This window comes from Vicia villosa, unplaced genomic scaffold (genome assembly GCF_029867415.1).
Source record: "Vicia villosa cultivar HV-30 ecotype Madison, WI unplaced genomic scaffold, Vvil1.0 ctg.001098F_1_1, whole genome shotgun sequence".
Taxonomy (NCBI): domain Eukaryota; kingdom Viridiplantae; phylum Streptophyta; class Magnoliopsida; order Fabales; family Fabaceae; genus Vicia; species Vicia villosa.
This window is the reverse complement of record NW_026705478.1, coordinates 404,451-476,539: the sequence shown is the minus strand read 5'-3', so window position 1 is coordinate 476,539 and position 72,089 is coordinate 404,451. Positions and strand designations below refer to the sequence as shown.

At 38.1% G+C, this 72,089-nt stretch overlaps 2 protein-coding genes across 2 annotated transcripts; one reads left to right on the top strand and one right to left on the bottom strand.

Annotated features, from left to right (window-relative positions):
• Positions 1 to 23,883: 23,883 nt before the first annotated feature.
• LOC131633220 (protein COBRA-like) lies at positions 23,884 to 24,473 on the bottom strand. Its single transcript, XM_058903932.1, has 2 exons — positions 24,029 to 24,473; positions 23,884 to 23,927 (listed from the first exon to the last, which is right to left on the bottom strand). The coding sequence occupies exons 1-2, from the start codon at positions 24,471 to 24,473 to the stop codon at positions 23,884 to 23,886; spliced, it is 489 nt and encodes a 162-aa protein (XP_058759915.1).
• A 1,848-nt stretch (positions 24,474 to 26,321) lies between these two features.
• Positions 26,322 to 60,877, top strand: LOC131633225 (uncharacterized). Its single transcript, XM_058903934.1, has 6 exons — positions 26,322 to 27,250; positions 27,377 to 27,463; positions 28,290 to 28,575; positions 59,768 to 59,915; positions 59,961 to 60,148; positions 60,254 to 60,877. Exons 1-6 carry the CDS (start codon positions 26,322 to 26,324, stop codon positions 60,767 to 60,769), a joined length of 2,154 nt encoding a protein of 717 aa, XP_058759917.1. The 3' UTR covers positions 60,770 to 60,877.
• The last annotated feature ends 11,212 nt before the right edge of the window (positions 60,878 to 72,089 follow it).

Here is a 72,089-nt window from a genome sequence, read left to right as displayed (position 1 = left end):
ACTACCCTGAGGGGAGAAGTTTGAATACTCTGTTGAGTAGATGCATTTTGATTAAGTATCTTGAAGAAAGATATGAAAACTCCATTGAGTATGATAAAGTTGCTCCGACAGTTTGTTTGATCTTAAGGGAAGTAAAATTCGAGGGTTCTGATAAGATGTACATAATCAGGGGCAGTCATGACGAGGAATCTCTCTCGTGAGTCCAGCCTATTTGGGGCAAGTAAATCAAGGTTTGACATCTCAAATTCGACCAATCTGGGTCAATCAAGTCGAGGAATCTCTCTCTTGATTTCAATCAATCTGAAGTAGTGACGTCGAGGAATCTCTCAAGCTCACTCAATCTGGGGCAATTACGTCGAGATTCGAAAAATCTCTTCAAGGATCCGTGGATCAAGAGAAAGAATATTTCAAATGTATGAATATGCTGTGGCAGATTTTCTCAAGTAATGGTGGTGTAAGGATCCTTTCGAGGCAAATGTCTTCGATAAATCAGATATCTTCACAAGTCAAGCGGCCTGGGGCATACTCCTTTGGTTTGTATTGAAGAAACCGTCATTCACTTGTAAAGTGTAGTTGGCCATCATAGAGTGGAGAAGTATCACAATGCTTTTCCCCAGCAAGTTACTCTCTCCCCAAGCATAGGAGTTTATTTCTCCTGAGAGTTGATTCCATTCCTCAAGCATAGGAGTTTATTTCTCCTGGAAAAGTCACTCCCCGAGCATAGGAGTTTATTTCTCCTGAGAATTCATTCTCTCCCCAAGTATAGGAGTTTATTTCTCCTCGGAGTTGTTCCACTCATCCCATACATGGTAAATTGAGGGAATCTCCTCAAGCTAAAAATTCTCCGAGCTATGGCACATGGTGAGAAGTCAGAAGTTACACTTCAAGTTAACAATCAGAAGTATATCCTGCAAGTTAAAGTCTAATGTCTATTGGCACCCCCACAGAGTTCTTAATACTAAGGGGATTCTCCCTGGTGTTTACCTTTCCCGAGGTCAGAGACGAAGTTCAATCGACAAGTTAGTGGAATATTCTCTAAAGGGCCCTCGTTGTCTCTTCATATAGTAATCATTGCATTCACATCTACAAAAATGCGTAGCATTTCCATGAATATGGAGCATTACGCCATGGAAAAATTAAAACATGCATTAATGCATAAGCCAAGTTTGTATGTGCTTCAAAGGCACTAAGTAGTATATCCCCAGAAGAAGTCTCACTTTCTCTCTCCGCTGTGGATTGGTTACAGAGTCATTCTTCGTCAAGATCATTGTCTCTTTGGTTATTTCCCGTTTGCTGAGCTCAATCATTTGGATAACCCATACTTTGTGTGTGGCAATTCGAATTATTGTCACCCTTGTAGAATTACACCCCGCCTCTTGGCCTGAGGGAACCATGTAGTTCTTATGTCCCATAAGTAACAATATTTCCTTCAAAGCCCAGTGTTTACTGGCATCATCTAATAGAGTCTGGCCGTCACCAGTCCTCTCTTTGCGTTCACTTTTTGTGAGTCCCCTTACTGCCTTTTGCATAAGGGATATTTCTTGCTTCTTGCAAGTTTGCCTTGGTTATTTTCCCGTATGCTGCGTGCAGATTAGAGTGCGAATGAGGGTGGGCATTCAACCCATCTCATTTTTCAATCATTTGGGTATCATACTAGGTGTGTGGCAACTCGAATGAATGCCACTCTTGAAGAGTACACCCCGCCTTTTGGCCTGAGGGACCCATGTAACTTTTATGCTTCGCAAGCATCATCACCTCCTCGAAGGTTCAGTGGTTACTGTCATCCGTGTGTCGAGTCTAGTCGTTACTAGTCTTGTTTTGGTTATTTTCCCGCATGTTGCGTGCATAATATAGTGCGAATGAGGGTGGGCATTCAACCCATCTCATTTTTCAATCATTTGAAATCCATACTATGTGTGTGGCAATTCGAGTGATTGCCACCCTTGAAGGGTTACACCCCGCCTGTTGGCCCGTGGGATTCATGTAATCCTTATGCTTCGCAAGCATCAATGCTTTTTGAAAGCCTAGTGTTTACTGGTATCTCTTCAGTCAAGTCCAATGATTATTGGCATCTCGTTCCTTTAAAGTCCTGTTGTTACAGGCATCCTTCAAATTCTGGTTGTTACCAGCAAAAGTCCTGTTGTTACAGGCATCCTTTGGTCAGTTCTAGTTGTTACTAGTCTGTTCCTTTAAAGTCCTGTTGTTACAGGCATCCTTTGGATAGATCTGATTGTTATTGGTCCTCTCCTTCAAAGTCGGGTTGTTACCAGCAAAAGTCCTGTTGTTACAGGCATCCTTTGGTCAGTTCTAGTTGTTACTAGTCTGTTCCTTTAAAGTCCTGTTGTTACAGGCATCTTTTGGTTAGGTCTGATTGTTATTGGTCCTCTCCTTCAAAGTCTGGTTGCTACCAGTAAAAGTCCTATTGTTACAGGCATCCTTTGGTCAGTTCTAGTTGTTACTAGTCTGTTCCTCTAAAGTCCTGTTGTTACAGGCATCCTTTGGTTAGGTCTGATTGTTATTAGTCCTATTCTTCAAAGTCTGGTTGTTACCAGCAAAAGTCCTATTGTTACAGGCATCCTTTGGTCAGTTCTAGTTGTTACTAGTCTGTTCCTCTAAAGTCTTGTTGTTACAGGCATCCTTTGGTTAGGTCTGATTGTTATTAGTCCTATTCTTCAAAGTCTGGTTGTTACCAGCAAAAATCCTGTTGTTACAGGCATCCTTTGGTCAGTTCTAGTTGTTACTAGTCTGTTCCTTTAAAGTCCTGTTGTTACAGGCATCCTTTGGCTAGGTCTGATTGTTATTGGTCCTTTCCTTCAAAGTCCGGTTGTTATCGGCAAAGGTCCAGTAGTTGACTAGCGTTTCTTGTTTATGACAAACATTTAATAGTATCCCTTGTTTGGAATCAGTAGTAACTGGTGTCCTCTTCCAAAATCACAATTACAAATATCACCTCAGAGTTGTTACTCCAGAGCGCAAAATTTTGGGTTCTTTGGTATTCAATCCACTTACACCTCAAATGTCCAGAACTTGTATCGTTCGTACATTCAGGTTCAAGCATATTGAATAGGGGCAGCTGTTGCACCCCAAAATTTGCCCACTTATTTATACACAATTGGCTTTCATATCACATTCATATGCATACCTCATGTAGGTCATTCACTCAATAAATTCATTCATATCATTGTTACTGTTCAAGGAAATTGATGAAAAAGAGTTTCTATGTGTGAAATTTCTTGGTTCAAAAGAGAAGGTTTGAGGTCTGATTGTATGGCGCCTTTCCCATTGAAGTCCTCTTAAAATCAAGGTTTCATCATCTCCAAGTCAAAGCTTTGATTAAAAGACACAATCCTCAGGTTCATCAAGATTTCCAAATTAGGGTTTTGACCAAGGTCAACCCTGTTGACTTTGTTGTCAAAATTTAATCAAGAGATGACTGGTGGATATGAAAATGTGGTTGCCTTGAAGAAATATCATTCACTGGAGTATCTTTGGTTGAAAACTGATTGAGAATTAGAGCGGAAACTGATTAATCGGGAAGTTCATCTGGAATCGGAAAAATCAGGAAAAGTTGACTTTTTTTGGCCAAAGTCAAAGTCAACTGTCAAATGTTGACTTTTGGTGGAAGATCGGTCAAAGAAAATCAAAGAAATAAATAAAATCGAGAGTTTGACAAAATTTACAAAAAAAATAAGAAAATTCCAACACTTAGAAAAATTTTGAGGCTTTTGGAATTGGATGAACAGTCAACTTCAAGCCCTGATTAGACGTGGCAAAAGGCGTTCTTTGGAAAAACTTTCAACATCAAAGTTGTTCCTCTCATGGAGGAGAACAACTTTGTAGTTGAACACTTTTCTATTTGAAGCTTGGTTGAAGAGTTAATAAGATGTGAAGTTGAGATTTTTCATTTGAATCAAGTCATAATGGCAAGGCAAAATTCTGGGCAGCGTGACACATTTGATCAAACACGTGGCGTGCCATTTTCCAATTAAATTTCAGGGAATTATAAAGATCTTTTGAAGACATTCTTGAGGCCTTTCCACTCTTTGCCATCCCCTCTATCCATTAAAACAATAATCAAGCAAATTGGGTGTGTATTGAATCATTTATGAAGCCTTAAAGTCGTGCCCTCATCAAGTCACCACTGCATGACAAGCTAGGCCAGACTCCTAAGGCATACGCATGCATTTCACCAAACAGGTGGTGTGCCATTATCAAACTCGATTTTAGAGATTAAGAGGCACCTTCCAAGTCCAATTCAAGTGCTAACCTATAGTCCTTTATGTTCTTTATCCATTGGACTAATGATCATTAATTTTAGCCATGTGTTTGTGAAAATATGGAGCCTTAAATTCACACCTCTACCAAGCTGCTCGTTGGCTAAAGCATCAGGCCAGAAACGCCACGAGCGCGCAGGCTTCAACATAGTAACATTGCTACTTACCTCATCAGGCCATGCATGCACTGGTTACGTGAAAGGTGATTAGAAGGTTACTCAAAAAATGCACTACTTGCTCACTAAGTCAAGGGAAAATGATTTGCTACAACAACACACACCATAATCTCCGTGTACCATCACACTATATAAACTCCTCACCCCTCAGTCTCGCGGACACTTCATTCTCCACTTTTTCAGTTTCAAACTCTCTCTCTCCATAATAACAACAACTTCACTTTCTCTCTCATCCTTCATCTCTCATCTTCAACAAAAGCTTTGAAAACTCTTCATCACCTTCAACCACCACCATAACCGATTCCCCATCACCATAAACCTTCATCTCCATTCAACAACCTCACTCTCTTCCCGGTCTTAATAGCTTGTAACAAATCTCCATTGAGATAATCATTGTCATCTTCAAAGCTCCATAATCCAAACTTTAGTACCCTTGTGTGGATCATCATCGTCTCTGTTCATGCATCACCAAGCTTCATCACTTTTCATCGAAATCTCATAACAAGATCAAGGCGTCTCAAAACGGAGTTTATTTCTCAGCCTTCTTGTGCTATATCTTGAAGCATACATCATCATTACCAAAGCAACAAGGAGAGGATCTCAACAGTTCATAGAGGTTTCTTGTTCATTGGTCAAGATTCACGTCAGGTAAGTGCTTCTGAATCTACTCAGCTTATCAACTATTTGTTAAGATTTATGTGCATGCGAATTACTTGCTGTTTGGATGATTGAATAGCGTATGTGAGTTGTACATGTCATGAAGATCGTTGTGCTGTGCTTAGCTTGTGTTTTCATGAAAATTTTAGATGTTAGGGTTTTATAAATGAGTTCGATTCATGCATTAGAGGAAGAATTAGGATTAACTACGTTCATAATCAGAATCTATGCCAAATTTCGAGTAGAAAGGTGGTCATTTCATGTGTTTCTGGGCGTTTGGACCTCCGCCTGTGGCGGCGACGTGACGGAGAAGATGACCGGAGGGTATCTCCGGCGTCTGACTGGTTTTTTGTTGTTTTACTCAGTCCTGCTCACGTGGCGCGTGTGTATTGGTCCCTTTTCCATTTTTTTTACCTTATTTTGATTTTTATTAAATGATTGGATGGTGTGGTGTCGGATCATTATTGGCTCAGATTTTATTTTGTCCTTTAGTCACTTAACTCACATTTGACCAATTGATAGATATCTGAGGTATATTATTGTCACGATACTGCATAATACATAGGCTTGCTGTGTTAGAACAAGATTTGTTCTGATCAATTATCTTAGTTTTGATGATAACAATAATATGAATTTTGCTTAAGATAATATGGTACTCTAATCCAATGCAATTTCCTTTTCAGGAAATATATAAAGAGTACGCATAATTCAGCGCTCAGAAGCTTTGTCTCAAAGGGTTCAGCATGCAACATCAGAACATGGTCTGGCAAGACATCAGAAGATGGTCGAAGCAGAATCAGAACATGGGTCTATGGAAGCATCAGAAGAACATGAGATCAGAAGCACTGAAGTTCTGATGGTATCATGTAATGCCCCAGACTGCTTTCGGGATGATCGACTGACCCCACAAACCAACACGGGTCTTTTCAGCATGCTTTGACCTCACTCGCACGCTTTCTGGGAAACTTCCCAGAAGGTCACCCATCCCAATACTACTCCAAGTCAAGCACGCTTAATTGTGGAGTTCTTATTGAACGGACTCCCGAAAAGAAGATGCACCTTGTTGGTATAGGTAGTACCCATCAATCCTTATAAGCTTTCCTTCGACCATGCAGTCCCATATCTGCACAGCCTTGGGATCCCTCTCATTCCGATGTGGCGACCACCATAGCCATCTCAGGCCTCAGGTGTTACATGCGGTGCAACCACCCCTCGCCTTCTTCGGCCTCGGGTGTTACACGCCCACCAGCTTCCGCATGGTTCGTCCTCGAACCACATCGTACTGGGAGAGGTCTGGCTCTGATACCATTTGTAACGCCTCAGACTGCTTTCGGGATGATCGACTAATCCCACAAACCAACACGGGTCTTTTCAGCATGCTTTGACCTCACTCGCACGCTTTCCGGGAAACTTCCCAGAAGGTCACCCATCCCAATACTACTCCAAGTCAAGCACGCTTAACTATGGAGTTCTTATGGAATAGGCTCCCGAAAAGAAGATGCATCTTGTTGGTATAGGTAGTACCTATCAATCCTTATAAGCTTTCCTTCAACCATGCAGTCTCATACCTGCACGGCCTTAGGATCCCTCTCATTCCGATGTGGCGACCACCCTAGCCCCAATTGGTCCCAGGTGTTCCATGCGGTGCAACCACCCGTTGCCATCTTCGGCCTCGGGTGTTACATGCCCACCAGCTTCCGCATGGTTCGTCCTCGAACCATATCATACTGTGAGAGGTCTGGCTCTGATACCATTTGTAACGCCCCAGACTGCTTTCAGGATGATCGACTAACCCCACAAACCAACACGGGTCTTTTCAGCATGCTTTGACCTCACTCGCACGCTTTCCGGGAAACTTCCCAGAAGGTCACCCATCCCAATACTACTCCAAGTCAAGCACGCTTAACTGGGGAGTTCTTACGGAACGGGCTACCGAAAAGAAGATGCATCTTGTTGGTATAGGTAGTACCCATCAATCCTTATAAGCCTTCCTTCAACCATGCAGTCCCATACATGCATAGCCAAAGGATTCCTCTCATTCCGATGTGGCGACCACCCTAGCCCCCATTGGCCTCAGGTGTTCCATGCGGTGCAACCACCCCTCGCCTTCTTCGGCCTCGGGTGTTACATGCCCACCAGCTTCCGCATGGTTCGTCCTCGAACCATATCGTACTGTGAGAGGTCTGGCTCTGATACCATTTGTAACGCCCCAGACTGCTTTCGGGATGATTGACTAACCCCACAAACCAACACGAGTCTTTTCAGCATGCTTTGACCTCACTCGCACGCTTTCCAGGAAACTTCCCAGAAGGTCACCCATCCCAATACTACTCCAAGTCAAGCACGCTTAACTGTGGAGTTCTTATTGAACGGGCTCCCGAGTTAAGCGTGCTTGACTTGGAGTAGTATTGGGATGGGTGACCTTCTGGGAAGTTTCCCGGAAAGCGTGCGAGTGAGGTCAAAGCATGCTGAAAAGACCCGTGTTGGTTTGTGGGGTTAGTCGATCATCCTGAAAGCAGTCTAGGGTGTTACATATCACGCACAGAAGCACTTCAAGGTCAGAAGATCAGAAGATGCTTTACACCAAGCTGTTTGACTCTGATGATATTCAAACGTTGTATTCACAAACATCAGATCAGAAGGAAGTACAAGTGGCAAGCTACGCTGACTGACAAAAGGAACGTTAAAAGCTATTAAAGGCAACGTCAGTAGACACAGCGTGAACAAGGCTCGAGGTAGTTGACAAAAGCGTATAACATTAAATGCGATGCTGTACGGAACACGCAAAGCATTAAATGCACTCAACGGTCATCTTCTCCAACGCCTATAAATATGAAGTTCTGATGAGAAGCAAGGTTAACGATTCTGAACAAAAACAACTCATATTAACTTGCTGAAACTCTGTTCTATTCAAAGCTCAGAATCTTCATCTTCATCAAAGCTCACTACATTGTTGTTGTAATATATTAGTGAGATTAAGCTTAAACGTTAAGAGAAATATCACAGTTTGTGATTATAGCTTTTAAGAAGCAATTGTAATACTCTTAGAATTGATTACATTAAGTTGTAAGGAACTAGAGTGATCGTGTGGATCAGAATACTCTAGGAAGTCTTAGAGGGTATCTAAGCAGGTTGTAACTAGAGTAATCGTGTGGATCAGAATACTCTAGAAAGTCTTAGAGGGTATCTAAGCAGTTGTTCCTGGAGTGATCAGTGTGTGATCAGAAGACTCTGGAAGACTTAGTTGCTGACTAGGTGGAGAACCATTGTAATCCGTGCGATTAGTGGATTAAATCCTCAGTTGAGGTAAATCATCTCTGCGGGGGTGGACTGGAGTAGTTTAGTTAACAACGAACCAGGATAAAAATAACTGTGCAATTTATTTTTATCTGTCAAGTTTTTAAAGCTACACTTATTCAAACCCCCCCCCCTTTCTAAGTGTTTTTCTATCCTTCAATTGGCATCAGAGCGCCGGTTCTAAGGTGCAAGCACTTAACCGTGTTTAGAAAAGATTCAGGAAGAGAAAAACGCTTCAGTAAAAGATGGCTGATGAAAATGCAAAGTCTACATCTACATCTGGCTCTGCTGAGCAACACAACGGTAACAATGGTTATACTAGACCGCCGGTATTTGATGGTGAAAACTTTGAATACTGGAAAGATAAACTGGAAAGTTACTTTCTTGGTCTAGATGGTGATCTATGGGATCTTCTGATGGATGGTTACAAACATCCAGTAAATGCGAGTGGCGTAAAGCTGACAAGGCAAGAAATGAGTGATGATCAGAAGAAGCTTTTCAGGAATCATCATAAATGCAGAACTGTTTTGCTGAATGCTATCTCTCATGCTGAGTATGAGAAGATATCTAACAGGGAAACGGCCTATGACATATATGAGTCCTTGAAAATGACTCATGAAGGAAATGCTCAAGTCAAGGAGACTAAAGCTCTCGCTTTAATCCAGAAGTATGAAGCCTTCAAGATGGAGGATGATGAAGACATTGAAAAGATGTTTTCAAGATTTCAAACTCTTACTGCTGGATTGAGAGTTCTTGACAAGGGATACACCAAGGCTGATCACGTAAAGAAGATCATCAGAAGCTTACCCAGAAGATGGGGTCCTATGGTAACTGCATTTAAGATTGCGAAGAATCTAAATGAAGTCTCTTTGGAAGAGCTGATCAGTGCCCTGAGGAGTCATGAAATTGAACTGGATGCAAACGAGCCTCAAAAGAAAGGTAAGTCTATTGCATTAAAATCCAATATCATAAAATGCACTAACGCTTTTCAGGCTAGAGAAGAAGATCCTGAAGAATCAGAATCTGAAGAAGAAGATGAACTGTCCTTGATCTCCAGAAGGCTAAATCAACTCTGGAAGAACAAGCAAAGGAAGTTCAGAGGCGTCAGAAGTTCAAAGAAATTTGAACGTGGAGAATCTTCTGATGACAGAAGATTTGACAAGAAGAAGGTCATGTGCTATGAATGCAATGAGCCTGGACACTTCAAGAATGAATGTCCAAAACTTCAGAAGGAAAATCCCAAGAAGAAGTTTCATAAGAAGAAAGGTCTTATGGCAACCTGGGATGAGTCAGAAGATGATTCAGACTCTGAAGATGAGCAGGCTAACTGTGCGCTGATGGCGACAGAAGATGACGGATCAGAATCTACATCAGAATCAGATTCTGAAGAGGTATTTTCTGAACTTACTAGAGATGAGTTAGTTTCCGGTCTAACTGAACTTCTGGAATTCAAGTCTCAGATTAGTCTCAAATACAAAGAGCTGAAAAAGCTATTTGAATTTGAAACAAAGAAGCTTGAGTTGGAGAATTCTGAATTAAAAGAAAAACTTTTAAAATTATCCAATAATGTTGGATCTCCTTCTGATTCAGAAAAATCCACTCCTAGTCTAAACCATATTCTGAAAGAATATGATTTAAATTTCAGGAAGTTCTTATCTAGAAGTATTGGCAGAAGTCAGCTAGCTTCTATGATATATGCTGTGTCTGGAAACAAAAGAGTCGGCATTGGTTTTGAGGGTGAAACCCCATACAAACTTGAACCTGTTGATGAAATGAAATTCACATACAAGCCATTGTATGATCAGTTCAAGTATGGCCACTCCCATGATATTAGGCACACTTCACATGCTCAAAGTCTTCACATAACACACACCAAAAAGCATGTGACACAACCTAGGAAATATCATGAAACTCACATTAAAAATTATCATGTTGTTCCTCCTATTGCTTACAATGTTAAACCCAAGTTCAATCAGAACTTGAGAAAATCTAACAAGAAAGGACCCAAGAAGATGTGGGTACCAAAGAAAAAGACTATTTCTTTTGCAGATTCTCTTGGCGACAAAGAAGATAAAAATCAACATGTCATGTCACCTGGACTCAAGTTGGTCTCAACACTTGAAGGGAAGAAGGACTGTCTTCCAAGTTCTGGTACTTAAATCTGTTGAAGAAACTATGTTCGTAGGAGATCAAAAAAGAAAGTTTATTAGTCTTGGAACCATCTGTTTTGTTTGTTTCTAAAGCAATGATGTTTCGTTCTTGATTATTCTGAATGCTCTAAATGCTACAGAATATACAATATTGAAACATTGATTGTGGACGAATCAATAAATATCTGGTTTGATGATAAACTTGTTTCTGATGAAACAAAGTTGCTTAAGAATTTCTGCAGATACAGTTTTGTCTTATCAGAAGCTGCAGAACAAAGAAGTGTATCTCCAGAAGCTGTGTATATCAAAAGTAATGGATCAGAAGATCATTCAGATTTATATCAGCACACTTCAGAAGGAGTGTTTCCAGAAGAGAAACTTGATCAATTCAGAAGCAGTGATCGGAATCAGAAGGCGTAAAGCCTATTGAATATGTCACACCTGTCATCCATTATCTGATGATGAACACGTGTCTCTACGGTCAGTACGAAGCGTGCAGTTGAAAAGACGCTGACCTAGGTAACTGTTTTAAATCATTTCTTTTACCACGATCTCTCTCCTCACGTCACTCGTCATTTAATGAAAATGATTTCTTTTGATTCTGAAACTATTCACTTTGTTTATTTATTCTTTTTCATTCTCTATTTTATATTCGTCTCCTTATATTCTTTTCAAATCATATCATACATCTTTTTCGCTCCCTTGTCTCTCTTTCTTCTTGCATTCTCTCGTTTGAAAAGTTCTTAGCCGTTTTCTAAAACCCTAATCAAAAACCCAGTTCTCTTCTCTTGTTCGTTTTTGTTCATTCTGCATCCATGGCTGCCTTCTCATCCCAAAATGTTGATACATCTGTTCCTCACCATCTCCAAGAAGAAACTTTGCAACTTACTCCTGTTGTTGCATGCTCTATTCCCAAGGACAAATTAGAAGTTCTATGTGAACTTATTGTTGATTTTGACAACCTTGAAGAACATGGATTTCATCTTAAAGAAGACATCATCTTTCAAGGATGGACCTCGTTGTTTGCTGAGTTCGTTGGCCCAGTTTATCCGGATCTTGTCAAGGAGTTCTGGGCACATGCTGTGGTTGCTCCAAAATCAATACTTTCTTTCGTCCATGGAAAGTTTGTTGTTATTACTGAAAACATCCTAAGAGTGATGTTTGATCTGAAAAACCCTGAAGGGGCTTTTGAGATTGATCAAAGGGCAGTTTGGGAAGATGTTCTATCCACTCTCTATCCAAATGTCAAGAAAACAAAAAGCGTCAAGGATTTGAGAGATGTCTACAAAATCTGGACAAAGATCATTCTTGGGTGTTTCTACCATAGGAAAGGAACACATGCCTCAGATTTCATCAGTAATGAGCAAAGGTATATTCTTTATTGCATTGCCACTAGGAAGAAGGTTGATGCGATCTACATCATCTTCAACCATTTGTGGAAAGCAGTAAAGGATTCCAGAAACGCTTTCAGAGAAAAAGGTGGAACAATCATTCCTTTTGGAAGGATTATTTCAAATCTTTTGGTGCATTCAAAGATTGTTGAAAGCTTGGAATCTGAAGGTATTGTGAAAGACCTTGCTGTCACATCTGGGGCTTGTCTGAATGCATTCACTTTGAAGAAGATGAAAGTAATTAAGACTATCAGTAAGACTCCTCAACCTCTTACTGATACAAGAATCAGAAGAGCACCTGTTCTTGCTGAGTTTGAAACTTTCTTCAACTGTGAGGTACCTGTAGTCAAAACTAGGTATCTGTTATCACAAGAAGAAAATAAATATCTCAAAAATCAAGAGAAGGGTGCTCCAATGAAAATAAATAAGAAGAAGGAAGAAAGGACTAAAAGAAAGCATGATTATCCTTCTGCTGTCTCTAAGAAATAAGATGTTTCTAAAGAGGTCATTGCAAAGGTTGCTAAGTCTGTCTCTGATGAGTTTGAGAAGAAAGGGAAAGAAGCTGTTGAGAAGAAGAAAACAAGAAAAAGGAAGATGATTCTTCAAGAGTCTGATGAAGAAAATGTCTCTCAAGAGGCTGAGAATCAACCAGAAGTTCTGGCATATGTCAGAAGGAAATAAATCTCTAGCGGCAAAGCAAAGATTATTGAAGAGCCGAAGAGTAAGAAGCAGAAGAAGACTGAGGATGTGGCCAAAGCTTTTCTGAGAGGTTCCAAAGGTATATGCATTTCTGAACCTGATTCTGTTCCTGCTGTTCGTTCAGAAGTTGCACCAATAGAGGTTGTCCCTACACCTGAACCAGAAAAAGCCACATCAGAATCACCTGTCTTTGTCCATGTTCTTACACCTCCATCTTCTCCTATAACCATTCCTTCCTCTCCACCTACCATAAATCCTGTTCTGGATATACCACCCCTTCAAACTCTCTTTCCATCTCAACCTTCTCCCAATGCCACCTTTGAACATACTCCCTCCACCTCTCAAAACAATCTTTGTGATTCTCCTCTTCCAACCTCTGCATCACATGAGCAGCTGCTCCGTGATTGCAACTACACTCCCAAGCCTCGTCCTGAAGCTGAAGTGGTAGTGTTAGATTCTGATACTGAAGCAGAATCTTCTTATAGGTTGGATAGAGAACCTCATCCGTACTTCACTTCCAACCCTGCCTTTTCAAAAACCCAAATAAAATTCCGCCCTGTATACCCTATTGGTGTAGTTTTTGAAAAAATAAAGAGGAATCTCAGAAGTATCTTTGATACTCTCAGAATTGCTGAAAGTTCTGGATTGAATGATGTTGCTATGCGGAACTTCTGGAGGATCTTTCGCAGAGAATCAGATGCTCTGTTTTTAGAACTTCAAGAAGCCTGTGTAGCTGCTGCCCCACGGCCTCGTGGAATTCTGAGGAATTATGAAGACTTCTGGTTTGCTAGTCTCAAAGGAAGACATCTGTTGGAAGAGAAGCCCTTCTTGGATGAGATGGAACAATTAAGACTGGCTGCTGAAATGGAAGCAAATCCATGCAGGGATATCGTTATCTTTATTCCTGATTATCCTGTTCTGCTCGGAGACTTCAAGACTCTCTTTGACTATCTGAGGGAAAACCCTTCTGAGAAAGACCCAAGCTTGGTCATTCCAGAAGTTGTTAACCCACCAGAAAGTGAAGGTCCTTCTGCTCCCAGGAATCTAGCTGCCATTCTTCAGGCACTTGAGAATGGAGACTCGGAAATTCCTGCTGCAGAATATGGAGATGCTTCTATGCAAGAAGCAGATGCTGAAGATCATGTTGCTGAATCAGATCCTGTTGAGGAAATCCCTGCAAATGATCTATCCATGGAAGCTACAGATCAAGTTGCTATTCCTGTGGTTGAAAGCGGTGAAGCTTCTTCTGATGAATCTTCTCGTCTTGCAAGGACTCTGGAAGAAATTCAGAAGAGACAGGATGAGCAAAGCTCACTCAATGCTGAGTTTAGAACTTTCATGGTGAGGCAAGATGGACACAACAATGAGGTTCAAGAGATGCTGGCCAAGATCTTGTCAAGGCTAGGGCCATCTTAGATTGAGTCTGTGTTGTTTCTTTCTTTTCGTTGCATCTTTTCTTTGTGCATCTGATCTTACTTATCCTCATGTACTTCTGTACCTGATGTTTGGACTTCAATGAAATCATCTTCCTCCTCTGTGTGTCTCTTTTTGTTTGTCTCTGAATCTTTTCTGTTTTTTGATGATATGACAAAAAGGGGGAGAAGATAAATGATAAATGATTTGATTAATCTATCAGTTGCTGGGTAAAGCTCCCACACATTTACTAACAAGAACTGCAAGTTCTATATGGTTTAAGTGTTTTGCAGGTATAAAGAAGTGAAGAGAATCTTCAAAGCAAACACAAGAAGCAAAACCATAAGAAGTGTTATTCTGTAAAAAGAATAAGCTCATGGAAATTGAAGCAAGCTAAGTGCTGTCCTAAATGGAAGCAGAAATCAGAAGCTGTGAATGTTCTGAAGATCAAAGAAATTCAAGTTCTGAAGCTGTCCTAAATGGAAGCAGAAATCAGAAGCTGTGAATGTTCTGAAGATCAAAGAAATTCTAGTTCTGAAGCTGTCCAATGGAAGCAGAAGTCAGAAGCTATGAATTCTCTAAAGACAGAAGCCTATGTGATCGTCTCTACCGAAATAATCAGGGAAGTCTTTTATTAAAGTTCTTCGAGTATTTATTTCAGGGGGAGATTATTTATCTCAGGGGGAGATTGTTAATCTCAGGGGGAGACATATTCATATGCTTATGCTATAGCTGTGTAATTTGTCTTTTGCCGTCTGCTCTTTCTGATCGCAAATTCATATCATTTATATATGTTTTTGTCATCATCAAAAAGGGGGAGATTGTTAGAACAAGATTTGTTCTGATCAATTATCTTAGTTTTGATGATAACAATAATATGAATTTTGCTTAAGATAATATGGTACTCTAATCCAATGCAATTTCCTTTTCAGGAAATATATAAAGAGTACGCATAATTCAGCGCTCAGAAGCTTTGTCTCAAAGGGTTCAGCATGCAACATCAGAACATGGTCTGGCAAGACATCAGAAGATGGTCGAAGCAGAATCAGAACATGGGTCTATGGAAGCATCAGAAGAACATGAGATCAGAAGCACTGAAGTTCTGATGGTATCACGCACAGAAGCACTTCAAGGTCAGAAGATCAGAAGATGCTTTGCACCAAGCTGTTTGACTCTGATGATATTCAAACGTTGTATTCACAAACATCAGATCAGAAGGAAGTACAAGTGGCAAGCTACGCTGACTGACAAAAGGAACGTTAAAAGCTATTAAAGGAAACGTCAGTAGACACAGCGTGAACAAGGCTCGAGGTAGTTGACAAAAGCGTATAACATTAAATGCGATGCTGTACGGAACACGCAAAGCATTAAATGCACTCAACGGTCATCTTCTCCAACGCTTATAAATATGAAGTTCTGATGAGAAGCAAGGTTAACGATTCTGAACAAAAACAACTCATATTAACTTGCTGAAACTCTGTTCTATTCAAAGCTCAGAATCTTCATCTTCATCAAAGCTCACTACATTGCTGTTGTAATATATTAGTGAGATTAAGCTTAAACGTTAAGAGAAATATCACAGTTTGTGATTATAGCTTTTAAGAAGCAATTGTAATACTCTTAGAATTGATTACATTAAGTTGTAAGGAACTAGAGTGATCGTGTGGATCAGAATACTCTAGGAAGTCTTAGAGGGTATCTAAGCAGGTTGTAACTAGAGTGATCGTGTGGATCAGAATACTCTAGAAAGTCTTAGAGGGTATCTAAGCAGTTGTTCCTGGAGTGATCAGTGTGTGATCAGAAGACTCTGGAAGACTTAGTTGCTGACTAAGTGGAGAACCATTGTAATCCGTGCGATTAGTGGATTAAATCCTCAGTTGAGGTAAATCATCTCTGCGGGGGTGAACTGGAGTAGTTTAGTTAACAACGAACCAGGATAAAAATAACTGTGCAATTTATTTTTATCTGTCAAGTTTTTAAAGCTACACTTATTCAAACCCCCCCTTTCTAAGTGTTTTTCTATCCTTCATGCTGAATCAATTAATTGGAATAAAATTGGAGAATTTGGGTTTGGTTTGTTGCTGGGCCATGTAAGCCTTATTAGTATGGGCTCAACGTTTTGTTGATATACTCCCTCATTACTGATGCAACACCCATTATGTGGACTGGGCCCAGGCGCAATGCTTTTCACACTCCTGAAGTTGGGCCCCAACGCACCAATGACTAAGTTTCAGTTCATTTTCTAATTACTGATTCACCCCCCTGTTGACTGAATAAAAAAACAAATAAAAATGGTGTTTTTTCATTACTTTTATTGCTTGTTAATTGATTTTGCCTAAATAATAAAATTGATAAAAATAGTTTTCTTGACTAATTAGAATTTTAGGAGTACTGTTTCTTTCTTTTTAGAATTTAATGGTTGATTTTCTTCAAATTGTGATTGGTACATAATAATAAAATACATGTATTTTTTTTTTTAGTTTTAATTCATAAAAATAGTCTTAAACATGATAAAAATATAAAAATCGCTTGTGAATATTTTCCTCTCTAGTTTAGATTTTAATTCTTTCTTTTTGTGATTATTTTCATATTTTGAGAAATGCCAAAAATGCCCCTAGTTGTTAAAGTTGACTTTAGTCAACTTAAACAACTCTCTTCTTAGTATTCCCCTTAGATGCTAGTTTAGTCCTTAATTAGGAATTAGTCTTGTAGATTAGAATGATAACTCTAGGCTTAGAAATTAGGTTAGTCTCCCCCATTCTCATTCTTTTTCTTTTTTCAACATTAAAACACTTAATAAATACTCAAAATAAAATCCCTCTAAAAAATACAAAGAAAACGCTTAAAAAACATTAATAAAAAAGTGAAAATCATTAAACAGGGGATGGAAGCTTGAATCTCCCTTGCTTAAGGGAATCATTCGAGTGCTTGGATCTCCCTTGCTTTAGGGAACCATTCGGGCGTAAGTTCCCAAGTTCTAAAAGACACAAACCAAAGAGTAACTCAAGTTTCCCTTGCCTTAGGGATTCCCTCGAAACGCTCAAACTCTCTTCTGTCTCTCGCCCTCGTGGCATTCTTAAGAACATGTTGAATCCATTCCATAATTAGGCGTGTAAGTCTCCAAAGGTCGAGCATCGTGGAGTGCGACTTTAACTTCTGTTCAACTAAAAAACACAAAAACATAGAAAATCTTGAGCCAAACTACGGTCGCTCTGATTCCTGGTAAGGGATACGTAGGCATTGGGTCGCGGGGCCTAAGCGAGCACACTTGTAAATAATTCCTTCTTTTCCCCGTGTTTCTTTTGCATTCATTCGCATTTAGATTTAGAAATAGATACACCCTTTAGATAGAAACAAACATAGGTGGATACCATCGAGTACGATGGGCGTGAGGGGTGCTAGCACCTTCCCCTTGCGTAACCAACTCCCGTGCCCTATTCTCTGGTCGAAAGACCTTGTTCTTGTTCTGAGTTAGGTTAGCTGATATTCCTTTCCCTTATGGGATAAATATATTAGTGGTGACTCTGATTCAATTTTTCGCGGTAGCGACAGGGTGGCTTTCTTGGTAGGAGTTGACCTTCTTGTTGTTGGGCCAACAGTTGTTCTGGCTGCATTCAATCTTGTTGTAGGACCATGTGGTATGAAAGGGGTAGCTGGCCTTCTGACTAGCAACTTCTTTGATTTTGGAGGGACTTTCTTGGACTTTGATGTGGATGCTTGAGATGCTTGAACAGACACTGGTTGGAAAGCTTGATTAGGCAATGCTTGAGATGCTGGAGCAGACACTAGTTGGGAAGCTTGAGCCGACACTAGTTAGGAAGCTAGAGCAGGCACTGATTGGGATGCTTGAGTAGTTGATGTAACCTTACAAGTAAGCTTCTCATTTTTCTATCAGACCCATCAATTTCACCTTGCTCTAAATTCCTTCTCTTTTTAGGCCTTCTAGGCATTTTCCTATATTTTGGGGGCAGAACATCAGGATACTCTGTTCTTACCTAAAGATTAGAGCCATTAACTGGAAAAATAACAGGTTTGTAGACTTCTACATATCTTGACTTTCTTTAATAATCAGGTATGTAGTCATCAACCTTATGGTTCCTACTCTTCATGGCTGAAAGTGAATGCACACAAGGTAGGCCTGTCAGCTCCCATCTACTGCATGAACAAACTCTATCCTTCAAGTTGACAGTGAACTTTTCTGCAGAATTTTCAAGATGCCTCACTTCAAAGATATGCTCATCAGACATCCTAACAATACATACAATAATCAGAAATGTTCTATTGAGTTTAAATACAATAATCAGAAATGTGCTAATGAGTTTGAATACAATAATCAGAAAGGTTCTAGCTGACTAGCCACATGTTTGTGTATGAGTTTGTTTTCTCAATCTTCCTTCTAATGTTTGGTAGCGCCTCTTCATCTGCTAGCTTTTCAAACCTCAACATGTTTGTAGCCCACCTCTCCATCATATATGTTTTGATTTCCTCTACCATGGTTATCAATGGTTTGGACCTAGAATCCAAGATGACACTATTGAATGCCTCTGACATATTATTCAGAACAGCATCACACTTGTTATGTGTCTTGAAGTATGATCTACTCCAAAATCTTGGAGGGGTGCCCATCATGTGCTTGTATGCTTCCATATTCACATCCTTCATTACCTTTATCTCCCTTTCCCAAGCCTGGTAATAAGTAGACTTGGCAGCTTTCCATATAATTTCCTTAAGTTTTTTTCCAGGACACCTCTTCCTAAAGTTGTTGTATAAATGTCTGACACAAAATCTTTGTTCTACTCTAGGCAGAAGCTCATCCATTGCAGGCAATAATCCCTATGCAAAGTGTATAAGCAAGGTGTATAAGCAAAATGTAAATCCAAAATGTAAATGCAAAGTGTAAATGCAAAGTGTAAAAGAATATGAATCATACATTTTGCTGATCACTAATAAATGTGTATGTGAGGCACTCGATGGTGACCAGATAATTTCAAAAACTAATGCTGAAATGAGTCACGATAGTGTATAGAAGGCAAACCGAAGTTATGACACAGTTTTACAAATATCAACATCAACCTTTTGTTGTTTGCTAAATTTTGAAATATTTTGGTTCCTCACCGATCGGCGCACAAAACGGCTAAAGCTTCCCCTATATTCACCACCTAACGCGCATAAATATTTAAGTTACATATCCTAAATGAAATTTCAATATTTGAGTTCATTTATGATTTCAGTCAAACAAAATTATGACTCAAGTCAAGGTTCCTTTTAACTCAAGTCAGTCAAGACCTTGAATCGAATAGTGTCTTTTAGCGTCAAAAGCCAAAATTATGATTTACTCATTATTTGAGTAAAGCAAAGTAGTGAATCGAATTTATAAAAATCTTACTTTAAATATTTAAGTTGTGATTGTGAATGATTTCAACCTAAGAGAGAATAAGGATAATTGTGAGAGAAACCAAATACGATAAAATAATAAATTAAAAATATCTAAAAATACAGCAAAACACCAAAACACATAAAATCACACTATTGCTGATGAAGTAATTTCAACCTTATGTTGTTAGCTAAATTATGAGATATTTTTGGTTCCTCGTCGATGGGTGCAAAAAACGACTAAAACTTCCCCTATATTCACCACTTAATGCGCATAAATATTTACGATATCTTAATAACAACATATAGATCACACTTGTTATTAACTTGGAAGCAAACAACTTATAATTAAAACAGAAAGAAAGGTTTGATTACAACAAAGTTATAATTGATAAAAATAGTAAAATGAAACACACAAAATAAGAAAATTAAACATTGAACAAGACTACTACTCCTTGTCACTCTTTAATCAATAGCATGCTTTGTCAGGAAGACAACTTGCTTGAATAGCTGACATAGTTTTGAGTTTTCTTGAGTGCTTGAAAAAACGAAGTTCAGTAGTACTTTTGTAGAATGATTTTGAGAAATCTCATGATCAACAACTTCTATATTTGATGCTTCATACTCTAAGTCTTCATTGAAGTCTATGAGAATAATTGCAGATAACATTCCATGTCACTACCATAAAATATACATATCATGTTAAAAAGAACCTCAAATTTGGTTTCCATATTCATAAATAACTCTTCTGAATAATATACCAGGCATAGATAACTTACTCAAGGCTTGTGTGACTCTCCTAATCGGACACGTTGCTTCCTTTCGATCGCAGACATGTAACGCATAAGACTCCACTCAAAGAGCTGCTATCCTAATGCTAGAATGCGAATGTAACTTCGTCCACTAAAAAACACAAGAACAAACTAAAAAATTTGAGCCGAACTACGACGCTCTGATTCCTCATAAGGGGATACGTAGGCATTAGGTTGCGGGACCTAAGCGAGCACAACCATTTAAAAAACTTTATTCCTCTCGTATTGTTTATACTCCTTTCATTTTCCTCCTTAGAAATTAAGCTCTAGTTAACACACCCTTTAGATAGAAACAAAAATAGGTGGATACTGTGGAGTACCACAGACGTGAGGGGTGCTAGTACCTTTCCCTCGCGTAACCGACTTCCTTACCCGATCTTTGGTCGCAAGACCTTCTCTTATCCTTTCCTTCTTCCAGGTTTTCTGATATTCCTTTCCCTCGATGGGATAAATATATTAGTGGCGACTCTGTCTGATTTTCACGAGCGTCCGTCAGGCGTAAAGTTTTGAGGAGTACTCGTGAATATCTGAAAAGAGAAACTATCATGCGAACTGGGTGAAAAAGGCTCTGTATGAACTGGATCATAGTTTTTCGTGAATGGAAAATAAAATCTGAGACCGGATCTGGAACAGTTGCACGGTGGCGAGTGGGGCGGTGGAAAAATCCTCGGGATCGATCGGATCGGAGGAGGCGTTTCTCGCGGTAGGGTTAGTTTGTTAGAAGGCCCCAAAAACAGTAGAAAAGGCGACGACAGTGCGATGGTGACCGGAGAATTTCGAAAACTGATACTAGAATGAGTCACGTCAGTGTATAAAAGGAAAACCGGAGTTATGACACGGTTTGCCAAAAAATTCTCACTAGAAGACAGTGCATCAACCAGGTAAATCACGGTTAAAGGGTTGTCTCTCAGTAGGCTCTGGGTACATGTTAAAATACGAGAGACCCACAGACATTTGAATAAACCGTGTGTTTTGTAAAGCACTACTGAGACTTTATTATATATAGAGAGAGATAAATTACGACTAATTACATGATATAGTCGATGTGAGACTATTCTATATACAAATAGTTTTAACATTATATATATATATATATATATATATATATATATATATATATATATATATATATATATATATATATATATATATATATATATATATATATATATATATATATATATATATATATATATATATATATATATATATATATATATATATATATAGGGAGCATATCAAGTGAGAGCATTTTAAAATGAGAGAAAGAAATATCAACCATTGAATTCATCAAGAGAGAGAAGATTAATGCATTAATGTGACTTTTACCTTCTCTCTCTTGATGAATCCAATGGTTGATATTTATTCCTCTCATCTCTCATTTAAAAATGCTCTCACTTGATATACTCCATATATATATATATATATATATATATATATATATATATATATATATATATATATATATATATATATATATATATATATATATATATATATATATATATATATATATATATATATATATATATATATATATATATATATATATATATATATATATATATATATATATATATATATATATATATATATATATATATATATATATATATATATATATAGGAGGGTTATATTGACTCCAATAGTAAGTTATAATAACTTACTCCACATCTTGACCATTAATTCTTTTCAATCTAATGCTTACAAATAATAAGGAATAGTTTTCTCTTTCCACATTTAATGACTTATTATTTTTAACCATTAGATTGAAAAGAAATAATGGTCAAGATGTAGAGTAAGTTATTATAACTTACTCTTGGAGTCAATATAACCCTCCTCTATATATATATATATATATATATATATATATATATATATATATATATATATATATATATATATATATATATATATATATATATATATATATATATATATATATATATATATATATATATATATATATATATATATACATCAACCTTTTATTGTTTGCTAAATTTTGAGATATTTTGATTCCTCGTCAATAGCCGGAAAAAACTACTGAAACTTCCCCTATATTCACCCCCTTAAAGAACATATATATTGAAGATGTCTTAATAACAACATATAGACCACACTTGTTATTTAACTTGGAAGCAAAACACTTATAATTAAAACGGAAAGAGAGGTTTTATTACAATAAAGCCATAAAAACAGTAAAATGAAACACACGAAACAAGAAAATTAAACATTGAACGAGACAGTTACTCCATGTCACTAATCATCAATATCACAAGGCATTCCGAGTTACTCTTTATCTTTATAATCAATAGCATGCTTTGTCAGTAAGACAAACTTGCTTGTATAGCTGACGGAGAGTTTTTGGATTTTCTAGAGTGCTTGAAAAACGGAAGTCAGTAGTGCTTCTATAAAAGGATTTAGAGAAATCTCATAATCAATGCTTCCATATTTGATGTTCATACTCTAAGTCTTCATTGAAGTCTATGAGAATAAGTGCAGATAACATTCCATGTCACTGCCATAAAATATACATATCAAACAAAGTAAGAAAAAGCATCTATTTATTATTTTTCTTCTCTTCTAATTATTTAATATTTTGATTCATAAATATCAATATTTTTATATCAATAAAAAATATTATATAAAAAATTATATTATTTCATCTGTTGCATAAATATATTAAACAAAGTAGAGTAAAACAAATTTTTCCCTTTATTATTTAATATTTTAATTCATAAATAGTATATTTTTTATATCAATAAATATTATTATAGCAAAAACTATATCATTTTGTCTGGTGTATAGACATATCAAGCAAAATCGAGAAAAAATTGTCCAGTGCATTAACCATCAAACACAGTACAATACAAAAATTGTCTTGTACTGTTCTGTACTGTCTAGTACTGTTCTGTCCAATGCTTCATATTTTACAAATCAAACGTACCCTATGATATACTCATTATTTGAGTAAAGCAAAGTAGTGACTCGAATCAAACTTGTCTAAAAATCTTGCTTTAAATATTTAATTTATGATTGTGAATCACTTTAACCTAAGAGAGAATCAAGAATAATTGTTAGAGAAACCAAATATGATAAAATTATAAATTAAAAATATCTAAAAATACAGCAAAACATCGAAACACATGAAATCACATTATTACCAATGAAGTAATTTCAACCTTTTGTTGTTAGCTAAATTTTGAGATATTTTTGGTTCCTCATCGATGGGTGCAAAAAACGACTAAAACTTCCCCTATATTCACCACTAAACGCACATAAATATTTACGATATCTTAATAACAACATATAGATCACACTTGTTATTAACTTGGAAGCAAACAACTTATAATTAAAACAGAAAGAAAGGTTTGATTACAACAAAGTGATAATTGATAAAAACAGTAAAATGAAACACACAAAACAAGAAAATTAAACATTGAACAAGACTACTACTCCTTGTCACTCTTTAATCAATAGCATGCTTTGTCAGGAAGACAACTTGCTTGAATAGCTGACATAGTTTTCAGTTTTCTTGAGTGCTTGAAAAGACGGAGTTCAGTAGTACTTTTGTAGAAGGATTTTGAGAAATCTCGTGATCAACAACTTCTATATTTGATGCTTCATACTCTAAGTCTTCATTGAAGTCTATGAGAATAATTGTAGATAACATTCCATGTCACTGCCATAAAATATACATATCATGTTAAATAGAACCTCAAATTTGGTTTCCATACTCATAAATAACTCTTCTGAATAATATACAAGGCATAGATAACTTACTCAAGGCTTGTATGACTCTCCTCTTGTCACTCGTAATAAATTGAGTCGGTTTGACAATTTTTGCAGGACCACAAGTATAACCAGGACCAGATGCTCTCAAGGTGAAATTTCTTGGAAGTGCAACTGTTCCATTGGTTGTTCCAGCAGAACCAACACTAGCCTGAAAAGAACTTACAGCATTGCGTGGATTCTGAGCCCATGAACTCAACACACCGCCTTTGCAACAATTTGCAACCTGTTGGTTGTAAGGTGTTCCTGGAAACAAATCAACCACGGTTGGATCCTTCTTACAACAATGCGGAATTCCGGCTTTGAACTTCGAACAATCTCCTTGTTCGGTTGTTTGGCTTCCCAACATGTTCCAGATTATTTCCTTTTTAGCCCATGTCCATCCTAATGTCCATCCCGGCTTTTGAATACCGCGATATCGTTGATAGTTGTACATTGTAGGGGTGCTCGCGGTGCGGTTTGGGCGGTTTTGACGAAAAAAATCATCCGAACTGCAAGAGAAAAAATACTGCGGTTTGGTTTGGTTCGGTTGGCTTTTAAAAAAAATCCGAACCAAACCAAACCAAACTAATGCGGTTTGGTTCGGTTTGGTTGGTTCGGTTTTTTACAAATATTTTATTGAGCCATACATACACATATATATGACAACATAATTTTATATTTAGACATTCATACACTAACAAATAATAACAAAACTCGTCATATTTTGACAACGATTTTTCATTTAATATGTAAAAATTAAATAAGACAAAAGTGGAATATTAAATATAAAATAATAGCATAAAACAATATAAAAATTATTATAATGAAACAAAAAAAATAGAAGAGACGAAAGATTAGTGAAGGTGAAAAAGAAAAAGAAAAAGTGTTGAGAGATTAGAGAAGAAGATGTGCGATAAAAATGAAACTGGAATACGGAACATTTACATAAAAATGAGAAGGTGAAAAAGAAAGAATATAGGAGAGTAAAGATTATAGAAGAAGAGGGAAGATGTATGTGGCAAAGAAGGTGAAATAATGTTATTAGAGATTTGAGAAGATCGAGACTGAAATTATATGTGTAAGGATGAGAAAATTGTTCGTAACCATAAGGCTAATGTATAATAGGTTTAATTTTGGGTTGGATGTGAGTTAAGTAAAATTTAGGTTGTAACATAATGCGGTTTGATTCGGTTTGGTTCGGTTTACAAAATACAAACCGCAAACCGAACCGAACCGTGCGGTTTTGTTAAAAAATGACCCAAACTAATCCGAACCAAATGCGGTTTTTTTGCGGTTTCGGTTTGGTTTGGTTTGGTTTGCGGTTTTCTATTGGGTTGGTTTGGTTTTGAGCACCCCTAGTACATTGTAACAACAGCCTATGAAACTCAAGCAAAAGCAAATCATATTACATAGTGTTGAATGTTGGTGCTTGCATTTTATCGTAAATAAGGAAGTTCTGGAGATTTACAACATAACCATCTGCAGTCCAACTCATGATATCCCATTTGAGTGTGATATTTCCATTTGGATCTAACCGGTCATAAGCTCCTGCAAATCAACAACCACTTTCAAATTATCAGTAAATTTCAGACCAATTTGCTCTATGTACTAACTACATAGTTGAACTAGAATTAGAGAAGTTAGAATCAAGAAGTAGAAAAAACCTGTGGAAGTGAATGTTGAGCAAGAGAATAGTAGAAAGAGAAAAGCTACAAAGCTAGCACGAGATCCAACTGTAGATAAGCAGATTGAGTTCATTTCTGGGTGCAGATTTTGTGATTGAAGTGATAAGGTAGCTCAAGTTCAAATCACTGTATTTATTAGACCATGTGCAATGGTAGAGTTATTTAAAGTCAACACCACAAAATCATGTGCAATGGGGTGTGTAATGTAGTGTTGAGTGTGTGTTGGAGGAGAGAGATGTTGAGAAAACTCAACACCATTTAATCTGACCGAGGGCATGACGTGGCAGTGCCTCATTGGTCTGGGCCAGGCGCGTGTAGCCCACTCGCTGGGTGTGAGAGTGGGTTTTAATCCACGCGGAGAGAGAAAGAGAAAAGGGATAAGTGCAGCCACGTGACTGTGCTTGATTGGCTGACCAGATTTTTATCCATTTAATACTTTGAACTCAATTATTTCGTTGCAAATTAGTTTTTTTTTTTTTTACCAAAATTCATGATTTTTTTTCTCTATAAATAGAGACTTGGTTCATTTGATTTGGACACAAAAAAAACCAAGTTTTTCACTATCTTAATTTTATTATTAGTGTTTATTTTGAAGTTAAGTGTCTTTTTTTAGTGAAATGGATCCCAATAATCATTTTAACACTCAAAATTCTGCTAATTTTCGATTTAACCAAAATCCCAACAATTTTCCAAATCCCAACAATTATCAAAATCCCAACTATTATCAAAATCCAAATCAATTTTCCAACCAACATCCTCAAAACATACCTAATTTTGGTTTTCCACCAAATTTCAACCAGTCATCCTCTGTTCCAAACTTTCAAACATATTATGGATCTATGCCGAGAAATCCATCTCAAACACCCCCGTTTAATGGTTATGTGACAATGGCGAATGCAAATTTTCCAAGTGGTGGTGTACCTGAATTTCCCGAGTTTTCAACACAACTAACTATTGGTGGCATGATAGTTTCTAATGAAGTCGGTCCGAATTCAGAGGATTCAACTCCTAAGAGCAGGAAAACTCAGCAACCAGCATGGAACATTGAACAAAATTTGGTGCTAATTAGTGGGTGGATTAAATTTGGAACAAGTAGTGTTGTTGGGAGAAACCAGAAAGGTGAAACATATTGGGGTAAAATTGCTGAGTATTGTAATGAGCATTGCTCATTCGATCCTCCGCGTGATGGACCTGCATGCCGAAACCGTTTTAATTATATGAACAAAGTGTTGGGTAAATGGATTGGCGCTTATGATGGCGCTAAGCGTATGCAAGGAAGTGGTTGGTCGGAGAATGATGTTTTGGCAAAAGCGCAGGAATTATATGCATGTGGGAAGAATGTTAGATTCACTTTAATGGAAGAATGGCACGCTCTCCGTGATCAACCACGTTATGGTAGTCAAGTAGGAGGAAATATTGGCTCAGGAAGTAGTGGATCTAAGAGATCTCGCGAGAGTGATGCATGTGGCTCAAACACTGTAGAATCCAGTGCTCGTCCTATAGGAAGGGAGACAGCTAAAAAAAAGGGTAAAAAGAAAAGCAAGGAATATGCCTCGGAGGTGGTGGACAAAGAATGGGCTGAATACAAAGAATTCAAGACGAAAGAGCTTGAACGATTGGACAACATAGCCTTGATGCAACAGCAGGCTAACAATATAGCCTTGGAAAAGACTAAAACCAAGAAAATGAAGATGTATCTAAAGCTAACTTCTGAAGAGCATCTAGATGACCGGAAGAACCAGCTGTTGAAAAAGTTGGAGGCAGAACTGTTTGATAATTAATTTCAATGAAGTATTTGTCAGTGTTGTGTTTGCTTTAATTATTGTTGTTTCAATATGCCAGTGTTGTGTTTGCTTTAATTATTGTTGTTTCAATATGCCAGTGTTGTGTTTGCTTTAATTATTGTTATTTCAATATGCCAGTGTAGTGTTTGCTTTAATTATTGTTGTTTCAATATGCCAGTGTAGTGTTTGCTTTAATTATTGTTGTTTCAATATGCCAGTGTAGTGTTTACTTTAATTATTCCTTATCTGATAATTAACTCTATACAATGAATTATTTCTCATCCGTCAGTGGTCCACCACCCAATTCGAATCTATTCCTTATCTGATAATTAACTCTATACAATAAATTATTTCGAATCCGTCAGTGGTCCACCACCCAATTCGAATCTATTCCTTATCTGATAATTAACTTTATACAATAAATTATTTCGAATCCGTCAGTGGTCCACCACCCAATTCGAATCTATTCCTTATCTGATAATTAACTCTATACAATAAATTATTTCGAATCCGTCAGTGGTCCACCACCCAATTCGAATCTATTCCTTATCTGATAATTAACTCTATACAATAAATTATTTCGAATCCGTCAGTGGTCCACCACCCAATTCGAATCTATTCCTTATTTGATAATTAACTCTATACAATAAATTATTTCAAATCCGTCAGTGGTCCACCACCCACATCCATTTATATATAGGGACTCATACATCCATTTATGTACCAATATCCCAAATCCCATCCAATCTACCTCCAATATCACAAAAAAATGGATCCATCACAATATAATTTTGATATCGCAGCCTACAATCAAAATCGTGAAATTGAAGAAAATTATATAGTCAATCGATTTAGAGAGCGTAGAAACAAAATATCGGAAGATAATGCACCTCATAGTAGAAAATATCTCAATAGAGATCATGCAGCGGCAAACCAAAGACTAATTGACGACTACTTTGCCAATGAGCCTACATATGACGATGCAATGTTTCGTCGTCGGTACCGGATGAAAAAAAATGTTTTCCTTCGAATCGTTGGGGACCTTTCAAGTAGTGATAACTACTTCACCCAGCGAGTTGATGCAGCTGTCATACCCTAATTTTTGACCCCCCTGAGATGACATATCTTCAGGATTTTCCTCAGGTCAAAGCAAGTACCCAGAGCAGTCACTTCTTCATCTGGCATTTGATCAAGGATGTTCAAAGACAAGAAAACTCATCTGGCATTTTATATTCACCTATGATTGATTAGACACCCAGTCATCTGAGTACAGGTTTACTCAGGTCACCAGACTAGGGTTTTTGAGCCTATCAAGGACTGAAATCAGGGACCACCTTTGGGAAACCCTAAAAAGCTCCAAGACATCTATTAAAGACTTCAATAATCTTCAAGTGATCCATACAATAAGATCCACTGGACATCACACCTCAATTCAAGATCCACAGTCACCAATTTCATCTGGTCGACAATTAGGGTTTTTAACCTAATTCACCTGGATAGTTGACTTTTAATCAGGGCATGGATCCAAAACTCAAGACATGATTCAAGAACCTCTACTACCTCAATATAACCCATTTACATCACTCATTTGAGGAGAAGATCTTAATTCCATACAAAAGTCCAAAATCTCACTTTATTTGGAAAAAGTCAACTGTATGGGATCACCTTTGAATTTTAAGATTTTTGGTCAAACCATGACTTTCAAAGATCAATATCATCAATATATGGATATTAAAGTCATTTGACCAAAGAAATTCAAGAAGAATCATCAAGGAGCAAAAAGTTGGGAATTAGGGTTTTTTAGGGCATTGTGGGAACTCAAAATTTCACCTACACAACTCAAAAAACTTCCAACATGAAAGTTGTAGATCTTGAAAAATAAAACAACATCTTACATAGGAACTTTTTTCAAAAGATCAACTATTTAAGAGATTTGGAATTTTGAAGCTTTAGGTTATAAAAACTTAGAAATTTTTCTAAGTGTTTTAACCTAGTTTTCATCCAACTTTGAGCTCATTTTTCACAATTTTCCCAAATGATTCTGAAGAAACCCCAAACTAATGATTTGAAGTAGATTTTTAGGGCTTTCCAAATTGTGCTCAACCTTCTCCAAATTCATTTTGATCTAGGAGTTATGCTTGTTCAAAGTTGGCCTCATGAAGTGAAATTATAGGTCATGCCTCATTTTTTAACTTTGAAATTTTGTGCACATGACCTCACTTATGGATGCTACACGACCCATAACACATCTGAAAACATGCCATGCATTCATTTTCACCATAGCATAAGAATTGAGGAAGATTCCCAAAACAAGAACATGTGATTATGTAATGATTACATTTGGGAATTTATGGCAAATTGATGAATCACCCAAGGAATCTTCTCACCAACCAATTAGAGCTCATTTCTGTCTCAGAATTGTCCCCTGAGATCAAGCAAAATCGAGGGCTAGGGGATTGATCAAATGGAATCAAAATTCTCATCATTGCATTTTGGATATTTTTTGAATTCCTTCATAGCCAAGAAACCAAATCAACCTCACTAAGCAAGCTCACTCTCTCAATCAGTACTGAACCATTTGCCTATAAATAGAGAGCTCTTTCTCATTCAGAAACACACCAAAGCAACCATATTCCTTGCTTTCTCTTTCTCTCCTCTTGCTTATTGGTTTTTCAAAGTTCTTTGGCAAGAAGAATCGTTTTCTTCAAACCAGAGCTTATCTTTGGAAAGTAAGCATTCTAACATCTCAAAGGGGTTCATTTGAGGTGATCCAAGCACCTGGATCACTTCTGTAAGTGGAGGAACACCATTGTTGCTTTCACTTTGGAGCACTTGCAGTTGGAGGACCACAGAGCAATTCAGGAGGTTCCAAGAAAGGTCAAGCATCCAGGCACATTCCTTAGGGTGTAGTGAAGCTATTCAGATGGTCGCAGCTCATCTGTAACTGCAGATTCATCATCTTCCATGTTCACTTGAAGCTCAAATCGAGGGAGTCGAGTAGAGCAATTCAGAAGGTTTGAGGCCACAACAACCATCCAGTTAGCATCACTGGGTCCCAAGGAAGCTTTTAGGATCATTCATACAAACCCAGGTGCTCTCTAACATCCTCACGATCTTCATTTTCAGAGGTAAGTTTCTCAACTCCACCTCTTTAATTCATGTACCTTTTTGGTTAAAACTCAATACCATTTCATTCAGCATCATCAGAGGATTAAAAACCCTCTATCATCAGTCATTTATACTTCAGTATAGCAATTTAATTTGAATTTCAAAATTTAGGGTTCTTCACGTATTTTAGATAATTCAGTAGATATAGTTAACATAAATTCATATTAGTTACATATCTGGAATCGTGAGTGAATTTAGAGCAAGTTTGGTCTTTACATCTTTGCAAATGGTTGAGAGTTGAGAGAGTTCAGAATTTCAAAAATCTGAAAGCTTGAGGTTGAAGATGACAATGGTGGTGGCGCGCAAAATTCAAATTCAAGGCTAAAGTTTATTTTATATTGAATGGTAGTTGTTTCATAAACGACTAAAACGTGATAGCCCAGTGGTAAAGAGTGTTTGTGTGTTGCGCGTGCCCAAGGTCTGGGGTTCGAATCCCCCTCGCCCCAGACCTTTTGATTTTATTTTCTTTTTTTTGCTTCTATACACTTGAATAACATATGTATTGCAACGAAACCATTACATTGTCACCAAGCGCGCGTTGGCTCAGTGGTGTTGTTTTGGGACTGGTAACATAAAGGGCGTGGGTTCAAACCATGGTGAGACCAAAACATTATTTTTACCACTAATTTCCTTCATTTTTCTCACAACTTCACACAATTAATCCACCTATCAAATTAAATCATTTTCACTTCATTTTTCACACACTTGTTATCTAATATACCTATTTCATGAATAATCAAAAAAATCATAAAAATATTATTTATTTCATATATTTTAATTAGGTTTAAAATAGTATGTTTTAAGTGTTTTCTTAAATACTTTAAATATATATTTTCATTTTTGTTTTAACCTAATTATCTTGTAAATAATTTTATGATAAAACCCTAATCATTTAGGTCTTAATTAGGTATAGATTTTATCTTTACCTTGATTAAGTTGACTTTTGTCAATTTGCAAAACTGTTTTCAATCTCCGATTAAACAGACGACTAAGGTTTCCAAACGACAAAACCTTATATCATTTCAATCTTTTCTTTCCAACTGTTTTTTATAACAGTAAATCATTTTCAAATGGGCCTCTAATAGAGTGTAAGTCCCAACACCTTCTTCTCTTCTTAGCTTGTTTTCAAAACTGTATTTTCAAAATCTTCTTCCTGTTTTTTTCAAAAACATTCTTCTGGTATTTGAAGGGCATTATTCCCGGTGAAACTCTTCAGATACCTATGTGACCTATGTCCATCTTCACTTCTTCTGTTTTCAAAAAACCATTAACTGTTTATCCTATATATTCAGCTGTTATCCATCAATTACTGGTAAGGCTTTGTACATACTTCTTCAAAGGCCTCCACTCCATCCAGGTTAGGCTTTACAAGCTTTCAATTTACAGTCTTTATTTAAATTATTATCAAATATAGAACTGTTTATATATATATTAGAACTACGTTTGAGTGTAAACCCTAGGACAGTTAAACTATATATATATATATATTATAGGAATATGACCTAGGATTGAGAATGTCTTCCCGGTGAAGGCTCTTTCCTAATTAGAGATCTGTAGTTCAAACCCCCAAGATGAATTATTCCCGGTGAAACAACATCTTGGCAAAAACATTAGAATCCAAAAATAGGACACATCCACCCAAAGAGGAATTATTCCCGGTGAAACCTCTTACCCATTTGCTTAGAGCCAAAATAAGTTCAAAACTACATAGCTTTCTCTTGTGCTATAACATGGACCCTCGATTAGCCTCCTCTTGGGCTTTGTACAAGGACCCACAGGCTTCTTAGAAGCATTTCCAGCTTCCTCTTGAGCTTGTATACAAGGACCCATCAGGTTTCTTATAAACATAGGAACAGGTCTTTAGTCACCTTTTAACATACCCTGGTGAGTTTCTTCCAATTTAGACCAGACTTTAAACAAGTTAAGTTTGTCTCAATTTTATATTGAGTACACCTTTTGGAATGAGAGACATGGACAGTCTCTGTCACCCTTATCTTCATCAATTTCCTTAGTAGAGTCTAGGATCCATGTTTGCTTATCCTCAGCAAGAGTCAGACTTCATCTTGGGCTTTAAACAAGAAGTCTCACTAGATAATCTTTCTGCCAATCATTTTAACGAAAAACCCCTGGAAAGGGTTAGCCTCCAAAATCACTTCTTCAAAAACCAAAGATTCATTTCCCTTAGGAGATAATTTCCCCAAAAGAGTCAAAACCCCTAGAAAGGGTCAGCCTCCAAAAACATGACAAAAATCAGTCTTTTAACAGACAATTTCTCCAGCTGAGTCAAAATCCCTAGAAAGGGTTAGCTTCCAAAAAATCAGTCTTTTAATAAATAAATCCTTCAGTAGAGTCAAAACCCAACAAAAACAGTTAGCCTCAACCTTGGGCTTCATACAAGGCACCAAAACAATAAAACTCCCCTGTTAATAGTCAGCCTCAACCTTGGGCATTGTGCAAGGCAGATAATAGAGTCTCCCCAGTGAGTCCTTCATTGTTCAGTAGCCACAACCTTGGGCTTTGTACAAGGCAGATAAACCATATGTCGTGTGTGTCAAAGATTCCTAACATCTAGGATCTGTGGTGGTCGTTTTCTTTACCTCCCCGTTTCACTTGGGAGGACGGCACGCTAGACCCTTCACGCGAAATTTGGAAGGAGAATGCGCCCGTGGCGGGAGGAATTTTGTTTCAGTTCTTCCTACGATATCACACGAACTTTCTTATTTGTCCTACGAGTAGAAAAGGGGAAAAAAGATCTCAACTAAACCCTAGGAGTTTGCTAAGTGTGGGGATTTCACCTAGACTAGAAATTCTGGAGTCCGGGGGGTCGGTTATACATAGGGAAGTGTTTAAACACCCTACATATCTGTAGTACTCTACAGGAACCTTCTCTGTGTCTAAAATGTGTTTGTGCTGCTAATGATTATTGGGAAAGTTTCTCCTTTGTATTAGGAGAAGGAATTGAATTGAATAAAAGAAAGACAGACTGACTGACTGACTATTTTTGGTATTTTATTAGCTCGCTGAGGTTCCTTGTGAACCTCATGCCTACATATCCCTAGTGGAAGTCAGAGCTTAATGTAGTTCGGGGAACTAACTAGGGAAATTAATGATTTTTGGGTGCCTTGCTTGAAGCTCAAGGTTGAAGCTTGAATTAAATCTCTGTTTACAGTAAAGAGACATGAAATCATCTTTACAGAGAGGTATTTGTACCATTCTACCACAAACATTTTGGAAGAGTGACAGAATAACTGGATTCATTTCATTCAAGAGGGGGACCTTACTTGTGTGTTTGCAAGTATGCCAGTCAGATACCTCTTAAATGAAAGAAAGATGCTCATCCAAATTAGGGAAAGTTACCACATGTCTGGGTTTTACTGCCAGCTCATGCCTTTCAAAATCCTAAATGGGAGACTTGATTGAAATTGAAATTGAAATTGAAATGTTTGTTTGTTTGAATGTGGTAGAGTAGTAAAAATATCTCTCTATAGAGATAAGCTATGTCTATCTACTGTATAAAAGATTTGACTTTAGCTGGCTTGTATGAGGCCCAAGCTTGAGGCTTTTTTTGATTGATTAATTAATGTATTGACTCTGGGAGATGACTCCACTGGGGATTAATTACAGGGTATTTTTGTGTTCTGTACAAAGCCCAGAATTGAGGCTGACTCTATTTGGAGAGTGTTTATTTGTTGGATTTTTATTTGGGTGTTCTGTACAAAGCCCAGAATTGAGGCTGACTCTACTTAGGGAGACTATATTTGTGTGCCTTGTACAAGGCCCAAGGTTGTGGCTGACTGCTGAAGATAACTGAATTTTTTGAGACTATGAATGACTCTATTTTGTGTGCCTTGTACAAAGCCCAAGGTTATGGCTGACTCTAGCTAGGGAAAACATTATTTTCTGCCTTGTACAAAGCCCAAGGTTGTGGCAGACTCTTTACATGGGAGTTTTATTGTTTGGTGCCTTGTATGAAGCCCAAGGTTGAGGCTAACTGTTTTTGTTGGTTTTGACTCTACTGAGGAGATTTTATTTATTAAAAGACTGTTTTTCTTTGGAAGCTAACCCTTTCCAGGGATTTTGACTCAGCTGGTGAATTTGTCTGTTAAAAGACTGACTTTATCATTTTTTTGGAGGCTGACCCTTTCCAGGGGTTTTGACTCTTTTGGGGAAATTATCTCCTAAGAGAATGAATATTTGGTTTTGAAAGACTGATGTTGGAGGCTAACCCTTTCCAGGGGTTTTGATATTTCAAACAGATTTTTATTAATTGACTTTGGAGGCTAACCCTTTCCAGGGGTTTTTGACTGAAATGATAGATTGATTTTAATTGACTTTGGAGGCTAACCCTTTCCAGGGGTTTTTGACTGAAATGATAGATTGATTTTAATTGACTTTGGAGGCTAACCCTTTCCAGGGGTTTTTGTTAAAATGATGGCAGAAAGATTATCTAGTGGAGACTTCTTGTTTAAAGCCCAAGATGAAGGCTGACACATGCTGAGGATGATCAAACATGGATCCTAGACTCTGCTAAGGAAAATTGATGAAGATAAGGGTGACAGAGACTGTCCATGTCTCTCATTCCAAAAGGTGTACTCAATATGAAATTGAGACAAACTTAGCTTGTTTAAAGTCTGGTTTAAATTGGAAGAAACTCACCAGGGTAGGCTAAAAGGTGACTAAAGACCTGTTCCTATGTTTATAAGAAACCTGATGGGTCCTTGTATACAAGCTCAAGAGGAAGCTGGAAATGCTTTTAAGAAGCCTGTGGGTCCTTGTACAAAGCCCAAGAGGAGGCTATCGAGGGTCCTTGTTATAGCACAAGAGAAAGCTATGTAGTTTTGAACTTATTTTGGCTCTAAGCAAATGGGTAAGAGGTTTCACCGGGAATAATTCCTCTTTGGGTGGATGTGTCCTATTTTTTTTTATTCTAAGGTTTTTGCCAAGATGTTTCACCGGGAATAATTCCTCTTTGGGTGGATGTGTCCTATTTTTTTTTATTCTAAGGTTTTTGCCAAGATGTTTCACCGGGAATAATTCATCTTGGGGGTTTGAACTACAGATCTCTAATTAGGAAAGAGCCTTCACCGGGAAGACATTCTCAATCCTAGGCCATATTCCTATAATATATATATATATATATAGTTTAACTGTCCTAGGGTTTACACTCAAACGTAGTTCTAAACTAATATATATGCACAGTTTATATTTGACAGTAATTTAAATAAAGACTGTAAATTGAAAGCTTGTAAAGCCTAACCTGGATGGAGTGGAGGCCTTTGAAGAAGTATGTACAGAGCCTCAACAATATTTTTGTTGTTTTGTTGATAACAATTGAATATTTATTATAAACAGTTAAGGGTTTTTGAAAACAGAAGAAGTGAAGATGGACAAAGGTCACATAGGTATCTGAAGAGTTTCACCGGGAATAATGCCCTTCAAATACCAGAAGAATGTTTTGAAAACAGAAAGAAGATTTTGAAAATACAGTTTTGAAAACAAGCTAAGAAGAGAAGGTGTTTGGGACTTACACTCTATTAGAGGCCCAGTACTTTACAGTACTGGTTACAAAAGCAGTTTTGAAAATGATTTGAAATGATATAAGGTTTTGTTGTTTGAAAACCTTAATCATTTGATTTAAACGGAGATTGAAAAACAGTTTTGAAAATTGACAAAAAGTCAATTTAATTAAGGTAAAGAATAAAGATCTATGCCTAATTAAGACCTAAACAATTAGGGTTTTATCATAAACTTATTTTCAAAATAATTAGGTTAAAACAAAATGAATATATATATATTTAAAGTTTTTAAGAAAACACTTTAAAACATACTATGTTAAACCTAATTAAAACACATGAAATAAATAATATTTTTTATGATTTTTTTGGTTATTCACAAAATAGGTATATTAAATAAAAAGTGTGTGAAAAATGAAGTAAAAATGATTTAATTTGATAGGTTAAATAATCATGTGAAGTTGTGAAGAGAATAGGTGTGAAAAGTGATAAAAAAAATTTAGAAATGTCTCCACCAAGGCTTGAACTCACGCCCTTTAGGTCACACACCCAAAACAACACCACTGAGCCAACGTGCGCATGGTGATAGCAACTCTCACTCATTTGGTTATGATTCAAAACAAGTGATAAATCATTGAAAAATAAAAGAATCAAAAAGTCTGGGGCGAGGGGGATTCGAACCCCAGACTTGAGGCATGAGGAGACTAAGGGCGTATGGGAGGCCACTAGGGCAAACGATGAATTTGTTTGTAAAACGCATACCATTCAAAATAAAATAAACTTTGTTCAGAGATTTAAAAAATGGCGCCACCCTCCATCTTCGTCTTCAACCTCAAGCTCCAACATTTTTGAAATTCTGATTCTCTCAAATCTCAACCAATGGCCCAGGTGTAAACATGAAACTTGTTCTAAATTCACTCACGATTCTAAATATGTAACTAATATATATTTATATTAACTACATCTAACTAATTTACCAGAAATCATGAAGAACCCTAAAATTTAAAAATCAAATTAAATGACTATACTGAAAGATAAATGAGTGATGATAGAGGGTTTTCAATCCTCTGATGATGCTGAACAAGATAGAATCGAGCTATTTCTTAAAGAATGCTTAAATTAAAGAGGTGGAGTTCAGAAACTTACCTCTGAAAATGGAGGTCGTGAGGATGATAGAGAGCAACTGGGCTTGTATGAATGATCCCAAAAGCTTCCTTGTGACTCAGTGATGCTAACTGAATGCTTGTTGTAACCTCAATCCTCCTGAATTGTTCTATGGACCTCCCTCGATTTGAGCTTCAAGTGAACATGGAGAGTGATGATTCTTGAGTTACAGATGAGCTGCAGCCATCTGAACAGCTTCACTACCTCCTATGGAACGTGCCTGGATGCTTGGCTTGATTGGAAACCTTCTGAATTGCACTATGGACCTCCAACTGCAACTGCTCCAAAGTGAGAGCAACAATGGTGTTCCTCCACCTACAGAAGTGATCCAGGTGCTTGGATCACCTCAAATGACCTCCCTTGAGATGTTAGAATGCTTACTTTCCAAAGATAAGCTCTGGTTTGAAGAAAACGATTCTTCTTGCCAAAGAACTTTGAAAAATAATAAGCATGAGAAGAGAAAGAGAAAGCAAGGAATATGGTTGCTTTGGTGTGTTTTTCTACTGAAGTATGCCCTCCTATTTATAGGCAAATGAATGCAGATCAATTGGCTATGGTGAGTTTGCTTAATGAAAGAAATTTGGTTTCTTAAGCATGAAGGAAGTTTGCAAATATCTCTTATGCAATGATGAGAATTTTGATTCCATTTGATCAATCCCCTAGCCCTCGATTTTGCTTGATCTTAGGGGACAATTCTGAGACAAAAATGAGCTCTAATTGGTTGGTGAGAAGATTCCTTGGGTGATTCATCAATTTGCCATAAATTCCTAAATGTAATCATTACATAATCACATGTTCTTGTTTTTAGAATCTTCTTCAATTATCATGGCATGGTGAAAATGAATGCATGGAATGTTTTCAGATGTGTTATGGGTCGTGTAGCATCCATATTTGAGGTCATGTGCACAAAATTTCAAAGTTCCAAAATGATGCATGACCTATAATTTCACTTCATGAGGCCAACTTTGAACAAGCATAACTCTTAGCTCAAAATGAATTTGGAGAAGGTTGAACATAATTTGGAAATCCCTAAACATCTACTTCAAATCATTAGTTTGGAGTTTCTTCAAAATCCTTTGGCAAATTTGTGAAAAATGAGGCCAAAGTTGGAAGAAAACTAGGTTAAAACACTTAGAAAAATTTCTAAGTGTTTATGACCTAAAACTCCAAAATTTCCAAAACTCTTAAATGATTGATCTTTTGAAAAAAGTTCCTTTGTAATATGTTGTTTTATTTTGCAAGATCTACAACTTTCATGTTGGAAGTTTTTTGAGTTGTGTAGGTGAAATTTTGAGTTCTCACCATGCCTCAAAAAACCCTAATTCCCGACTTTTCGCTCCTTGATGAATTTCTTTGAATTTCTTTGGTCAAATGACTTTAATATCCATATATTGATGATATTGATCCTTGAAAGCCATGGTTTGACCAAAAATCTCAAAAGTCAATGGTGATCCCATACAGTTGACTTTTTCCAGATATGGTGAGATTTTGGACTTTTGTGTAGAATCAAGATCTTTTCCTCAGATGAATGATGTAAATGGATTATATTGAGGTAGTAGAGACTCTTGAATCATGTCTTGAGTTTTGGATCCATGCCCTGATTAAAAAGTCAACTATCTTGGGGAATTAGGTCAAAAACCCTAATTGTCGACCAGAGGACAATGATGACTGTAGACTTTGAATTGAGGTGTAATGTCCAGTGGATCTTGTCATATGAGTTATTTGAAGATGATTGATGTCTTTGAATGGTCCCCTAGGGCTTTTTAGGGTTTCCCAAAGGTGATCCCTGAGTTTAGTCCTTGATAGGCTCAAAAAAAATCCTAGTCTGGTGACCTGAGTAACTCTGTACTTAGATGACTGAGTGTCTAATCAATCATAGGTGAAATAATGAAGCTCTTGAGTCTTAGAGACTAATCCTTCTATTGATTGATCCTTTGCCTGAGCTTTCTGGTTTTTGAACACCCTTGATTGAATGTCAGACTGCTCTGGGTACTTACTTTGACTTGAAAATCCTGAAGATATGTCATCTTAGGGGGGTCAAAACTTAGGGTATGACAGGATCTTTTCCCATAGAGTCATCCATACTCAGTTTATTTAAGAGTCCGCCACAACCTTGGGCTTCATACAAGGCAGAAAATAATATTTCCCCTAGTTAGAGTCAGCCTCAATTCCGGGCTTTGTACAGAACACCAAATAAAACCCATCAAAATAGATTTTCCCTAAGTAGAGTCAGCCTCAATTCTGGGCTTTGTACAGAACATAAAAATCGCTTGTAAATTAATCCCCAGTGGAGTTTTCTCCCAGAGTCATAATAATAATCAATAAATCAAAAAGCCTCAAGCTTGGGCCTCATACAAGCCAGCTAAAAAATCAAATCTTTCAAACAGTAGATAGACATAGCTTATCTCTATAAAGAGATCTTTCCTCTATCTCACCACATTCAAACAAACATTTCAATTTCAATTTCAATTTCAAACATTCTCCCATTTAGGACTCTGAAAGGCATGCTCTGAGGCAAACAAACCCAGACTTGTACACTTTCCCTAATTTGGATGAGAATCTTTCTTTCATTTAAGAGAACGCGACTGGCATACTTGCAAACATACAAGTAAGGTCCCTATCTTAATGAAATGAATTCAGTTATTTTGTCACTCTTTTAATGTTTGTGGTGGAATAGTAGAAATACCTCTCTGTAAAGATAAATTCATGTCTCTTTATCGTAAACAGAGATTTAATTCAAGCTTCAACCTTGAGCTTCAAGCAAGGCACCCAAAAATAATTAATAATTAATTAGTTCCCCGAACTACACTAAGCTCTGACTTCCATTAGGGATATGTAGGCATGAGGTTCACAAGGAATCTCAGCGAGCTAATAAAATACCAAAAATAGTCAGTCTGTCTGTCTGTCTTTTTTTTATTCAGTTCAATTCCTTCTCCTAATACAAAGGAGAAACTTTCCAAATAATCATTAGCAGCACAAACACATTTAGACACAGAGAAGGTTCATGTAGAGTACTACAGATATGTAGGGTGTTTAAACACTTCCCTATGTATAACCGACCTCCCGGACTCCAGAATTTCTAGTCTAGGTGAATCCCCACACTTAGCAAACTCCTAGGGTTTAGTTGAGATCTTTTTTTCCCTTTCCTACTCGTAGGACAATAAGAAAGTTCGTGTGATATCGTAGGAAGAACTGAAATAAAATTCCTCCCACCACGGGCGCATTCTCCTTCCAAATTTCGCGTGAAGGGTCTAGCGTGCCGTCCTCCCAAGTGAAACGGGGAGGTAAACAAAACGACAACCACAGAAAAATGGCGACTCTGCTGGGGAACATAAGTGTTAAAAACCTTGGTTTTTCATCCAAACCAATGGTTGACCTGTTGCTGGTCCAGCCCCAATGAGGAATTAGGGATGCCAAATTCCCCCTCAAACAAGAGAGGTCCTGCCTAACCTCTGTGTCATATCATGTGTTTGTTGCATTTATATTTGTTTATTTTGTTTATTCTGTATCGGGAAAGGGCTTGATTCCCCCTTGTGGTGAGAAATCCTATACCCGGATTTGAGTGCAACATAAGATAGGATGGAGGATGTCTTCCCGGTGAAGACCCTCTAATCTTGGTTTCCAAGTCTACTCTTGGGATTTGCCTGGCTGGTTGTGATTAACTGCGCCACTGCATTCCGAGACTGATTTGTACCAGGAGGACCTAGAAACCCATTAACCCCACTTAAAGCCTTTTTTAGGACGTAGAGCGGTGATTACGAAAGTAATTGTCACGCAGATACTACACTCAGAAAAAACTCTCTTATAGATACCAATCAACGTATCTTTAAGGTTGAGCAAAAACTCTAAGACCCCTAGAACCCGTTCTACAGGTACAAAAATCCTTATCCTTAGTTTACCATTGGGGCGAGGTTTGCGTTTTGACTTCATGACCACTATACCCTTCAACGCCATGTTTGTTTAAAACTCTTGTGTGTGCATTCATGCATTCATGCATCATTCATTAATAACAACTAAAAACAAAAGAGTCTTTTTCGAGTCGTTTTTCAAGGAAACTAAATAACGAACGTTTTAAACTTCATAGAAAGAGAGAAACGGAGAAAGGACTTAAGGATCTATACCATGGATTACGGAAGAAAGAGAGCTAGGAAATACACCTTCAAGATTCCCCAGGTCGAGGAACTGGGAAAGCTCGGAAAACTGGTGGTCAACCCCCAGGCTTTCAAGGAGAAGTATGGAAAACTTCTGCCTTTGCTCAATACCAACATTGTGGATGGGATCCTTCCCACCTTGGTACAATTTTACGATCCAACGTATCACTACTTCACCTTTCCAGATTATCAGCTCATGCCTACGTTGGAGGAGTACTCTCGTCTGATTGGGATACCCGTGTACGCGCAAGATCCGTACTCCGGTTTGGAAAAGAATCCTGACGACATTATCATTGCTGCAACTACTCCTTTGAACGTAGTCGACATCAGAACTCATATGGTGAGTAGAGGAGGAATTCAAGGATTGCCTTCCAAATTCCTGTTTGATCAAGCTCGGTACTTCGTCAGCATCCAAGATATGAGCGCTTTTGAGGAAATCTTGGCTTTGCTTATCTACGGATTGTTTTTGTTCCCTAACATTAACGATTTCGTCGACATCAACGCAATTAAGATCTTCTTAATTGGAAATCCAGTTCCAACCTTGCTTGCGGATGCTTATCACTCTGTGCATTCAAGAAACCTGCAGCGAGGAGGATTAATCACATGCTGCGTACCGTTGTTATACGGATGGTTCGTTTCGCACCTGCCAAAGTCTAGCACTTTCTGGAATATGAGGGATGGCCTTTACTGGTCACAAAAAATCATGTCCCTCACTCATACGGACATTGAGTGGTGTAGTCCTGACAACGACGAAACCAAGATCATCTTCAGTTGCGGAAGTTTTCCCAACATACCCCTTATTGGAACTAAGGGAGGAATCAGTTACAATCCAGCTTTAGCCCGTCGTCAATACGGCTATCCCATGAAAAATATACCAAGTAACATCCAATTGGAGGGTCTGTTCTTCAAGAACATCGACGATCATGGCAATATGCTGAAGAAGGAAATTGTCCAAGCCTGGCGTCTTGTTCACAGCAAAGGGAGAAGATTGTTAGGAAAACATCTTTGCATCTCCCAGGATCCTTACCTTCAATGGGTACGCGTCAGGGCATTCAAGCTCAGGATGCCATATCAGCATCAAGAACTTATTCCCCTAAGGGAACCAATATACCTTTTCTCCACTGATGTTGAAAAACTGCAAGAGGCATTAAACAAGGTATGCCAAGAAAGGAATGCTTGGAGGAACAAGTATCGAATCGTCAACACGGAAAATGTTGAGATTCATAACATCCTAAGAAGGAAGGATGAGTTACTTGAAGTGCTCGATCGACAAGTGACACAATCATCACTTTCTCATCATATCCCTCCTGCTTCCTAGATCATCGATCAGCTCACGTCAGAGAACGCTCAGCTCAAGAAACAGAAGAAAATGTTAGAACGTGAAGTCGGCTCTTCGTCAAAGTTTTAGAGTCCTTTCTCTCAGTTTCTCTGTATTTCTTTTTCAAAGTGTGTAAAAAGCGGCGTTTTCGCTTAATTAATAAATGTTTGATGTTTCATAACGTAATTATGGTGTTTCCTTGAAAAATATTAACTTAGTTGCATATCATACATCGTTTTAGTCGTACGCACTGACACGAGAATTGTCGCGGATCTAATAGTCACTTTCCTTTCTCCAGAAAGAGAGAAGGAGAAGGAGGTAAACCAAGACTTTCAAGCTGTCTCATCCATACAACACTCGTTCAAGTCGCAAGAAAAGAATGGAAGACTTTGAGCAAGAGAATGGAGAACTCAGAGAAGAGGTTAATACTCTCAAAGATGCTATTGAAAGGCTCAATAGCATGGTAGAAGCCCTGGTAGTTGCACAAAATCGACCATCGCCAGAAGAACCGCAAAGGACTGTGGTTTCCGAGATTGTTTCTACTCCTATTCCTCAGTATACCATGCCACCCAGCCGACCTTGGGGCATGCCGTATAACTTTACTCCAGAAGGGTACATACCCCCAGTTTCTGAAGTTCCAAGAGCTACAATGGAGATGCAACTACCGGAGGGTTACAAACCTCTGGAAATTGAAGTTCCAAGAGCAACGGCAATGGGTTTCACACAACAGAATGCTGAGATTCCAAAATCTGCTGTCATGGCTTCTCCACAGCCGATTATGCATACTTTTCCTCCACAGGGCGGACAAGTATATCATCACGCTCCCAGTGAGGATGCTGGCGTGTATGAAAGATTGGACGAGTTCCAGGAACAGTTTCTGCAAATGCAGAAGGAACTCAAGACTCTTCAAGGACAAGATCTATTTAGAAAGAATGCTGCAGACCTCTGTCTGGTTCCAAATGTTAAGATTCCTCACAAATTCAAAGTACCAGATTTCGAGAAGTACAAAGGGAATTCATGCCCACAAAGTCACCTCGTAATGTACGCTCGAAGAATGTCAACTCAGACTGATAATCAACAATTACTCATTCATTATTTTCAAGACAGTCTGACAGGTGCTGCACTCAAATGGTACATGAACTTGGACAGTTCAGAGATTCGTACTTTTCGAGACCTCGGAGAGGCCTTCGTCAAACAGTATAAGTACAATCTGGATATGGCTCCCGACATAGATCAACTCCGGGCCATGACTCAAAAGGATAGAGAAAGCTTCAAGGAATACGCTCAAATATGGCGTGAAGTTGCTGCTCAAATTTGTCCACCACTTGAAGAGAAAGAAATGACAAAAATCTATCTCAAGACTTTGAGTCCATTTTACTACGGACGAATGGTTGCAAGTGCACCAAATGACTTTACCGAGATGGTAAACATGGGTGTACGTTTAGAAGAAGCAGTTCGAGAAGGACACTTGAACAAAGAACCAAAATCTTCTATTGGTCCAAGGAAGTATGGAAGTTCTTTCCAGAAGAAAAAGGATCAAGATGTCAGCAATGTCTTGCACAAAATCAAGAAGAAATTTCAACCTCAAGTTGCAGCAATAACTCCGGTTGTTAACTCAGCGCCAGCTTATCAACTTCAGGTCTCGCAACAACAAATTCAACAAAGGTCGCAGCAACCTCAGCAGCAGGCTCGACCTCCAAATTTCAACAACAATCGGGCTCCAAGGTATCCTGCCTTTGACCCCGTACCAATGTCGTATACGAAATTGTTTCCAACATTACTGGAAAAAGGACTCATTCAGACAAGGAGTCCTCCAAATCCTACAAACAGTTCCTCACCATGGTATAAGGCTGACCAATCTTGTCCCTATCATCAGGGGGCACGAGGTCACAATATTGAGAACTGTTTCTCTTTCAAGATTGACGTCCAACGATTAGTGAAGAGCGGAATGCTATCCTTCAAAGATACTAGTCCAAGCGTCCAAGCAAATCCTTTGCCGCAGCATAAAAAAGCTTCAGTGAATTGGATAGATCAACACCCTAACGTCATTCAAATCTACGACATTCGTCAGACAGGGGAAAATCTTGTCAAGATGCACGCTAAACAAGCTGGGTACGGCCATGTACCACCTCACAACTACTTCACATGCGATATTTGTCCAAAGAATAATCAAGGATGTGCCGTAGTTCAAGCTGCATTACAAGAACAAATGGACTTAGGATGGATTCAACATATCCGAGTCAGGACTGAACATGACATCAACATGGTTCAAGGATGTCCAGGAGAATACAAAATCTACAAAGTTGAAGATCTTGAAGGATCGGTAGTCAGGTTCCATAAGACTTTAAATGGACTTGCCTACTTTGGAACAGATTTCCACGCTTACAGTAGATGCAGAATTTGTCGAAGAAATTCACAAGGATGTTTGCGTGTTCGCAACGACATTCAAAAATTGATGGATGATAATACCATTACAGTTCTTGCCAACAGGGAAGATGACGAAGTCTTTACCATATCTCCTCAAATTAATCAAGTTGAACCAATGCAAGTTAAGTATGATAGCAGGAAGACAGCAGTTGCTCCGCTAGTTATCTACTTACCAGGTCCTATACCGTATGAGTCTGACAAGGCTATACCATATAAGTACAATGCTACATTCATTGAAAATGGTAAGGAGATACCATTACCGTCTGTTGTCAACATTGCTGATGTTAGTCGAGTCACCAGAAGTGGACGAGTCTTCAACAGAACAACAGAAAATGTGGAGAAACCTTCGGAGGAAATACCACATAGGCAAGACAATCATCCGACCAATGCTGTTCAAGCGAAAGAAAATGATGAGATCTTGAAGTTAATCCAGAGGAGTGAATACAACATTGTAGATCAATTACTACATACTCCATCTAGGATTTCTGTTCTTTCCCTGCTATTGAGTTCTGAAGCTCATAGGGAAGCTCTACAGAAAGTTTTGGAACAAGCTTTCGTAGAACCAAGTGTTACTGTGGGACAATTCAACAGTATCGTTGCCAACATTTCCGCCGGAACGAACCTTAGTTTCTGTGATGAAGATCTTCCTGAAGAAGGAGTAGACCACAATCTTCCACTTCACATCTCAGTTGGCTGCATGGGTGATGTACTCACAGGAGTCCTAATAGACAATGGATCCTCTCTCAACGTCATGCCGAAATCAACATTGTCAAGATTATCTTTCGAAGATTACCCTCTAAGAAAAAGTCATGTCATCGTCAAAGCATTTGATGGATCAAGAAAGTCAGTTTTTGGAGAGGTAGATCTTCCCATAACTATTGGACCTCAGACGTTCAAAATCACTTTCCAAGTTATGGACATTCCAGCACAATACAGTTGTTTGCTAGGTCGCCCATGGATTCATGAGGCTGGGGCAATTACTTCAACACTTCATCAGAAACTAAAGTTCATAAGAAATGACAAATTGGTAACCGTATGTGGAGAACGAGCTCTGATCGTCAGCAACCTGTCGTCATTCTCCGACATAGAACCAAAAGAAGTTGTTGGAACTAAATTACAAGCACTTTCCTTGGATAAGGAAAAAGGAAAGGAGAAAGCAGCGTCTATTTCTTCCTACAGAGATGCAATCCAAGTTGTAAAGAATGGCACTACCACTGGTTGGGGGCACATTAATATTCCTACCAACAACAAGAACAGAACAGGAGTTGGATTCTTTCCAACATCATCAAAGACTATTCTAGGAATTGAGGTAGTTCTTCCAATTCAAGAAACTTTCCGCAGCGGAGGTTTTCTTCAACCTGTTCAACAAACAGTCAATACCATCGGTACGGAAAACACCGATGAAGAGGAATGGCTATCATATCTTAACAAAGCAGGATACATATCCCTATCAGAGTCTGAATCACCTTGCTGTTATCCGACTAAGGGATCTGAAAATAAGACTCGACCAAGCAGCGATGAAGTTACTAACAGCTTCACCACCAGAAGTCATGGTTCATCAGAAGAAGTTCCTCCTATCCCCGAAGAGACTTGGGATACATTAGGAGAACCAAGCGGAAAATTCGACTACATGGTGAAATACTCCGCTCCTGAAAGCTCAAAAACCTCTTTGGAAGATATTGTTCCAACTGGATGGAACAGTGATTTCGAGTACCTTACTCAGCCAAAAGAGATATATAACCCTTGCTATTCATCATCAGCATCTGGTGAAGTCATCATTGAGGATTATATCCCCAAATCACCTTCCGAGGCTACGGATCTAGAGTTCACATATCTAGTCAATGCCATCTTGGGAGAAGAGCAAGACCAAAATACAGAAGAGGATGATCTCGAAAGTGTCTCTGACAACGAGTCTCTCCATTTAGAAGATTGGAAGTTTCCTCAAAAGAAAAATCGACATACTCCACTTGGAAATGGGTATGCTCACACCGCTCAGTCTGCTGAAGTAGAAGAAGATCGTCTGAGTGTTGCAAAAACAGTGGTTGGTAAATTAAGACCTACCACAGGCCAGCTTAAGCCTAAGGTTCCAGATTACTTAGTGCACAATGGGGTTCGCCACTATTGGACAGCTGTTGAAGTTACAACTGTTCTTCGCACTCCTAATTAGGAACTTTCACCTTTATTTTGTCCTCTCACCATAGCCCAGGGTGAAGAGATGTTTCATAGGACTTTGCATTTTACTATTTCTTAGGAAAATGTTCCTCTTTGCTTCGCCCAAAGCAATAGAGTTTTGTTTTATAGGATCTTTGTTTCAAGAAATGACTGTCGATAAATAAAAATGTCATTTTGTTCCGTCATTAGTTTTTCCTTTTCTTTTTTTCGGAAATTGGTTATCCTAAAAAACACCCTTAAAAAACATCAAAAATTCCATTAACTGCATACACCGAGTCTTCCCTCGTTGTCTAAATAAAATCATCACACATATGCAGATTAATCATAAAATACCCCGTTGAAACGAACGACCGTATGACTTCTCCAAGCTTTGGGTTTCCTGTATTCGAGGCAGAGGAAGAAGAAGACGAAGAAATATCAAAGGAAATTTCACGATTACTTCAACAAAAGGAAGAGGCCATTCAGCCATACAATGAGCCTCTAGAGATCATTAACCTTGGGTCCGATGGAAACAGAAAAGAGGTTAAGATTGGAGCCTCGCTCAGTTCAGAAATCAGAAAGAGTTTGATACAACTGCTCAAAGAATTCTCAGATGTCTTCGCTTGGTCTTATCAAGATATGCCAGGGTTGGATACTAGTATAGTGGAGCATCACTTGCCATTAAAAGCAGAATGCCCTCCGGTCAAGCAAAAATTAAGAAGAACTCATCCGGAGATGGCCATGAAAATCAAAGAGGAAGTTTAAAAGCAAATCAACGCTGGTTTCCTCGTCACTTCAGAATACCCTCAGTGGTTAGCTGACATTGTTCCCGTTCCTAAGAAAGACAGAAAAGTCCGCATGTGCGTCGACTACAGAGATTTGAACAAAGCTAGCCCTAAGGATGATTTTCCTTTACCACATATTGATATGTTGGTAGACAGTACAGCAAAATCCAAAGTTTTCTCATTCATGGACGGATTTTCAGGATACAACCAAATCAAAATGGCACCTGAAGACATGGAGAAAACAGCTTTCATCACCCCCTGGGGCACGTTCTGCTACCGTGTTATGCCTTTTGGACTAAAGAACGCAGGGGCAACTTATCAAAGAGCCATGACTACGCTTTTCCACGACATGATGCATAAAGAAGTGGAAGTCTATGTGGACGACATGATTGCCAAATCAGAAAATGAAGAAGATCATATACAGGATCTGACAAAAGTTATTTCAACGCTTACGGAAGTTTCAGCTTCGCCTGAACCCCAACAAGTGTACCTTTGGTGTCTACTCAGGAAAACTCCTTGGTTTCATCGTCAGCAAACGAGGAATTGAAGTAGATCCAGACAAAGTCAAGGCAATTCAAGAAATGCCTTCACCCAGAACCGAGAAACAAGTTAGAGTATTTCTTGGACGTCTGAATTACATCTCGAGATTCATATATCTCATGACTGCAACTTGTGCTCCTATTTTCAAACTTCTACGGAAAAATCAAAGTTGCGTCTGGACAGACGATTGTCAGAAAGCGTTCGACAGCATTAAAGAATATCTGCTCGAACCACCCATTTTGTCTCCTCCAGTGGAAGGAAGACCTTTGATAATGTACTTAACCGTCTTAGAAGATTCCATGGGTTGTGTCCTTGGACAGCAAGACGAGACGAGAAGAAAAGAGCATGCCATTTACTACCTAAGCAAGAAATTCACTGACTGTGAATCCCGCTACTCCATGCTCGAGAAGACGTGTTGTGCTTTGGCCTGGGCTGCCAAGTGTCTCCGCCAGTACATGATTCGACATACTACTTGTTTGATCTCTCATATGGATCCAATCAAGTACATCTTTGAGAAGCCTGCCTAAACTGGGAGAATTGCCCGTTGGCAGATGTTGTTATCAGAATATGACATTGAGTTTCACGCTCAGAAAGCCGTGAAAGGAAGAATTCTAGCTGAGCACCTGGCTCACCACCTACTCAATGGTCATGAATCAACCAGTTTCGACTTTCCGGACGAGGACGTCATGTACCTCAAGATGAAAGATTACGACGAGCCACTACCAGACGAAGGACCTGAGATAGGATCCCAGTGGGGCTTAATCTTTGACGGAGCTGTCAATGCTTATGGACGAGGAATTGGGGCAATCATTGTTACACCTCAGGGTACCCATATTCCATTTATTGCCAGACTAACTTTCAAGTGCACAAACAATGAGGCCGAATATGAAGCTTGCATCATGGGTCTCGAAGAAGCCGTGGATCTAAGAATCAAACACTTGGATGTATACGGGGATTCTGCTTTGGTCATCAATCAAATCAAAGGAGAATGGGAAACACGCCAACCAGGGCTAATTCCTTACAAAGACTACGCAAGGAGATTGTTACCATTCTTCGACAGGGTAGATTTTCATCACATTCCTCGTGAAGAAAATAACTTGGCTGATGCATTAGCCACACTCTCTTCCATGATTAAGATAAATCATTGGAATGACATTCCTCAGATCGATGTTATGCGCCTGGATAGGCCCGCTCATGTTTTCACAGTAGAAGCAATCATCGACGACAAACCGTGGTATCACGACATCAAGAACTTTCTTCAAAAGCAAGAGTACCCTCTTAGGGCGTCAAAGAAAGATAGAAAGACTTTGAGAAGGTTAGCTTGTAGATTCTTCCTGAATGAAGATGTTCTGTACAAGAGAAATTTCGACATGGTTCTGCTCAGATGCGTTGACAAGAAAGAAGCAGAAGTACTCATGAGAGAAATACATGAAGGTTCCTTTGGTACTCACACCAATGGACATACCATGACAAGGAAAATACTGAGAGCAGGATATTATTGGCTGACAATGGAGTCAGATTGCTACCAGTACGCAAAGAGGTGTCACAAATGTCAGATCTACGCCGATAGAATTCATGTGCCACCATCTCTTCTCAACATACTCTCTTCCCCTTGGCCTTTCTCCATGTGGGGAATCGACATGATTGGAATGATCGAGCCGAAAGCGTCCAACGGACATCGCTTCATCTTGGTAGCCATAGATTATTTCACCAAATGGGTCGAAGCAGCTTCATATGCAAACGTTACAAGACAAGTTGTCGTCAAGTTTATCAAGAATCACAGCATCTGTCGCTACGGCATTCCTAGCAAGATAATCACTGACAATGGGTCAAATTTGAATAACGAAATGATGAAGGAGCTTTGTGAAGAATTCAAGATTGAGCATCACAACTCATCTCCTTACAGACCAAAGATGAATGGAGCTGTAGAAGCAGCTAACAAAAACATCAAGAAAATCGTTCAGAAGATGTTCATCACTTACAAAGATTGGCATGAAATGCTCCCATATGCTCTTCATGGTTACCGTACATCAGTACGTACTTCGAATGGAGCAACTCCTTTCTCCCTTGTATATGGCATGGAGGCAGTCCTACCTATAGAGGTTGAGATTCCATCAATGAGAGTCTTGATGGAGGCAAAATTAACAGAAGCCGAGTGGTGTCAAAGCAGATTCGATGAATTGAACTTGATCGAAGAAAAGCGCATGACGGCTTTATGCCACGGTCAGCTATATCAACAAAGAATGAAGAAAGCTTTCGACAAAAAGGTTCGACCTCGCACAATCAAAGAAGGCGACCTTGTACTCAAAAAGATTCAATCTTTTCTCACAGATTCGAGAGGGAAATGGACTCCCAATTATGACGGCCCCTACGTGGTCAAGAGAGCTTTCTCAGGAGGAGCCTTAATACTCACGACTATGGATGGAGAAGAATTCACCCGTCCTGTGAACGTCGACGTAGTCAAGAAATACTTCGCCTAAATAATTAAAAGAACAGCTCGCTAAGTTGAAAACTCGCAAAGAGCGACTTAGGCAAAAAAGAGCGTCTCGGTGAATCGAAAACCCGAGAGGGCGATTCAGGCAAAAGTTAGAGACATAAAAATAAATAATCAATCCCGGTAGACTTAAAACCCGAGAGGGGTAGTTTACGCAAAAGTTAGGGATATATGGCAAGTAACTGTGTTCAGGACAAACTTGATCATTCAAAAATCCATAGCGGAGTATTCATCAGCAGTAGGTCATCTTCTACGAAGCACGAATACAGCGCAACCCGGAGTGGAAGGGAAAGATAACGGTCGTCACGTTTCATCGTAGCGCTTTTCCCAAAAAATTACCAATTTCCAACTTTGTAAATACTCCATGGAATCAAGCATTTGGCTGATTACCATTTCATAAATAATAATTTGAGCCTTGTGCCTTTCTTTGCAATCGAGTCTTTTTCAGTTTCTTGAAATGCGTTTTTTAATTTAAACAGTCATTTTTCTTGAAACAAATGTTTTCATAAAATAAAATGAATTTACTTGCAAAAATAAAGGTGAAATTTCTTTCTAAGGTTTACAAACAATAGGAAGAATGAAAACAGCTACTCCGAGAACGGTTGAGACTCCGGGAACCAAGATTTCCCCATGAGGTCGCTTTGCGAACATCTCCCGATGACGGATCTTCACTTCAATTCATATTACTCACTTCGGACAGCGGACAACTGATAACCAGGCATTCCCAACAGAGTTCGAACTACAAGAAGAGGACATCTTCTGATCAACAAGATTCAAGTCGTATCATAGGATTTTACATCCACGACAATTCTATTCACATTCACTTTGCATTTCATAAATCATCGTAATATTCATGCATTTTGTCTCACATCATATTTGCGTAATGAGCATAGTCTAGCCAGGTTTTGATCATGTTAATACCCAAATTACTTGGACATATACTCGAGATTCCCCTGCAAAGTTGCAAAAGGGTTTTCTTCTTCATAAAGAAGGTTCATACACCCAAATTCCCCAAGCAAGTCAACAAATGGTAGTCTCCCTCAAAGAGATAGTTTGTTCACTTTTGGAGTTTCCTCAGCCGAGATCCTCCCGCAGAGTGACACTCGACAGTCTTCTTCAGATGAGATAGTCTATTTCGCATTTTGGAATTCCCCATAGGGTCGATGAGCGGTTCTCTTCTCCAAGAAGTGTGGATTCCCCGACATAATTAACAAGTGGTAGTTTCTCCTCCTGGAAAACAGTTTGGTATTTCCCCAGCAGGGTCAAGAGATGCCACTTTTCGTCAAAGAAAATAATTTGGAATCTCCCCCAGCAGATCGACAAATGATCCCCAGCGGAGTCAGTGAATGGCAGTCTCTTTCGGCAAAAGACAGTTCACTCACTTTTTCGGACAAAAATAACGAATGGCAGCCTTCTTCATGAAGACAGTTCGTTTCGCTTAAAGATTCCTCAACAAAGTCAGCAAATGGCAGTCTCTTTCGACAGAAGACAGTTTGCTCACTTTCTTTCACGGCAGGGTCAACAAATGGCAGTCTCTCCCAGTACAAGACAGTTTGTTCCCGTAGCAATTGGCAAATGGCAGTCTTTCCCCAAGGAAAGACAGTTTGTCTGTTAAACATTCAAGAGATCGACAAATGGCAGTTTCTTTAAACAGTTTGTCTGTTTCTGGGATGTTTCATCCCCTTCAGAGTCGACAAATGGCGGTTCTCCTCTTAGGAAAACAGTTTGTTGGTTCCCTGGCACAAGTCGATGAATGTTGGTTTTCACCCAGAAAACAGTTCGTCTGCTTTCAAGCAAAGTCATTAGCCCCTCAAAAGATCATGAGGCCATATGACATTCTTTCAAGACATCAAGTCAAAAGGGAAGATGGTGAAGTTTCTTTATTACCATCAAATGGCGTCTCATCTCCAAGTGCTGATGAGAAGTTTGATGAGGAAACAAACCTTTGAAGTTTCTTTATTACCATCAAATGGCGTCTCATCTCCAAGTGCTGATGAGAAGTTTGATGAGGAAACAAACCTTTGAAGTTTCTTCATTACCATCAAATGGCGTCTCATCTCCAAGTGCTGATGAGAAGTTTGATGAGGAAACAAACCTTTGAAGTTTCTTTATTACCATCAAATGGCGTCTCATCTCCAAGTGCTGATGAGAATTTTGATGAGGAAACAAACCTTTGAAGTTTCTTTATTTACCATCAAATGGTATCTCATCTCCAAGTGCTGATGAGAAGTTTGATGAGGAAACAAATCTTTGGAGAATTTCTCTTTATCTGAGATATTGTCCAAAATCACAACTTAGACCAGTTTCGAGATGCAGACATCCGAAACAAGGGGAGGTTGCTTGCCTTTTTCTAAGTGTCAACACTTAGTTAAAGAAGATGGATTGTGCATCCTACATTGCCATCCATTCACCAGAATCCACATGACGTATTCCTACAGGAGTTTGTCTCCTCATTCCCCGCTAAGTACGATAACGGGATCAGTTCATGTAAAGATTTTATCAATTACAACATCTCAGGAGCGCCCAAAATTCGGGCATTCTTTGATATTTAAGTCTCTTTCACGCAGGAGAGATCGAGATATCAATCTCTCTCCCTCCGGATAAAAGAAACTTAAATAGGGGCATCTGTCATACCCTAATTTTTGACCCCCCTAAGATGACATATCTTCAGGATTTTCATCAGGTCAAAGCAAGTACCCAGAGCAGTCACTTCTTCATCTGGCATTTGATCAGGGATGTTCAAAGACAAGAAAACTCAGGCAAAGGATCAATCAATAGAAGGATTGGTCTCTAACACAATCATAGGACTAAAAAGCTTCACTTTTATATTCACCTATAATTGATTAGACACCCAGTCATCTGAGTACAGGTTTACTCAGGTCACCAGACTAGGGTTTTTGAGCCTATCAAGGACTGAAATCAGGGACCACCTTTGGGAAACCCTAAAAAGCTCCAAGACATCTATTAAAGACTTCAATCATCTTAAAGTGATCCATACAATAAGATCCACTGGACATCACACCTCAATTCAAGATCCACAGTCACCAATTTCATCTGGTCGACAATTAGGGTTTTTAACCTAATTCACCTAGATAGTTGACTTTTAATCAGGGCATGGATCCAAAACTCAAGAAATGATTCAAGAACCTCTACTACCTCAATATAACCCATTTACATCACTCATTTGAGGAGAAGATCTTAATTCCATACAAAAGTCCAAAATCTCACTTTATCTGGAAAAAGTCAACTGTATGGGATCACCTTTGACTTTTAAGATTTTTGGTCAAACCATGACTTTCAAAGATCAATATCATCAATATATGGATATTAAAGTCATTTGACCAAAGAAATTCAAGAAGAATCATCAAGGAGCAAAAAGTCGGGAATTAGGGTTTTTGAGGGCATTGTGGGAACTCAAAATTTCACCTACACAACTCAAAAAACTTCCAACATGAAAGTTGTAGATCTTGAAAAATAAAACAACATCTTACATAGGAACTTTTTTCAAAAGATCAACCATTTAAGAGATTTGGAATTTTGAAGCTTTAGGTTATAAAAACTTAGAAATTTTTCTAAGTGTTTTAACCTAGTTTTCATCCAACTTTGAGCTCATTTTTCACAATTTTCCCAAATGATTCTGAAGAAACCCCAAACTAATGATTTGAAGTAGATGTTTAGGGTATTCCAAATTATGCTCAACCTTCTCCAAATTCATTTTGAGCTAGGAGTTATGCTTGTTCAAAGTTGGCCTCATGAAGTGAAATTATAGGTCATGCCTCATTTTTGAACTTTGAAATTTTGTGCACATGACCTCACTTATGGATGCTACACGACCCATAACACATCTGAAAACATGCCATGCATTCATTTTCACCATAGCATAAGAATTGAGGAAGATTCCCAAAACAAGAACATGTGATTATGTAATGATTACATTTGGGAATTTATGGCAAATTGATGAATCACCCAAGGAATCTTCTCACCAACCAATTAGAGCTCATTTCTGTCTCAGAATTGTCCCCTGAGATCAAGCAAAATCGAGGGCTAGGGGATTGATCAAATGGAATCAAAATTCTCATCATTGCATTTTGGATATTTTTTGAATTCCTTCATAGCCAAGAAACCAAATCAACCTCACTAAGCAAGCTCACTCTCTCAATCAGTACTGAACCATTTGCCTATAAATAGTGAGCTCTTTCTCATTCAGAAACACACCAAAGCAACCATATTCCTTGCTTTCTCTTTCTCTCCTCTTGCTTATTGGTTTTTCAAAGTTCTTTGGCAAGAAGAATCGTTTTCTTCAAACCAGAGCTTATCTTTGGAAAGTAAGCATTCTAACATCTCAAAGGGGTTCATTTGAGGTGATCCAAGCACCTGGATCACTTCTGTAAGTGGAGGAACACCATTGTTGCTTTCACTTTAGAGCACTTGCAGTTGGAGGACCACAGAGCAATTCAGGAGGTTCCAAGCAAGGTCAAGCATCCAGGCACATTCCTTAGGGTGTAGTGAAGCTATTCAGATGGTCGCAGCTCATCTGTAACTGCAGATTCATCATCTTCCATGTTCACTTGAAGCTCAAATCGAGGGAGTCGAGTAGAGCAATTCAGAAGGTTTGAGGCCACAACAAGCATCCAGTTAGCATCACTGGGTCCCAAGGAAGCTTTTAGGATCATTCATACAAACCCAGGTGCTCTCTAACATCCTCACGATCTTCATTTTCAGAGGTAAGTTTCTCAACTCCACCTCTTTAATTCATGTACCTTTTTGGTTAAAACTCAATACCATTTCATTCAGCATCATCAGAGGATTAAAAACCCTCTATCATCAGTCATTTATACTTCAGTATAGCAATTTAATTTGAATTTCAAAATTTAGGGTTCTTCACGTATTTTAGATAATTCAGTAGATATAGTTAACATAAATTCATATTAGTTACATATCTGGAATCGTGAGTGAATTTAGAGCAAGTTTGGTCTTTACATCTTTGCAAATGGTTGAGAGTTGAGAGAGTTCAGAATTTCAAAAATCTGAAAGCTTGAGGTTGAAGATGACAATGGTGGTGGCGCGCAAAATTCAAATTCAAGGCTAAAGTTTATTTTATATTGAATGGTAGTTGTTTCATAAACGACTAAAACGTGATAGCCCAGTGGTAAAGAGTGTTTGTGTGTTGCGCGTGCCCAAGGTCTGGGGTTCGAATCCCCCTCGCCCCAGACCTTTTGATTTTATTTTCTTTTTTTTGCTTCTATATACTTGAATAACATATGTATTGCAACGAAACCATTACATTGTCACCAAGCGCGCGTTGGCTCAGTGGTGTTGTTTTGGGACTGGTAACATAAAGGGCGTGGGTTCAAACCATGGTGAGACCAAAACATTATTTTTACCACTAATTTCCTTCATTTTTCTCACAACTTCACACAATTAATTCACCTATCAAATTAAATCATTTTCACTTCATTTTTCACACACTTGTTATCTAATATACCTATTTCATGAATAATCAAAAAAATCATAAAAATATTATTTATTTCATATATTTTAATTAGGTTTAAAATAGTATGTTTTAAGTGTTTTCTTAAATACTTTAAATATATATTTTCATTTTTCTTTTAACCTAATTATCTTGTAAATAATTTTATGATAAAACCCTAATCATTTAGGTCTTAATTAGGTATAGATTTTATCTTTACCTTGATTAAGTTGACTTTTGTCAATTTGCAAAACTGTTTTCAATCTCCGATTAAACAGACGACTAAGGTTTCCAAACGACAAAACCTTATATCATTTCAATCTTTTCTTTCCAACTGTTTTTTATAACAGTAAATCATTTTCAAATGGGCCTCTAATAGAGTTTAAGTCCCAACACCTTCTTCTCTTCTTAGCTTGTTTTCAAAACTGTATTTTCAAAATCTTCTTCCTGTTTTTTTCAAAAACATTCTTCTGGTATTTGAAGGGCATTATTCCCGGTGAAACTCTTCAGATACCTATGTGACCTATGTCCATCTTCACTTCTTCTGTTTTCAAAAAACCATTAACTGTTTATCCTATATATTCAACTGTTATCCATCAATTACTGGTAAGGCTTTGTACATACTTCTTCAAAGGCCTCCACTCCATCCAGGTTAGGCTTTACAAGCTTTCAATTTACAGTCTTTATTTAAATTATTGTCAAATATAGAACTGTTTATATATATATTAGAACTACGTTTGAGTGTAAACCCTAGGACAGTTAAACTATATATATATATATATATATATTATAGGAATATGACCTAGGATTGAGAATGTCTTCCCGGTGAAGGCCCTTTCCTAATTAGAGATCTGTAGTTCAAACCCCCAAGATGAATTATTCCCGGTGAAACAACATCTTGGCAAAAACCTTAGAATCCAAAAATAGGACACATCCACCCAAAGAGGAATTATTCGCGGTGAAACCTCTTACCCATTTGCTTAGAGCCAAAATAAGATCAAAACTACATAGCTTTCTCTTGTGCTATAACAAGGACCCTCGATTAGCCTCCTCTTGGGCTTTGTACAAGGACCCACATGCTTCTTAGAAGCATTTCCAGCTTCCTCTTGAGCTTGTATACAAGGACCCATCAGGTTTCTTATAAACATAGGAACAGGTCTTTAGTCACCTTTTAACATACCCTGGTGAGTTTCTTCCAATTTAGACCAGACTTTAAACAAGCTAAGTTTGTCTCAATTTTACATTGAGTACACCTTTTGGAATGAGAGACATGGACAGTCTCTGTCACCCTTATCTTCATCAATTTCCTTAGCAGAGTCTAGGATCCATGTTTGCTTATCCTCAGCAAGAGTCAGACTTCATCTTGGGCTTTAAACAAGAAGTCTCACTAGATAATCTTTCTGCCAATCATTTTAACGAAAAACCCCTGGAAAGGGTTAGCCTCCAAAATCACTTCTTCAAAAACCAAAGATTCATTTCCCTTAGGAGATAATTTCCCCAAAAGAGTCAAAACCCCTAGAAAGGGTCAGCCTCCAAAAACATGACAAAAATCAGTCTTTTAACAGACAATTTCTCCAGCTGAGTCAAAATCCCTGGAAAGGGTTAGCTTCCAAAAAATCAGTCTTTTAATAAATAAATTTTTCAATAGAGTCAAAACCCAACAAAAACAGTTAGCCTCAACCTTGGGCTTCATACAAGGCACCAAAACAATAAAACTCCCCTGTTAATAGTCAGCCTCAACCTTGGGCATTGTGCAAGGCAGATAATAGAGTCTCCCCAGTGAGTCCTTCATTGTTCAGTAGCCACAACCTTGGGCTTTGTACAAGGCAGATAAACCATATGTCGTGTGTGTCAAAGATTCCTAACATCTAGGATCTTTTCCCATAGAGTCATCCATACTCAGTTTATTTAAGAGTCCGCCACAACCTTGGGCTTCATACAAGGCAGAAAATAATATTTCCCCTAGTTAGAGTCGGCCTCAATTCTGGGCTTTGTACAGAACACCAAATAAAACCCATCAAAATAGATTTTCCCTAAGTAGAGTCAGCCTTAATTCTGGGCTTTGTACAGAACATAAAAATCCCTTGTAAATTAATCCCCAGTGGAGTTTTCTCCCAGAGTCATAATAATAATCAATAAATCAAAAAGCCTCAAGCTTGGGCCTCATACAAGCCAGCTAAAAAATCAAATCTTTCAAACAGTAGATAGACATAGCTTATCTCTATAAAGAGATCTTTCCTCTATCTCACCACATTCAAACAAACATTTCAATTTCAATTTCAATTTCAAACATTCTCCCATTTAGGACTCTGAAAGGCATGCTCTGAGGCAAACAAACCCAGACTTGTACACTTTCCCTAATTTGGATGAGAATCTTTCTTTCATTTAAGAGAACGCGACTGGCATACTTGCAAACATACAAGTAAGGTCCCTATCTTAATGAAATGAATTCAGTTATTCTATCACTCTTTTAATGTTTGTGGTGGAATAGTAGAAATACCTCTCTGTAAAGATAAATTCATGTCTCTTTATCGTAAACAGAGATTTAATTCAAGCTTCAACCTTGAGCTTCAAGCAAGGCACCCAAAAATAATTAATAATTAATTAGTTCCCCGAACTACATTAAGCTCTGACTTCCATTTGGGATATGTAGGCATGAGGTTCACAAGGAATCTCAGCGAGCTAATAAAATACCAAAAATAGTCAGTCTGTCTGTCTGTCTTTTTTTTATTCAGTTCAATTCCTTCTCCTAATACAAAGGAGAAACTTTCCAAATAATCATTAGCAGCACAAACACATTTAGACACAGAGAAGGTTCCTGTAGAGTACTACAGATATGTAGGGTGTTTAAACACTTCCCTATGTATAACCGACCTCCCGGACTCCAGAATTTCTAGTCTAGGTGAATCCCCACACTTAGCAAACTCCTAGGGTTTAGTTGAGATCTTTTTTTCCCTTTCCTACTCGTAGGACAATAAGAAAGTTCGTGTGATATCGTAGGAAGAACTGAAATAAAATTCCTCCCACCACGGGCGCATTCTCCTTCCAAATTTCGCGTGAAGGGTCTAGCGTGCCGTCCTCCCAAGTGAAACGGGAAGGTAAACAAAACGACAACCACAGCAGCCAATAAAGAAGGTATATCACCCTTAGCAAAATGTACCACAGCAATGCGAATGTTAGCATATGGTGTGGCAGCAGATGCGGTCGATGAGTACATCAAAATAGGAGGTACTACAGCATTGGAGTGCTTACGTAGATTCTGTAAAGGAATCATACGCTTGTACGAGCAAGTGTATCTGAGAGCACCAACCCAAGATGACCTGCAAAGAATACTGCATGTTAGTGAAATGCGGGGGTTCCTAGGGATGATTGAGAGTATTGACTGCATGCACTGGGAGTGGAAAAATTGTCCTAAAGCATGGGAAGGACAATTTACTAGAGGGGATAAGGGAACCACCACAGTTATTCTTGAAGCAGTTGCATCTCATGACCTATGGATATGGCATGCCTTTTTTGGATGTCCGGGAACGTTGAACGATATAAACGTTCTAGACCGGTCACTAGTGTTTGATGACGTGGAACAGGGAAAGGCTCCAAGTGTGAATTTCTTTGTGAATCAACGTCCATATAATATGGCATACTATCTAGCTGATGGTATCTACCCTTCTTATCCAACTTTCTTCAAATCGATTAGACTTCCTCAAAGTGAACCCGATAAATTATTTGCAAAATTTCAGGAGGGATGTCGGAAGGACATCGAACGTGCATTTGGAGTGCTCCAAGCTCGATTTAAAATCATCTGTGAACCAGCTCGCTTGTGGGACATAGCTGATTTGGGTATCATCATGAGGTCATGCATCATATTACATAATATGATTGTTGAGGATGAACGAGATTCATATTCTCAACGTTGGACCGATTTTGAGCAATCTGGGGAAAGTGGATCTAGTGCACCACAACCATACTCGACCGAGGTGTTACCCGCTTTTGCAAATCATGTGCGTGCTAGATCAGAGTTCCGTGATCCAAATGTTCATCAAGAATTGCAAGCCGATCTAGTGAAGCACATATGGACAAAGTTTGGAATGTTCCGTGATTGAATTATTTGTGTGTTGTATTGCATTTTAAATTATTTGTATCGTACTAATTACGTTACTTGTGTGTTGTATTGCATTTTAAATTATTTGTAACGTACTAATTACGTTAATTGTGTGTTGTATTTTAAATTAATTTAAGATGATTTGTATCGTATCCAATTATTTAAATAAATTTTGTTTTTATTACAAAAAATTAAAAAATAAATTATTAAGTATTTATTATTTTAATTTAATTTTAATCGATAATTGTAATTTTATGTAATCATAAAAATAAAAATAAAATTTAAATAAGAATATGAAAATAAAAAGTGGTGGGGTAGGGTGTTGAGTGAAAAACCATTGGAGAGGGTAAAAGTTGAATGGGTGTTGAGTTATTAGCTGGAAGAAAGAGAAAATGATGTGGAGTGTTGGGAGTTGAAAAAGTGGGTGTTGAGTTTTTCAACCATTGTAAATGGTCTTATGAAGTTGCAAAGTTACTTAGTTTGACTTCGTGATTTGAAAAGTAGTGAGTGTGAGCTGTGAGGGGTCCTATTGTTGAATTGGTCCTATTGGCTATTGTTGAATTCAAAACCTCTCCAACCTATGTATGTCGGTAGTCAACTTTTATTCATTTTTGAAAGAAAAAAAACTTTTCATTCTTACAATTTTAAAATTTTATCTTTGATTTATAGAGAAACTAATCGTGTTGTAATGATTGTTAGTTTTTTTTTACAATAATAAATTTAGATTATTTCATTAACGATATTAGTCTCAATATAAGATGGGATAAGATCATGATTTTAGGAACTAGTGAAAGATAATGTTGCTTGTGCTAACTTATGGGCAACATTGTTTGTTTGTCTCCAAATTAAACTTATTTTAAAGTTTTGACAGATACTAGGGAAGTTTTACAAATTTTCATGAGAGCTCCGTAAATGGTATTGGTTTTAAAACTCCTAGCGATGTCGCCAACCATTTGCTTACAAGTTCAATAGACACGTTAGATAATTTCATGCTCAGTGTTAGTTTTTTTTTATAGAAAAAAATTTAATGAAATGTAATGGTTCATTTCATTACTAATATGATCATGAATACATGTTGGTGTATCAATAAAACTGTGAAAATTAGCAAGAGATATATTAATAAAACTTGAAAACTAACGAGATATATCAATAAGTCTTTGAAAACTAGAAAGCGATGGGGTCACCCATTCAAATTGGTTTGATGGTGGTTTGGTTAGGAAGGTATTGTCAGGTCTCTAGACCTCCTTCTGTGGGTGATCCTTGGATTGAGAATTTACCTCTTGAGATTAGGTTTCCAGTACTCTTCATTATTTCCCAAGTTTAGGATGGGACGATATATGAGATAGGTGAGCAAGTTGAGCGAAGTTTTTCCTAGAATCTTAGATGGAGAAGATTGTTTCTTGTCCATGAGGAACCTTTGGTCTCTGATCTCTTTTTATTCTCCAATAGGTTTAGCTTGGTAAGGAAAGTGATATGTGGGCTTGGAGACATAATAAAGACGATTGTTTTGGTACCCTTTGTCTATTATCTCTAAGTGCATCTTGTGTCTTTTTCCGATAACCATGTTGAGAGAAAGGTTTCAACTCCCTTATCTAGGATATTTAGGCTCCCTCTAAGGTGAATGTTTTTTATTGACAACTTTTGCACAATAGGTTCCCATCTAGAGAGAATCTACTTAAGCGAAAGGTCATAGCTAATACGAAGGGCATCACTTATATTCTATTTGGGAATTTTCTTGAATTAAGTTCTCATCTGTTCGTTACTTATAGCTTGGCTTCTAGTGTTTGATATAAGATTTTTAGGTGGCTATAAATCCATATTGTTTTTCCAAGGGATCAAAGTATTTTTTTTATCTCTTTAGATCCATAGGATGTAGGGCTAAGGTTAGGGGATGCTTTGCCATAATTTAGTATGCAGTGGTGTGGACTATTTGGTATGTGCATAACAATAAGTGTTTCTCTGATTCTCCAACAAACATTCAAGAGGTGGAAGATAAGAGCACTTTTGGCTTGGAATTGGTTTATTTTCATGTCACCCGCAAACTCATTCTTACTCTCTAATTGGCTTCAAAATCCTATCTTGTGCCTAAACAAATAATGTTTCAAGAGGTTAGTCCCTCTTCAAAGGAGTACATAGTATTGGTTTTCATTTATGGTCTCTTGCTCTATTGGTGGTGGGGTTAGTGGTCTGAGCTCTAGCCTGATTCTCTGGTGGGTCGAGCTTTGGAGCGTAAGCATTTGTTCTGATATTTTTTTTCTCATCTCTTGATTGCTCCTGCTTGTGGGGGTTGTTTTTCTTGTTTCCACGTGTTTCCATTTTATTTATAGATGTTGTTTTGTGCTCTTTGTGACACTTCTTATGCCAGTTATCTTTGAACTTGTGTATGTGTGTGTGTGTGTGTGTGTGTGTGTGTGTGTATATATACACACACAAAATGACGGGGTCACTTGTGGCAAATCATGATCAACCTCGTTAGCTTGTCTTCTAATGAACTTAATAAGAGAATTCCTATAGTAAATAGAAAATAAGTGTTTACATTCATAAGTAATAACAATAAAGTATGAAGCGTTCAGTTGTTGATTATTCGCACTATCCACTACGACTTTAGCATCCAACTCAAAGTATACTCCATCAAAACCAATATCATGCACCCATTTGATATATGACATAAGTCTTAAAGCTTCCCATGTATCGACCTTGATAATAGGTGAAAACCACTCAGCCTGAACTACTACTAATTGCCCCCCATCATCTTGAATGCAAGAACCTATTCGTGTTCAACAAGTGACTCCATACACAAGAGGGAACAATTGTATTATTTATAAATAAAGATTATTTCAAAAAATTCTTTCTTAAAAATGATTTATGTTAGTTCAGCGAAGATAATATAGGAGACAATAAGAGAATAAAAGTAAATAATAGAAATTAAAGAGATAGAGTTAGAGAGAATGCATCTGAGATTTATTCAGGTTCAATCTACCACTTGGCCTACTCATGTCCATAAGAGTTTCTCTTAAGAGTTCCACTAAAAACGAGTCTTGAGCTTTTAAGGATATGCCTATGAATATTTTATAACAATGAGTTAATTTACACAGGCTGATCCCCAAACCAAATGAAGCTTTTAATAGACTGAACTCACAAACCAAATAGAGATTTTACCCGACTGATGTCAAGAACCAAATGATCAATGATATTTTTATTGTTTTTATTATATGTTTTCAGTATCTTCATAGATTTTTTTCTACCCATTTTGTTAGTAACACCCTTCTAAACCCCCGCAGGGTATAAAATAATTTCAGAGTACAACATATAAAAAGGATGCTACAACTCCTTGATAAAAATAAAAATTATTTGTCATGCTTTTTCGAGGAACATAAATCAACATTATTCATCAAACATGTTTAACACAACGGAATAGAATTTCGTAAATTGAATAATGTAAAACATTGGTTATCAACACCAAGGAGTCATCGACTCGAAATTCAACCAAATTTATTCAAGCAAATCAAATAAGAGTGTATTACAATAACTCTAAAACAAAACTTTCCCAGTTTTACAAGACCAGAGCATGACACCAAGACGACTGAACTAACGGATTAGCTTTACAAGCTATCCTCACCAAGCACTAACGTTGTTACTCCTTAATCTGAAAATGATCAATAATAAGGGTGAGACATATTCACAATTAAACTATATTATGAGTTCATAAACAACAAAACATCATAAATAATTATTCACCCTATTGCAACATATTATAGATTTCAGACTATCAACCAACAATTCAAAATTCACAAATAACACAAGTCACATCACCACATTATAACACTGGAATTCATCCATTCATGTTATAAAAAAAATCATAAATAACAATGCAATGAGACACTATGCATGTGGTACCAATTCATGGAATTAACCCATCTCACCGATCCAAACACCACTGGGATACGGCCACCGCCAAATCACTAATTCCATACAATGGGAATTAGCCACCAGTGACCTAAACACCACCGAGATACCGCCACAATTATGATTATGAATGCATGCACACATCTAGCATACTAATCATCAACACCCATGACGATGAACAATATCATCACAACATAACTCACCGAAAGCAACACCGAGTATAATGTATTTGTGCCTCAACACAATTCAAACAATCACATTATACGCAATTCACACCGAACGTAACATCAACATTACAATTATGTTGTCACAACATCACCATATTATCACATTCATCAATAGCACTCACATAACATTTATCAATCACAAATAACATATTGCATACAAGACAATCAATGTCATTCTCAACAACCACCGAAAACAACATATACATTTGATAAATTTAAGCATCATGTATACATAAAATTACCAAAACATATGCAATTAAGAATTATCCATATAATCTTAACATTTAAACATATCACGATAATTCAACATATTGAATTATCCACCTATTGTACAACATACATTCATCATGTAACAATCACAACAATTCATAACAATTAGCATTCATCAATTCCATGTATCACAACTGTAACACCCCAAATCTACCCCGCAATAAAGAGGAATACCAGAGTACAAAATTTCAAGCAAATAGAACATAACGATTCGGAGCATCACATTTTAAACAACAAAATCACATACATATATCATGCTCAATCACTTAGATACATAACACACATGTAGGAGAACAATATCGAAATCATTAATCATTGTCAGCCAATCAAGTACTTGCATCGCAGCGGAAAATCATATGTCAACAACAATACAACACATAATATCACGGCCAAACACGGCACGATACATCTAAAAAAAGTCTCAGCACAATATAAGGCAAGGTTTAACAAGGATAAACATAAGAAACCAAAACATAAACAAGTAATCCAACGTTCCCCGAGTGCTACGTATCAGAGCATCGACACACACCGACTCGAGCTATAGGTACACGACTACTCCGCGTCATTACCTGCACGTTACCAACGGAGGGTAACATTCAAACAGAAAGGGTGAGATATCAATCATTATAAAAAAGTGCATGATAATATTCAAAGCGGAGAAATAATCATACATCGGTCACCACTTCTCAACATATATCACTTACTACTATTCACAACATTCAACATCTTACCGACGACAATAATATCAATCTCAATTAAGGCATACATAGTCATTTATCACATATGCTCAACGTAACAACCATCAAATTGACACAAGATAACATTCATGTTATGCGCACACAAATATTCAAATACGACTCATCATACGACTTTACTTATGCAACTCAAACAATGCAAATGCATGTGGTACCATTAGAGTAAAACTCCCGTCTCAAACATTTGCCATTGGGCCGTCTCAAACATTCGCCACAAGGGTCGTCTCAAACATTTTCCACTAGGGCCGTCTCAAACAATGCAATGAATGTGACTCAATGATGCACATTCACAATCACACTTAACGACATAATCGACTCGAACAACACAATCCACGTAAACGACATGATCAACTTAAACGACATAATCAATTCCGGATATCCAATGTCAACAAAATCCAATTCAAGAAGATTCCAAGAGTATTCAAAATTAAACAAGGCATATTCTACAGCAAGACATCAGTTAGGGCTTCACGTAGGTTCAAACGGCACTTAAAAAGGAGTTACGGTTCAAAAGATACAGCATTTCAAAGTTTAGGAAAAGTTCTGCAAAACAGGGTTCACGGCGCCAACAGGGTTCGCAGCGCGAACTGAGTGAATCAAATATTTCCTAAGTTTCTTCCAAGCAGTTCGCGGCGCCAACAGGGGTCGCGGCGCGAACTGAGCGAATCCAAAAATCTCCAACTTTCTGCCAAGCAGTTCGCGGCACCAACAAGGGGTCGCGGCGCGAACTGAGCAGATCCAGAACTTCCAAAGTTTCTGCCAAGGGGTTCGCGGCGCGCACAATGGTTCGCGGCGCGAACTGGCGATTTTCAGAAAACCCCAAACACAGAAAACAGCATACGAAACCCATCCCAAAACCCCTAAACTCAACCCAATCAAGTTGGAAAACATCAAACATCACGAACAACCACATAATACATGGTATAAACACAAATACAACACATATTATGGGTCTTATAACATCATAACATCAATTTAAACACATTTCAAATCATCAAATCAAGCATTTGTTCATGGACCTTAACATCTCTACACACAACTTCCATGGATGCAACATACAATTAAATCCCACCCAAAACATCATCATACATCCCTTTAGCATGAAAGAATCCCACCCTTACCTTAGGTTTGGATTGAAGACAACTCTAGCTTCAATATTGAGATTCCCCTCTTTCTCTTCACTCTACTCTTCTCTTCTTTCACCAAAACCCCCAAAATGAACTTCTAATTTCTATTTCCTCTAAAACCCTTGTTTTAGTTAAACCCTTACTATCTTAAATTACTAATGGGCTCTAACTAACACCCCTCACTTACTAATACCGACTTAGGCCCAATTATCAACAACAATTACTATCTTATATTATTACTAATAATCCCCAAATAAAACAACATAAGATCAATTAAACATATAATTAACACATAATGCATAATTAATTCACATAAATAAATAATTAAAGAAAAACGGTCGTTACAACTCTCGCCCACTTAGAATATTTTCGTCCTCGAAAATTACCTCAATCGAATAACTCAGGATACGACTCGCGCATCTTGCTTTCCAATTCCCACGTCTTACTTTCACCGGTAGCACCCGGCCAAACGACTTTCACCAAAGCAATCTCTTTACCTCTAACCGTCTTCGTCTCGCGATCCTCAATCCTTATAGGCATAGTCTCCACCGTGAGATTATCCCGCACTTGCACATCGTCCATATGAATCACATGCGAAGGATCCGAAACATACTTTCGAAGTTGTGACACATGAAACACGTCATGCAAATTCGAAAGATTAGGCGGTAAGGCCACTCTATACGCCACATTACCAACTCTCTCAGAAATCTAATATGGTCTGATAAAACGAGGAGTTAGCTTCTTCGACTTCAAGGCTCTCCCTACTCCGGTAACCGGCGTTACTCTCAAGAATACGTGATCACCAGCTTGGAATTCTAAATCCTTCCTCCTCTTATCGTGGTAACTCTTCTGCCTACTCTGAGAAGCCTTCATCTTCTCACGGATCAACTTAACCTTCTCGGTAGTTTCTCGAACAATCTCAGGTCCAAGTACTACACTCTCACCCGTTTCATGCCAACACAACAGAGTCCTACACCTCCGACCATACAACGCTTCAAACGGTGCCATACCGATACTCGAATGGTAACTATTGTTGTATGTGAACTCTATCAATGGAAGATAAGTATCCCACGTACCTCCCTGCTCAAGAACACAAGACCTCAACAAATCCTCCAAAGATTGAATCGTTCTCTCCGTTTGACCATCGGTCTGAGGATGATACGCCGAACTCAACCTCAACTTAGAACCCAACGCCTCTTGCAAACTCTTCCAAAAATCTGAAGTGAACCTCGGATCTCTATCCGAAACAATACACAAAGGAACACCATGCAACTTCACAATCACACGGACATAAATTTCCGCCAACTTCGAAACCGGCTAAGTGATGTTAATAGGTATGAAATGAGCCGACTTCGTAAGCCTATCAACAATCACCCAAATCGAATCATGTCCTCTCACGGTATTCGGCAAACTTGTCACAAAATCCATTGAAATACTATCCCATTTCCATTCAGGGACTTCTAACGGTTGCATTAAACCAGCAGGCTTCTGATGTTCAACCTTCGACTTCTGACAAGTCAAACATGCGTACACAAACTGAGCTATGTCACGCTTCATTCCAGGCCACCAAAACAAATTCTTCAAATCTTGGTACATCTTCGTAGCTCCGGGATGAATACTCAGATTACTCCTATGACCTTCCTCAAGAATAGATCTTTTCAAATCCATATCATCAGGTATACAAATCCGATCACGGAACCTCAACACACCGTGCACATCTAACTTGAAATCACCATTCTCAACTTGATCGACTCCAATCATCGAATCAACCAATTTCATATCCAACTTCTGGGCTTCTCTGACACTATCCAGAAAATCATTGTTAATCTTCAACATACCCAATCGAACACTATTAGGGGTCACTTCACATACCAAACTCATATCTCGAAATTGCTCAATTAATTCCAACTCCTTAACCATCATTGCCGACATATGCAAAGTCTTGCGACTTAAGGCATCAGCAACAACATTAGCTTTTCCTGGATGATAATTCAAACTGAAATCATAATCCTTCAACAGTTCTAACCACCTTCGTTGTCTCATATTCAATTCCTTCTGATCAAACAGATACTTCAAACTCTTATGGTCGCTAAAGACTTCAAATCTAGAACCATAAAGATAATGTCTCCAAATCTTCAACACGAACACTACAGCAGCAAGTTCCAAATCATGTGTAGGAGAGTTCTTCTCATGAACTCTCAACTGTCTTGATGCATAAGCAACAACTTTACCATTTTTCATTAGCACACCTCCTAAACCCATATTAGAAGCATCACAATAAACCACAAACGATTCTTCCAGATTAGGCAATATCAAAATCGGTGTCGACGTCAACCTTTTCTTCAACTCGGTAAAACTATCTTCACAAGAAACATCCCACACGAAAGCCTTACCCTTACAAGTCAACTTAGTCAACGGAAGGGCTAACTTAAAGAAACCTTCAATGAACCTTCTATAATAGCCAGCTAGTCCCAAAAAGCTTCGAATCTCGGTAGCCGACTTAGGAGTATCCCATCTCAACACGGCATCAACCTTAGACGGATCCACGGCAATGCCATCACCAGAAATGACATGCCCCAGAAAACTAACTTCCTTCAGCCAGAACTCACACTTGGATAACTTAGCATACAACTTCTTCTCTTTCAAGACTTGCAATGCCAACTTCAAATGTTCAGCATGATCTGATTCTGATTTAGAGTAAATCAAAATGTCATCAATGAACACCACCACAAAACGATCCAGATATTCATAAAAAATACGATTCATGTACTCCATAAATACTCCAAGTGCATTAGTAACACCAAAGGGCATCACGGAATACTCATAATGTCCATAACGTGTTCTGAAAGCCGTCTTCTGCATGTCCTCATCTTTCACTTTAATCTGATGGTAACCCGACCTCAAATCGATCTTGCTAAACACACGAGCACCAACCAATTGATCCATCAAGTCATCAATTCTTGGAAGTGGATACTTGTTCTTGATTGTCACCTTATTCAACTGACGATAATCAATACAAAGTCTCATACTTCCATCTTTCTTCTTAACCAACAATACTGGAGCTCCCCATGGCGACACACTAGGTCTCACAAACCTCTTCTCAAGCAATTCTTCCAACTGCTTCTTCAATTCAGACAATTCAGATGCAGACATCCTATACGGTGCCATAGACACAGGTCTAGTACCAGGTACAAGATCAATAGAGAACTCAACTTCTCTCTCAGGCGGTACATCAGGAATTTCATCAGGGAAAACTTCAGGAAAATCGCACACCACCTTCAATTCTTCTATAATCGCTTGGTTCTCAATAGACATCGATGCAACCAAGGCAAACACTTGAACATCCTCTCTTACTAACAAACGAAACTGTCTAGCGGACAACAACTCAACACCTTCCTCTTCAGGAGAAGAAAACCTCACAGACTTTGAAGGATAGAAAAACACTTAGAAAGGGGGGGATTGAATAAGTGTGACTTAAAATCTTGAGCGATAAAAATAAAATGCACAATTATTTTTATCCTGGTTCGCTGTTAACGAAGCTACTCCAGTCCACCCCCGCAGAGATGATTTACCTCAACTGAGGATTTAATCCACTAATCGCACGGATTACAATGGTTCTCCACTTAGCCGCAACTAAGTCTTCCAGAGTCTTCTGATCACAACCTGATCACTCCAGGAACAACTGCTTAGTTCACTCCTAAGACTTTTCTAGAGTCTACTGATCAACACGATCACTCTAGGCTTAGTTCACTCCTAAGACTTTCTGCTCAGCCAACTGCCAAGACTTCCTGCTCAGCCAACTGCCAAGACTTCCTGCTCAGCTAACTGCTAAGACTTCCTAGAGTATACTGATCAACTGATCACTCTAGTTCCTTACAACTTAATGTAATCAATTCAAGAGTTTACAAATGCTTCTAAAAAGCGATAATCACAACTGTGATATTTCTCTTACAATTTAAGCTTAATCTCACTAAGATATTACAACAGCAATGTAGTGAGCTTTGATGAAGATGAAGATTCTGAGTTTTGATTTGAACAGCGTTTCAGCAAGTTTGATATGAGTTGTTTTGGTGCAGAATCGTTAACCTTGCTTCTCATCAGAACTTCATATTTATAGGCGTTGAGAAGATGACCGTTGAATGCATTTAATGCTTTGCGTGTTCCGTACAGCTTTGCATTTAATGTTATACGCTTTTGTCAACTACCTCGAGCCTTGTTCACGCTGTGTCTACTGACGTAGCCTTTAGTAGCTTTAACGTTCCTTTTGTCAGTCAGCGTAGTCTGCCACGTGTACTTCCTTCTGATCTGATGTTTGTGAATACGACGTTTGAATATCATCAGAGTCAAACAGCTTGGTGCACAGCATCTTCTGATCTTCTGACCTTGAAGTGCTTCTGAGCGTGATACCATCTTCTGATCTTCAGTGCTTCTGATCTCATGTTCTTCTGATGCTTCCATAGACCCATGTTCTGATTCTGCTTTGACCATCTTCTGATGTCTTGCCAGACCATGTTCTGATGTTGCATGCTGAACCATTTGAGACACATCTTCTGAGCGCTGAATTATGCGTACTCTTTATATATATTTCCTGAAAGGGAAATTGCATTGGATTAGAGTACCATATTATCTTAAGCAAAATTCATATTATTGTTATCATCAAAACTAAGATAATTGATAAGAACAAATCTTGTTCTAACAGACTTATCATAGCAGTTGATGTGAACACGGTTATCCTCTAACCAGTTCATCCCTAAGATCACATCCAAACCTCTCAACGGCAAGCACACAAAATCAACAAGGAAGTCTCTGTCAAAAATCGACACTGGACACTTCAAACACACAAGAGAAGTGGTCACCGAACCCTTAGCCGGAGTATCGACAACCATCTCCCCGTTCATAGCAGACAACACAAGACCCAATCGATTAACACAATCGGCAGATATAAAGCAATGAGAAGCACCGGTATCAATAATAGTAATTAAAGGAATACTATTAATGAAACAAGTACCTCTGATGAGTGAATCCTCACTAGTGGT

Bases quoted from the DNA above. Each gene is read 5' to 3' on its own strand.
- LOC131633225 (XM_058903934.1), top strand. From the start codon at position 26,322: ATGGATCCCAATAATCATTTTAACACTCAAAATTCTGCTAATTTTCGA. The intron at 27,464-28,289 runs GGCAGAACTGTT...TTTTGATATCGC, and splicing joins CAGCTGTTGAAAAAGTTGGA to AGCCTACAATCAAAATCGTG. The intron at 28,576-59,767 runs GTCATACCCTAA...TGAAACGGGAAG, and splicing joins CCCAGCGAGTTGATGCAGCT to GTAAACAAAACGACAACCAC.
- LOC131633220 (XM_058903932.1), bottom strand. From the start codon at position 24,473: ATGTACAACTATCAACGATATCGCGGTATTCAAAAGCCGGGATGGACA. The intron at 23,928-24,028 runs GTAAGTTATCTA...ATTTTATGGCAG, and splicing joins GAGAGTCATACAAGCCTTGA to TGACATGGAATGTTATCTAC.